Source organism: Bacillus rossius, chromosome 3 (assembly GCF_032445375.1).
Source record: "Bacillus rossius redtenbacheri isolate Brsri chromosome 3, Brsri_v3, whole genome shotgun sequence".
NCBI classification, from domain to species: Eukaryota; Metazoa; Arthropoda; class Insecta; order Phasmatodea; family Bacillidae; genus Bacillus; species Bacillus rossius.
Window position 1 is genome coordinate 114483757 of NC_086332.1, and position 72089 is coordinate 114555845.

The window sequence follows — 72089 nt, forward strand, 5'->3', positions numbered from 1 at the left end:
AAATCCGCCAAAAATTCCAGCTTTATTGGAAAACAAATTCGGTCAAAAAATCTGAAAAATAAAAAATTTCCATTTTTATGTGAAAAATTCCCGTTTTGAGGGAAAATTTCCCAATTTAGTTCTCAAAATTGCCAACGGCTTCTAAATTCCTCAAATTCCTCTACAACCTCCGATAAGCCACAAATAGGATTATGATGTCATCATTTCAATTTTAGTTATGGCCGCCATCTTAAATATATATAATTAGTATCAGATTTTAATGGAATAATATTTTTAAAATACATCAAAAACTAATCAAATTTTAGTAAAAAATTCTTTTGAAAAAAAAATACGTACTTACATTACGGAGTCCACGGTTCGAACCCGGCGAGAGCAAAAAAATAAATAAAAATTACATCAGATCCTTCCTTCACGGAGGCCGCCAGCAGACTGACCTCCCACCACCAAAGCCAAGGTAGGGGCCTATATATCGTCAGCTAGTATGACGTCATGTCCGCCATCTTAAAAATATATAATTATTATCCCATTTTAATAAAGTAAACCAAATTTAAGAAAAAAATATTAATTCAAATTTAATAAAATATTATTTTAAAACACCGTTGAACGTTTCGTTATGGCCGCCATCTTGAATTCTAGAGATGTAAATTTAATTATGCTTGTCATTTTGGGTGTGTATGACATCATTGTTACAAGTATCGTTACGGACACCATCTTGGATTCTATATTGTAGCATTTTTCTTTATGCTCCTTCATCTTGAAAATCCGTAATTTTTATGCTAGAACATCAGCAAAAATTTAAATTAAAAAATTAATATATCAATCAAAATTTAATTAAATATTATTTAAAACTTGCAATTACGTCCTCAGTTCTTACCCAGTGAGGACAAAAATAAACAATTACGATAGATCCTTCCACAACGGAAGCCACAGGCACCGACCTCCCACCACTAATGCCAGTGTATATATACATCGCCAGCTAGTCTGAGGCAACCTTTCGCCATCTTGTTTTCGTCTGATAGAGTACGCTACCACCATGTTAATTTAATTTTTGTTCGCTAGAGAGCAATATTAATTTAATATTACTGTGGTGCCCACCATCTTCAAATTTAGGCGCCATCTTGGAAATGTCTAATTATTCAGCTAGAAATTCGGGAAAAATTCCGAAATTAATTAAAAAATCTGCAATTAATTTACTGATTGATTCGATCCTTGGGTTATGCAATAATCTTTAAGATAATTTAATTAAAATATCACAAAAGTAACAGGTTCTATAAATAAAACACAAGTTATGTTAAAAACAAATAACATTTTTACATAAATTCTACACTACTACAAGAAAACACAAGAAAATTACTAAAGTCTTGAGCATTTTTCGATTTATGTATCTGCTACCCACGAAATAAGGCGAGTCCTTTACATTGGCCTATATTTAAATGTTTTTTCAGTTTATTAGGTAGACTCGTTGGTACACCGCAATTTTCACATAGAAAAGAATTTATAATCGATTTCATTAAAAGAACAGTGGTATATTTCATGACTTTTGCACTTGGAATATTTGCTAATGTTTTGCCACAGAAACTACATCTTGAATCTGATGAATGTTCAACTTATCCTTTGCAAAACTACACGTGCCGTTTCAATTTTCCATGGCGTAAAAACTGGATACAACACCTGTTGCACTGATATTTAATGCGTTAAGAGTGTTAATTACAATTATGTATTACATAATCACCTAATTTCAAATTTATGATGTCACAATACGCACAGTTAGGCGATGGAACACCATCAGATAATGCTTTCTTTATCGATGTCACTGTAACTGTTGTTAATCATTGTAACACCGCTGAAATGTTAACTTCTGAAGTCTTGAAGGTCTGATCTGCGGAAGATGTTGCATTCGTCGAAATCTTCTGCTGTGCTGAGAGAGTAGGTGTAGCTGTTGACGACGTCATCGGGCTCTGCACTGTTGATGGTAGGCCTTCCATCCAGATTGACATTAATAGTGGTAATGTTGTCACCGAGTTCCCAAGAATAGCTATATACTGGTATTTTATGTAAGACAAGTTTAACTATCCAATCCGCACAGCACCGCAGCCAGAGACGGACTGAAGCTCTCATCGTCTGGGCCTCAGTTATATACTCCCATTGGTTGGTACAACATATGAGAAAAAACAATAACCATGTTAATTATGCTAACACTTAACTTTTCCGGAGCATTTTTTATAATGTCAATGTAAGCTAATGAGACTTGAAATTAGTTTATTGCACTTGATGCACTGCAACAGTATTCTTTGAGCATTATTTGGACAGCCTCTTCTTTCATGTCTGCGCGCATTTGAAATGTTAGTGAATGACGCACCACAGTATTTTCACTGTAGCGATGAACATTCGTCATTTGTCGTAGTCTGCAATTGTGATATCGACACTTCAACCGATGGAACAGCACAAGTCGATGTCGGTATCTCAGATTGAATCTAAATTTCTGCAGATGATAGTACCAATGACGTTGGGATCTCCACGGCTGTCATTGATATCTCCGCTGACGTTGACGTCGCTGTAGTCGTCGCCGATGCCATCAGGTTTCCCGTAGTCGATGGTAGATGCTCCATCGAGTTCTCAAAAACAGTTAGTAATACAACTTATGCACCAGATGTAGCAAACTAGGTAATACTTACACACCGCAGCCAGTATCAAACTAAAAGTCCTTTCGTTTGGGACTTGCTTGTATACACGCAACCGGTCGAATAATATGCTAGTCAAAATAGGGTTCATTTACAATAATTCACTAGTCAAAACATCATTCAAAAAAAGAAGCACACTAAAATAAGTAACACATTTGCATGCAAATTCGACAAATGAAATGCTCACACAATACACTAACTGAACACGCACACACGGGACACACTGAACACACAGTCCACACATTAGACACACAGTACACACAGTACACACACTGAACACACAGTAGTACAGACAGTACACACAGTAGTACACACAGTAATACACACACTGGACGCACAGTTCACACACTGGACACACAGTACACAAACAGTACACACAGTACCGGTACACACACTGCACACACCGAACACACGCAATATATACGCACTGACCACGCAATGTACGCACTGGACATTCAATGTACACGCAATGACCACGCAATGTACACACCTAACACGTAATGTATGTACGTACTGGACACATAATATACATGTAATGACCACGCAATATACACACCAAACATGCAGGGTATACACAGGACACGCCTTTAACGGAAAGGAACCACATTTATCGAAAAGGATGTAAATTTTCACAAACATTCAAGTAGTACCGATTTTTGCCAACAGATGTTGTCTCGTGTTGTATATAGGTAATTTTTTTTTCTTTTATGTGAGATGTGGAATGCTCACTGACGATTGCAAGAGACGTATTACTTCTCTAGACACGAAAGAGAAAGAAGTTTGTCTTGCATGTTAATGCTTCTCAGCTGTCTCAATCATATAATTTTGACTGAATAATGGAATATATTTTTTTGTTTGAATTCCACCTGATAAAAATATTTTAAGTTGGGCAATTTGGAAGCAGAATTTAATTATTTAAATGTAACTCAAAATAAAATTGCAGGCATCATTAAGTAAAAAAAAATATCAGGCATCAATAAGTAAAATAAAATTTTTATGCAAAGATCGATTTCTCAGAAACCACGGGAATTATAAGGAGCACATGGAGAAAACCATCAAATTATTGTCAGAAATAACCAGGAGCACACGGAGAAACCTAAAGCACGTTTTCCTTAAATCACAAATAAAAAAAATAATGGAAAACAAAATATAAACAAAAAATAAAGAATGAAAAATTACAAAAAATTCTCGCTTTTTCTAGAACGCTATCCTTGCTCAACAACGGAGAAGTTCACAAGCTGGCAAAATCTGGTTTTAAGAATTTTTGGCCAAATTGTTTTCCAAAAAACTGGACATTTTGGCGGATTTTGGTGAATTTTGTGCAAATTTAGGTCAAGGTCATCCAAAATGGCCGCCGTGACGTTAAAATCCAAGATGGTGGTCGGTTTCTTGGCTCCTCAGCCAGAAGCCAGCGCCAGAATATACATTTATATACTACTATGTATGTCCTTTGTGTACAATTTTTTGAAACTTATTTATACAAACTTGCGGGCTTATTTTTCAAGCTAATCTTGTGTCATTATAACATATTTTTAAAAGGAAATTCGGGCAGACTACACACAAGTTTTATTTGATATGTAGGTTATGGTTTTTTTTTAATTTTGTGAAACATTCTTGACGCACATAGAAAATTTGTGATGTGTTACGACAATAAAGATCAAACTTTTTTTTTTGAAAATGTCATAGCGAAGCATTAAAATTACTGTTGTTTTCAATATGATTGTATAATTATAAAAGTGTCTTTGTCTTTTTCAAAGATCTGTCTTTCAACATTTATGTTGAATATAAAATCATTAAAGTAGTTGATATTGAGTCATTTTCTTACTTATAACGTCTTAAACTAAAGTATCATCAATGACAGTTACAAATGACAGAAAAATAATTTATTCTTACATAATACTGTTCACAAATATTTCATACTTCGGGCAGACTCCCAACATCTCAGTATGGATCATTGTAGGCGTACTCTGGGTGTTTGGACATCCTGAAAAAAAAATTAAATTGAGAGTTCATTCAAAATAAGTTATGTGGAGCATTCAAAGGCAGTCAATTTTATGTCATTCCTAAAATATCAAAATTAAAGATTAAAAAATAACATCCACAGATTAACTGCCGAACTTAAATAAACAATACTGGACGCCATCTTCAAATGCCTTTCTGGTAGCAACAGGATTTCAAGTATTAATACACAAAATACTTATTGCGTCTTTTAAAATTGTAAATCTGTAAATGGATGTAGTCTTGATAACAATCAATCTCGTATTAGCTTTTGTTAAGTGCATGTTCAAACTAATGAGTCAAAAATATATGAAACTTTCCAAACTTATACAAATAGGCAAGAAAAAGCTTTACTTATACTGACATGGCAAATGCATTAAAGGTTACATTAGGTTACATTATGTTCACTCATGCATTACTTGAACCTGTTCCAAAAAAACTCTAGCAAGTCAGTACCTAGTGTATATTGGCCGGTCCGGGGACTTGGTTCTGGGTGTGCATTGAATTTGTCAGTCCGCCATCTTGGATTGAGACGTCATGACGGGCATCTCGGGCAACCTTGATCTTGACCTTCAAAATTTGCCGAAATTGGCCAAAACTGGCCACAATTTCCAGTTTTTGAAAAAAAACTTCCGCCAAAAAATCTCAAAAAAAAAAAATTTCGAGGAAAAAATTGCCGCATTGAGAGAACATTTCTTGTTTTAGACCTCAAAAATTCCAGATGCTTGAAAAGTCCGTAATGAGGATTACATTACGCATCTACAACCCTCCCTAAGCCTCTGACGACATCATGAATTCTAGATCGTTGCACTTTTCGTTACGACCGCTATCTTGGAAATCCGCGATTTTTATGCTAGAAATTCGGCCAAAAATTCAAAAGTTATAAAAAAATAATTAATCCAATTTTAATAAAATTTTATTTCAAAAACGCACTTACATCATGGAGCTCGGTGTCCTTGGTTCGAACCCGGTGAGGGCAAAATAAAAAATTTGTAACAGCTACTGTGATTTGTCATTCGCATTTTCCCATGCTTTTTCCCATGCTGCACTAAGACATGAGCGGAGTAGATGCATGAAGAATCCTTCTCTTAGGAAGTTCCGCTGCGATGAGTGTCATGTTTGGTTTACTTATATTGACAATTTAAGACGGCATGCGAAAAAATGTAAAGGTGAAGTCCGTGTGCGTACTGATGTACTACCTGTTGACATTTAAACTTCTCGCTTTAGATTGTAGAATCGTATGCGTACAAGCACAAAAACAGATGTTCAGCAAGCTAATGTGGTGAGGCCTGGACATGAATTTAAGCCTCAAACTGTGCTCGATGCATTACAGGATGGATTCATGGATTCCACTGGGCGCAATCTGCATTCGTGAAATGCTGAAAGACTACTATTATTTAATTACGTTCAGTGAGTAGAAAGACATTTTTACTTTTCTTGACGATATCAGGAATAAAATTATCGATCAGATGAAGTAGCAAAGAACGGACATTTAAAATATAACTTGTGGCTTGACTATATCTATGGTAAGCTGTATCCGTTCGAGGACCAAGAGAAGAAGTGCGCTTTCAAGACAGTGAATACTCCCATTTACATTTACAACGATGTGAAGCAGTCTGTTAAACACAGTATCGAGAAACTCTGTCGGGAAAAAAGTCTATGTAGGCAAAGGATCTGCCTAGTCTCTGTCTTCAGTAAACCGATTGGAGCTAAGAATTAGGTCAAGCCAATGAGGAACTAAGTGTTTATTGAATTTATTACTTTTGTAAGTGTCCCTGTTGTAGTGTACGATCTATGTAATACATTGTTTTTGTAAAAAAAAAAATTCTTTTCATTCTGTAATTGTTATGTTACATTGATGTAATATTTAATTAAATTACTATTTTTGCATTGAACATGTATCGAACCGAAGACAAGAGTCAATCGAATTAATTAATAAATTAATGAGTATTATTTTCAATATATATTTTTTGAATTTTTTCCATAGTTCAAGGTCAATTATTACAAATTTCCAAGATGGTGGTCATATAGGCTTATAGATGGCCGGTATATGAGGAACTTAATTATTATTTTTAGTATTTTGAACATGATTGATTGAAATTGTTATTTTTTATATAAAATTAATTTTTTGTATCACCCAGGGTTTGATCCAAGGACAGTAATTGATCGGATGATTCAGAAAATTAAAAGCATATTTATTTAATCAATTTTAGAATTTTTCCCGAATTTCTAGCTAAATAATTGTTTATTTCAAAGACTGACCACATTTAAAAATGGGTGGTGTCTCAGTAATAATAATTTACTACTGCACTCTAGTGGACAAAAATTAAACTAACATGATGGTAGTGCACTCTAGCAGACGAAAACAAGATGACGGCCTCCAGCAGATTAAAACAAGATGGCGGAAATGACATCATTCAAGCTGCCGATATATATAAGTACATCTTGGCATAAGTGGTGGGAGGTCAGTCTGCCGGCGTCTTCCGCGGAGGAATAATCGGTCTCCATTTTTTTTTCCTCACCAGGTTCGAACCGAGGACACCGAGTTCCATGACATAAGTGCGTTTTTCAAATAATATTTTATTTAAATTTGATTATTTAATTTTTTTTTTAATTTTAAAATGTTATCTTAATTTCTAGCATAAAAATTACCGATTATCAAGATGGCGGTCGTAACGAAAAAAGCAACGATCTATAATCTAAGATGTCGTCAGAGGCTTAGGGAGGCTTGTAGATGCGGAATTGAAGTCTCATTGTGGACTTTTCTAGCCTCTGGCATTTTTAAGGTTTAAAACGGGAAATTTTTCCTCTATACGGAATTTTTTTTCCCCCGAAAAAGAGATTTTTTTTTTTTGAGATTTTTTGGTGGAAGTTTTTTCCAAAAAACTGGAAATTTTGTGGATTTATGCGGATTTGGGTCATTTTTGGCAAATTTTGAAGGTCAAGTTGAAGGTTGAGGTCAAGGTCAAGGTTCTATTAAATAGCACTTGAAACAAGATAACCAACAGTACCCTTTGAGGATGTTTCCTGAGAAGAGCCTGTACTTCCTGCCGCCATCCAGAGAGTCCAACTGGTCGACGTCTTCTTCGTCCAGCGAGAAGTCCAGCACCTGAGGAGCAACAGCGTACAGTCACTGGCAGAAGGGGAGAGCAAACCGAGGAGTAATGAAGGAACAAGTGGCATTCCGCAGGAGTTATTCCCTGACAATTGTTCTATCAATGACAACACTAACGAAATAAATTCTAAACTGTGGGAAACTACCGCGAAGCAACATTTTGTCACTGGTAAACTGTTGAAACATCTCATAACTGATTCATATGTTGACTTTATTCATGTTTTTATCATGATGTTTAATTAATAATTATAACTAAAATTTAAAATTAAAATTGTGTTTTTTTTTGTACTTATATTTTCAGCATGTATTAACTTGGTCTCGTTGGTGTAAAAAACCACAAAACTATTTGCTAATATTAAAAATGAAGCGAATTTTCACCCATAATATAACACTAAGTGAATATAAGTTAAAAATATTTGTGGCAGAGAAAACAATTCTAAATGGTATTTTAATTAAAAATATTTAAATAGTCCTTATTAAAAATAATGAACCAACATTTCATTTAAGTCGAGAGTGAATTTTTTTTAAGATAGCACATTCAAGCATTAAACAGAATTAAATGAATAAAATATTAAAATCATAAAAGTGTAAGTCTCTCAGCAACCATATCCAAAGTAATAATACCGAAGTATTTAATGGTCCGACAGAACAGTAATGGGATGGCTTTAGAAAAGAAAACCGGAAGCACTCCGAAGACTGATAATGCAAATTCCCGAAGCATTCCCAGAATATACCACGCAACCACCGAAAGTATTCTAGTAATTGACAATTTAACTACCAAAGCTCTTCCATAATCGACCACACAAACCATCGAAAGCACTCAGTGAATTTACCACGCTACCCCGAAAGCCATCTTTGATTTCGCCACACAACCCTCCCCCCCCCCCCCCGTCACTCCAAAACCCACCAGGAATTCACCATGAAACATCCCGAAAGATTTACCAAAATGGCACATGCAGTCACCGAAAGCAATATGTCAATTATTCACATAATTCCCCCCCCCCCCCCCTGGGGAAGCATACGGTGAATTAAACACGCAACCAAACAAAGCACTCCGTGAATTTACCAGGCAACCCCTGGAAGTATTCTCAGAATTCATCATGCAACCACCGAAAGCACTATGTAATGATTTACCATGCTACACCTATGCAAGTAACCACCAAAAGTACTCCGAGAATTGACCCAGCAAACACCGAAAAAGCTCCGTGAATGAGAATTTGCCACGCAACTACCAAAAGCATTCCGGGAATCGACCTTGCAACCATGGAAAGCATTTCGTGAATTTACCACGGAACCACTGTAAGGGCTTCGTGAATTTACCATGCAACTTCCGGAAGCTTTACCAGAATTTACCACATAACATCCGATAGCACTCGGTTAATTCGCCATGTAATGACTCGAAACAGCCCGTGAATTTCCATTAACCAACAGAAGCTTTTCCAGAATTTACCATGCAACCCTCAAAAGCACCTCTTAAATGGACCAAGCAAACCTCAGAATCACTCTGCGAAGTGATCACTTAACTACCGGAAGCATTCAGTGAATTGTCCATGCAACCACCAAAACATCCGGGACACTAACCCAGTAGCTGTCATGTCCTTGGTAAGCTACACTAAGTAAACCGTGGCGAGAGTATGGATATGGATTTGGTTTTGGCTGCTGTGCATTGTGCCAAGCTATTGTTTAAGGAAAATATTTTTTTTCCCGACAAAAAGGGGTCAGTAAATTTTTAGCCCAACTATGTGAAAAATAAGTGATTCCAGGTTTGTAAAAAAAATTGCATGGATGTTTGTAGATGTAATTTTTTGTGACGAAATTTGAAATAAATGCAGTTTTGAATCTGTTCTACTTTCTGTTTGAATTCTGTGGTTATGGTAATGTAATTCGAGAGAAAGGTAGTTTCTAATTCCAGTTTCGGCACACATCCTACACGTTGCCTCATACTCATCTAACATACAAGTTGCTCTGTGTGGCTGCACACAGCTTTCTTTCAATATTGTAGTGACAGGCATGATGCAAGTGTGTGTCCATCCTTTGGTCGACAATGGTCATCATCCATCCCCATACGAAATAAACTGATAATAGTAAGGAATTTCCGATTTGCCGTATACCTCCGTCAATAATGTAAATAGGAAGCACAGTTAAATTAAATATTAGGACTTGAATGAGATCATGGAAAAAGCCACACTTTCATCATAAGGTCATGTGCAGAGAATGGAACTATAGAGCCCAGCAAAGAAAATGATGAATTTGAAGTACACAGAAAGAAGGCCCCAAAGGAGACCAAGGATGAGGTGGAAAGAGCTTGGAGTTAGGAGGGCAGGAGAGAGGTGAATAATGGAACTGAGCTAAGGAGGAGGAATGGTGGTGGGATAGATGTCTTTGCTGACCCGGCCGCAGGCTGGAAGCAGTTGAGGATGATAAACATGAATCAGCTCCACATGAACGGCCGTGTCGGCTCGTCGGAGCTGGCAGGTGGACGACAGCGCACCTGGAAGTTCTCCTCGATGCGGGCGGGCTGGCTGCTCTTGGGGATGACGGCGATGCCTCGCTGGACCGTGTGCCGCAGCAGCACCTGCGCCGGTGTCCTGCCGTGCTTCTCGGCGATCTCCAGCACCGTCGGGTCGGCGAGCGCGTCCACGCGCGGGATCCTGCGCCACACGACCAGTAGAGCTCGCTACTCGCCTTGCAGAGAAGGCAGCCTGCCGCATTCAATTTGTTTATGTGAATGTGTCTTATAAATCGAAATACCAGTTTTAAAATCTGCTGTGAAAGAAAAGAGGAAGGATTTTAAATTATAATAAAAAATAAATTAGGCTTGGTGTATTCGGGTTGCGCATAGTTACGAGGTGAGTCTGAATTCAACAGACCAACTTTCCTACAGGTTGATCACAGCCAAATAATTTTTAAAAATCTCCACGATTTATGGTCTAAAATACTTACATGTCTGGTATACGTCTTTTAGGTTGGAGCTGAACAAGAAATTTATTGCAAATAAAAGAGAAAGTATTGAAGATAGAACACTAAGCGTTTGAATAATGTTTAATTTGATTGAAGTTCTATAACAATTTTTATCGCAGTAGCAAAATATTTCCATTTGGCGATAACACCATTATTTTCTACATAAATCTGTGGTTTGTTACTACCGCTAATATTTATTTGAAAAAATTAAAATAAATAAACCATTTTGCCTAGTGATGTTATAAATATATTTATCTTTACTTAAGAAATAATAAGATTATAAACTAACAGAAAATGATTGTTTTTTTTTTTACTTTTTAAGATTTTTAATACATTTTTTTAAATTTTTTATGGCCGATAACCACAGACATCACCATTGCCACTCACACTCCACATCCACACCTCACCTCCACATCATCAAACCCACTCCAAATCATCACCTAAACTCAACATCATATCTACCACTCAATAATAACACCTCCCCTCCAAATCACCAATTTACACTCCATGTTATCACCTCCACTCCACATCAACAATTCCACTCTACATCATTACCTCCACTCGACATCATTCATTACACCAACTTCACATCACCATTACTCCACATCATTAACACAATTTCACATAATCACCACTCCACATCAACTTTATTTAAAGTAATCACGACTCCACATAATCGCATCCACTCAACACTATCTCCACGACTCTGTTTCATCATCTAAACTCCACATCACCTCCACTTCACATCATCACTCCCACTTCATGTCATAACCTGAATTCCACATCATAATTGCCACTATACAAATATCAAAGGTCAAACCTCCAGAGACATTTTATAAGTTATTTCAAGGCTAGGTAAGGGTCAAGGTTATCCAAGAATGCCACCGTGACGTCACAGTCCAATATGGCGGTTGGCACCACGGCACTGCACCCTGAACCTTGGGCTCGGAGAAACATTTATAAACTACTTCTAAAATTAGATAAAAATTAAATAGAATTAATGATGACAAACAATATTATACACACTTGTTAGCACCTTCCAATGGACTTCAAGTAAAATTAGATACTGGTATAAAGGACCCAGATGCCAGCAATAGTGCTGGCTTCGTGGAAAACACCTGTTTCGATACAAGTAGATGAATTTGAGAAAAATGATGTCTGCAATATTAAGGATTGGTGTGGAACTCAACTTGCACAGCTGTGGTTGGTCTCAGGTGTTGTAGGTTTCATGAGTTCACTGACTTTTCGTTCAACATTAGTGTCTCCATCAACAGGATACTACATTGAAATCATGTTAAGAACGGAATTCCTCCATTTTCTTTCGGGTGGATATGATGGCAGCGTGGTATGATAGTGGGCTCTTAGTCTGGAGTATCTGGGTTTGAGTCTTGGGTCGGGTCTTCCTGGTGTTATTTATATTTCTTTATACTTTTATCTTATTTACAGTTTTTTTTTTCGCTCGTGCCAGCGGCGTTGTTCATTTGCAAGCTGATAGCGTTTCTAATTTATTTTAATACTTATTTATTAAGAAATTAAATTATTGGTTTTTATTTTTTATTTAGATCATTATATAAATATATAAGTTTTGTGTATTATTCTTTGGCATATTAATTATCTGGCGTGTTCACGCCGTACTTTCCATCGTGTGTACTTATGGTTACCTGCTATTAGTTTGGGTTTTACATGGTGCCATTTGCTTTTATTTTTGGGTCATTCCACCCTGAACCTATGTATATAACCATATGAAGGTTTTTGGGATTACCAATGTGGTTGTTCGTGCGAGAAAATTGACTTCATTCTGTCACACATTACAGCATCTTTCTGACTGATATACTTGTATCGTTCCCTGTGTCGGTTGGTTTTCTCCTGTAGTTATTCCATGAAAATGGTAATTAAGTTTAATTTTTAGTGCATATCGATTCTTATATCAAACTAAATAATCTTTATTCTTATTAGCACTGGGAGAATAGAACATTTCTTTCATTATAGATTTGGAAATAGTGAATAATATTAAATATTTAATCTGTGTATAATGACCTACTAGTGACGACTTTGCCTCCTCATACATTGTATGGATCTAGATACATATCATACTAAAGGCTTGTCGTCCGACGTTGTGTATTTTAATTATTAATAATTTTATAATTAGGAACCATTACACCAATTATTCCAAATTTATTATATCACGTCGCTTATGTTTATATACAGAGCAATTCGAAAGCTATATCGTATCAAACATTGAACAACTTAAAATTAATTTTTTTATCATAAAATATTTATACGAACATGCGTAATTAAATTATAATTAGATACACAAAGAACACAAATATCTAGAATTCATAAAAAATTATAAATCTACTTAAATGTAATGAAAAATATCTCATCAATATGGTTTTTTATTTGTCCTCGCCATCCAACCTTATTTAAGTCAATGAAACATAAAACCGTTCAAACAAAAGTTGTTAAATAATTTTGATACTGTTGTAAGTTATAATTCAATATTAATAGATTCCGCACCCTAAACACTCAACAATTAAAACATTATTAATGATACTTGTTTTTACCATTTAATAATTATTATAGTTAAATTACATGGTTATCCTTTTCTTCGCTTCATACCAGGAACTAATACAAACGTGAGATAATATGTAGCACCGGTGCGATAAAAATTAGTTACGGTATATACCGTCACAACATCATCAAATGTTGTGCCGTTGTTAAAAACTAGTGGAATGGCACGGAGGTAACTTCTCTCTGCGGTACTGTCCTAGCCACCTGCAGCTCGCCGAGCCACGAGCTGGAGGCACTCACATGTCGGTCTCGCCGCCCATCTCGGTGAACACGTCGACCATGCCGGGCGAGCCGAGCGGGGCGTAGGCGACGACCGCGATGTCGAGTGCGCGGCAGAAGGCGACCAGCTCGCGCTGCTGGAAGTACAGGTACAGCTCGATCTGCAGGCACACGGGCCTGATGCGCGCCGCGCGCAATATGCGCTTGATCTGGCGCGCGTTGTGGTTGCACAGGCCGATAGAGCGCGCGCGGCCCGCGTCGACCTGGTCCTCCATGCCCTGCAACACAGAGGCCGCCTAGCTCTATACAGTCACAGCCTAGCTCCGCAATTCCTAACAAACAGTCGCAGTCAAGCTCTACTTTCCCTGCCACACAGTCAAAACCAGTCTCTTTATGACATGTCTTACAGTCGCACACTGACTCTACAGGCCAAGCCACACAGTCGTAGCCTAGCTCTACATGCCATGCAAAACTGTCAAACACTAGCTCTAAATGCTTAACCACAAATTCATATACTTGCTCTTCATTCCCTGAAAAAGCAAAAAACCCACAGCATAGCCCTACATGACCATCAACACAGTAACATCTAAGCTTTACATGCCTTGTCACATAGTTACATTCTAAAACTACATGCCCTGCCACTTAGCCTCAGCATAGCTTCACGTGTCCTGAAACACATTCGCAGCTTAGCTATACATAACCCTGTGATATAGACACAGCCTCTACACATGCCCTGCCAAACAGTCGCAACCTGACTATACATGCGAGGCCTAACAGTCGCAGCCTTTAACTACTTGCTCTGTCAAATATTTTCACCCAAGGTCTACCTTGCTTTTTAACCCTAAACGCTGAAGCAAAAAGAGGCCACCTGACACATCATTACCTGCATACAGTCGCAGTCTAGATTAAATGCACTGACACAGAGTCACAGCCAAAATCACCTGTGCTGCTAACTAGTATTTTTGGCACAATTTTAAATTAGAATTTTTTTAAAAATAATGTCACCAATCATTCTTTTGCTGCAAGAACTTTAACTTGTTCCTCCTTCTGTACACTCCAGTTTAATCTTTGTCAGGCCTGCCTCCCCAATTTTTCCTAGCCTTAGATCCGATTTTTGCCGAGTCTTTTGCGAGTCAGACTGTGTATCCTTTTATTCCCGCCTTGGCGCAAAAACGTTGCCTGCAACTCGCCTCCTAGCTGTGAAAAGAACTGCTATGTCCTGCAATCTTTCAGGGCAGGCTATTTCTATGACCTCCCCTGATGCGAGCACTTCAGGACATGATCTCGAATAATTTTTTCCAACTGGTCACCGCAGTTTTAACCACCCCCTCACCAAGTTTTCCTGGGAACACTGGCCAGAGCACTTACTGGCCACTAACCCCGGCTAGAGTCGGCCGGTCCCAAGGCAATGACTTCAGTCCAAAAAAAAGTACATGCTCATGCACCCTAGCGGAAGTTTTGCGAATCACTTGCCCTGGGTGTTTGAACGCCCGCTAAACCTGCCTTCTGGCATCTCCCGCAGTAACCAGTACCCTGTAGTTCCTTCCCAGGCCACCAAAGCGCTAGCCTAGTCCGCTCCATAAGCCCCATGCTGCTAGCAGTCGCCTCGTGTGAGTCGACCTCTACTTGGTTCAGAAACACCTCAGTAGGTCGCGCTGACATCGGCCAGTACAACGAACTACGAGATATCGAAGAAAGTATTTCTCGACAAGCCCCTCGGTAGTCTTCGGGACCTGTCGGTCTGGAAGCCGAAGCCTCTCCCCTTTCTTTTCTTTAACTTCGCCTCTTAATTACGAATCGCTGCCGCCCCAAATTTACAGCGCACCGCCATTCTGGACTGACAATTTCGTATCTTTGTCATCAGGATGACTCTCTGTTTTTCTTTTAAGATCTAATCAGCTAGACAAGGAATATGATTCCCACAACTGTAGTGATTAGCCTTTTGTCAGTCCATGTAGCTCTACCTCGTAGGAGTAATCATGTTTTATTCATGATAATTTATTATTATTTTTTTTTAATCATAGAAACTTTCGCGACAACCGCGAGTCTGCGAGCGCCGCGACTCTGGGTTGATCCTGGAAGCCATCTCCCTGTTTGGTGAGTTTTGACAACTTTTACTCCCCGACCATCATCGTGATTAGAAGGCATTTTCTGTCTATTTGCCAACTGTCTGAATCAGTCCTGATAATATGTGTTTCAGATCTGTTCACAGACAGTGTCCCAGAACCGGACAGTTCCCAGGACCGGACACATTCCAAGGACCAGATCAGTTTCCAAGGGCCGGATGAATAAGGCCCTCTGACGTCCAGTCAGTTGTTCCACTTCGTCCAGCAAGTGTCAAACAGCCAGCCCTTCAGTTTTTTTTGAACATTTTCGGACAAGCATTGAATCACGAAGTTGAACAGATCGGACAACCAGAAATGTTTTTTATGACCAAAATTGCTATAAATATTCTGGAATTCCTACTCATGAGTATGTTTAATGTTGTTAAGGGTAATTTCCTAATGAGGGCCGGCCCATTCTTTTAATAAAGTAATTTTAAATCAATGTCAATCCATACTAATATTATAAAGCTGAAGAGTTTGTTTGTTTGTTTGTTTGAACGCGCTAATCTCAGGAACCACTTGTCCGATTTGAAAAATTCTTTCAGTTTTGGATAGTACATTTATCGAGGAAGGCTATAGGCTATATTATATTATCAATAACATTAGGGATCCTTAATAAAAATCCAATTTAGAATCAAATGCATTGGAGGGGGTTAGATACAACATGCAGTACACGTACGAAGTGTGTGTTGACAATGCCGCAGGCGCTAGAAGTTTATTTCCTATTGCCTATTAACATTGTTGCCACGCACTAGATGCCTTATCATTCTTAATTTTCCCATACAAGTAAAAAACACCCGTGTGATATTAACAACGAAGCAATCAGTATACTCATAAGAGTTCAATTAGTATTTAAATACTTTTTATCGCTACAAATCGCAAACCTAAACTACTGTTTTTTTCCTCTCTGTGTGTTTAATTTTTTTATTGCCCTTTTTTTCAAGTATCTATATATATTCTACAGACTTGAAACTTCACAGTAATGTTCCTTATGTTACGCAGGATGACATTTTCCGAAAATTAGATCCCATGGGTGGTTAAAACCAGGCAACAGTGGGTACTTTGTCTGCATGAGAACAGGATTTTGCATTGTTCATGCCTTCTGCGTCTCCATGGCAACGGGCATCGCGTGGCAGTGGCGTACCCACAAGGAGGGGCATATATAATGAGCGGCGCAAGAGTGGTCTGCCTGTAGACTGCCGTAGTGAAGTACGGGTACATCAGTTGTACGTTGCGTGCATGAGTCGGGAAACCATCGGTGCTATTCATTTTCTCTTCGGTACATTATACAGCATTGTAATAAATTTTCACAGAATTTTTTTTTATTTACCATTACTGTAAATGGGAGATGTGGTTTAATTTTTTCCCATTAGTATAGCCGTGCGAAGCCGGGTCGGGCAGCTAGTGTTTATATATTTGTTAATCAACTTATAAAATATGTGAAAATAATCAAAAGTAAAATAAAAACAGCGGTACTAATATCTCGACGAAATCATTATTTTGCCTTCTAAAACCAAAAGATCCACTAGTTACCCCCAGTCATCAAGTGAAGCTGAGGAGTGTAACACTACATACACTTTTAAAGTCGCAACCTAGCTTTACATGCCCTGCCACACAGTCTCAGCATAGCTGTACATACCGTGCCATACAGTCTCATTTTAACTATACGCGCCCAGACACAAGTTCGCAGCTGAACTTTACATGTCCTGCCACTCAGTTGTAGCCTATCTCTACATGTACAGGCTCTTAGTTGCGTTCTAGCTCTATATGTCCTGCAACATAGTCACAGACTATCTCTACATGTCCTGCCACACAGTCGCAGCCTAGCTTTGGGTGTCTTGTTACACATACGCAGAATATCTCTACATTCCCCGGACACAAGTGGCAGAATGTGCGAGGCCACCATTTTGTATTATATCACAGCCACCATAGACCAGTCAACAAGAGGGAAAGTAATCACTTTTTACCAGCACACCTGAAAACTTAATGTAAGGGTAATTCGATGACGCTGAATCGAATGGTGCTATTTTTTTATTGCAATCGGACATTAAGTTTTTGGAGAAAAGGATTAAAAATTGGCTTGACTCTGTTTTTATCAGAATCTAGGCGTTTAATCGAAACAATTTTCAAACAAATGTTGTCGAGAATCAAAATATACATAAAAAAAGTTCTTAAGTCTATCTGTGTGTTTGCAAATATGAACGAGAAATATCGGAGAGAAAGTAGTGAAGCGTAATTGTAAAAGTGGGGCTAGTGCGCTTGCGAGCGTACGTGTGAACTAAACACAAACGAAGGGTCTACGGCTATTCTCGGGACTCTCCGTCATGACTAGAGAGTGCGAGTGAGAGACGAAACCGTTTGTTCGCTCTTTCTATTTTTTCACGCGTTAGCGAGTATTTTCCGTCTTTGGCCGTCGAGTGTCGAGCGTTTTATATATCTATACATATCGGCGTATAAGCGCGCCATTTTTAAATCGAATCGTGATGCTTATGGCATGCCGTTTTCTTATTTATTGTCAAAAATAGTGAACCTTAAATAAATAAAAAAAATTAATTTTAATCGAAACTAATAGTTTCCAAAACCATTTTTCTTCAGTCAAGAGTAAAAATTATGAATTAATTTTGTGTCTCGATATAAAATTAATTGATGTAATTAATTGATATAATTTTTTTGTTCCACAATAATTTTTTATGTATTTAATTTAATACGTATTCTTATAAGATGAAATTTAAGATTTAAATATAATTCCTTTTAAATTATGTATTTTATAAAATTGAAATTACAGATATTTGCCTCAGAAATATTTATTTGTATATCAAATTGAATACATATTTGCAAAAGAAGATTTTTATGTTCATAAGAACATTAAAATAATTTAAAATATACATAAAAAAACGTGGAATTGATTTTTTTGTCTAGACATGATTGAAGTTAATTTTTATTATGGTATAAGAAAACATTAATGCATATTTCAGATTCAAAATCATTAAAATCGCAGGGCAAAAAATTTTGGGCTTCAAAATAATTGGAATTTAAATTCGATGGATAATAATTATACTACGACTGAGTGCTATTTCAAATTTAAATTTAAATACCACAATTATAATAATTCTATTAATTGAAATAAATTTTATATCGCACGGAATTTGTATTGTGCGCACACAAAATATTCGTTGCCAAATTTTCATTATGTGCATAATTGATATATATATATATATATATATATATATATATAAATTCAAAATAAGTACATTATTTTAATTCCACGAAATTCTGTTCAGAAATTAAAATTATATACAAAATTTTAATTATAATAAAATATTATATTTAAGTTTAATTGTCACATTACAATTTGGGGCATTTAATTGCGTACATAATTTTAACGTGAGGTTTAAATTATTGAAAATATAAAATTAAAACAAAGGTGACCTATCAGAAACGGGTTGCTCCTGATTCGTGTATAGTATTCTGTTCGTTGCGTGTGTAAATTGTTATTACTGTTATTGTTACATTTATTATTTTTTTCTTTTTGCATAATTGTGTATTGAATGTTTGGACGCTTCGGAGCAGATAATTCGTTTCAACGTTATATATCTCGGTTTGCAAAGGTCTTGTGCTGTGTGAGTTTTGTATGCTGAATATACACACTGCTAACTTTTTTTTTTTAAAAAACATATATTGAAGTAAGTTCAATATTTACATATAGGCTATTATTTTCGTATACAATTATAATTGCAATTGAAAGAACTTGGTCTTATTAGACTCGCTTATAATTTCTATAAATTTTAGGTTATTAATTAATTAAATATTGTTGACTATCAACTTGAGTATGCGGTGAAGACTGCCCAGGCTATTAGATTTTCTCAAACCCAATTATTGCTAATATTTTATTGTGATATTTTTATATTGCAGTATTTAAGATTGTATATCAAATTCAGTCATTATGTGCTAGCCTCTTTTAGTATAAAGCAAACACAAAGGTCTGTTTTGTGAAAGTTTTTAAAATAGTTTTAAGCGAGTTTATTTTGGGCTACTATTTGGCAAGGGGCAGAAACGAGAAATACGCCCGGTATTATCTCGTGCGTAATATCGTGCATGCAGTTTTTTTTAAATGTATTTTTATTTGAATTTATTTTTAGTTTAATTTCTTGGCCACGCATAAGTCAGTATGATTATAATTTGCCGTTTTGCAATTATTGTGTTTCTTTTTTTCAAATGCGTAAACAAATGGATGTTAAGACATTTTTTTTTGGTAGGCCTACTTTAATTAATTCATACTGGTTCTTAAGGACACTATCCGGTACTGGTTTAACAGTGCTGTTTCATTTAATAGTATGCATTTACCTGTTACCTTTAGCATGGGTTGCCTTTTACATGAAGTTAGTGCTTTTGACGCAAAGTTCCCGTTATGGTGTATTTTTGAAGCGACAATTGGTCGGGGGCGGGATTTGTCGCCTATAGTAGGCTGAGTAGCCAAGGCAAAGTGCGACAATGCCTCCAGTGGCAACAATTGCTCCAACGGCATTTGGCTCCAAGTGCACTTGGTCCAACTGGCTAAATTTGGCTCCAATAACTCCAACTGCTCTTTTGGCTCCATCTTCTCTAATTGCTCCAACGATATCTGGCTCAACTGCATTTGCCTGAAACTGATCTAATTACATATGGCTTCATCTGCTACAACTGGCTACAATACCTCCAGCATAAATTGTCTCCAACTGTTCCAATTGATCCAATTTCATTTGGTTCTAACTTATTTCAATTTAATTTTGCTCTTACTTGCCTGATAGTTAGAATTGCCTAAATCTCCATTTTGAAATATTCATAATCAAGTAGTTCTGCTTTTTACCAACATATGTTACATCATGTAATGGCACAGAGAGTATTAGTCCTCGGTTCGTGTCCCGGCGAGAGTAAACCAGTAATTTATTAATATATTTAAAAAAATTTCAATAAAAAGCAATAAAAATGTCTTACGTCACACCCGTTATTTTGAATTATGACCCCACCGTTGCACATTTCGTAACGGCCACCATCTTGGATTCTATAAATGTTACATGTTTCGTTAAACCCGCCAACTTGAATTCTAAGTTCGTCACTTATTGTGTTACGTCCGCCATCTTGAATGTGAATGATGTTATCGTTATACTCGTCGTTGCGGCCACCATATTGGATTCTAGATCGTGGCACTTTTCGTTACGGCTGCTATCTTGGAAAACCGTAATTTTTATGTTATCTTTAAAAGATTTGTGCAATGGGAGTGCATGACTTGATGTAAGTTTTTGGACATACGCCATTGCAATGGCGTATGTCCAAAAACTTACATCAAGTCGTAATTTTTATGTTAGAAATTTGGGAAAAATTTCATAAATTATAATACAATTTTATTTATCGCATTTTAATAAAATACTATTTAAAAACGCACTTAGGCCTTGAAGTCCTCAGATCGAACCCGGTAAGAGCAAAAATAAAAAAGTCGATAGATACTTCTTCCATGGAAGCTACCGGCAGACTGACCTCCCACCACCAATACTAAGGTATATATTATCAGCTGGTATGATGTCATGTCTGCCATCTTGTTTACATCTGCTGGAGGACATCATTTTGTGTGTGTACTTGTCTGCTGAAATGTGATACCACCATGCTAGTTTATTTCTTACCCGTTAGAGTGCAGTAATCATTTATTATTACTGTGGCACCCGCCATCTTGAAATTCGGGCAACATCTTGGTTAGTTTCCTAGCCAACCAGCATCCTATAAGTCTTTATGCCCGCCATATTGTAAATGTGTATTTATTGACCTAGAAATACGGGAAAAAGTTCAAAATTCATTAAATAAATTTGCAATCAATATACTGATTGATTCGACCAGTTCCTGTCCTTGGTTTGATTCCTTGGCGTTACAAAAATAACTTCAATTAAATATACCAATAAAATTGACAGGTTAGAGAAATAAAACACCGCAAGTTATTTTACAAACATAAAATTTATTACATAAATTCTACCCTACTACACCCACACAGGGAACTGGAGACCCGCAAAACCAGCTCCTCGGATGTCCCACCGACTCTGGCTCCCCGGAGTTTACAGCTTTTACGGCCCGGTTGTAGAAGTCGCCAGGGCAGAAGCCACCTCCCAATCCGAACTCTAACATTGCGCCTTGCAAATCTCACATTGATAAGCAGGCCTTTGGGCCCCATGGCCTGAGGTGCGGGCAGTGCTGACCCCCCAATGAAGTTTTCGCCCCTTATGCTGTTACCGCAGTGAGAGGTTTCACACCTCACGAGATACCTCTTTGGGCGTCGGGACGAGGACTCCCGGACAGAGCTCACATTTGTCGAGCCCGCCGGTACCACGTGCAGGTAGTGAGTTGTCCTGGGCGCTGAGAGGCTATATATTCGCATCCATGCACCCATTCCTTGTTCCTATTGGATGCTCCTGAGGAGGTTTCACACTCTCGGTAGGAGGAAGGAACACTCCCAGTCGCGACAGTCTGAGTCGCCGGCCGGACAGCAGCGAGGCGAGAGTTTTCGCGGACGGAAATTCGCGCGAAATTATGACGCTTTTCACGCGGCCCCCGGGTGTACTGTTTGATTTTTACCTGGTGTGTGTACAAGCTGAGAATGGTTTTTGAAGTGTTTGGAACTGTTGTACGTTCAGAACTTAAAGGAAGTTTTAGGGATGCACGAGATGTGTGGTGATCGGGTGCACTGTAAAAATGATCGGCAATTTGGTGTTTGGCAATTCGGCTGTCATTCTGGGTCTGTGCGTCGTCCACCGTAAGCTGTGAACTACAGCTACAAGCCAGGCAAGGCTGTGTCTGGTACGCCTTTCAGTAAAGTTGTGAGACGCAATTGTACGAGCTACTGCATGTATCGTTCACGCGCCTCCCAGAGCATAAACAAGTGTCACCCGCCCAGTCCCGATACAACATGTAGCACGACGTCCCCAGCTTTGTGCATCGGAATAACAGTATTTTTGTACGTCCAAGTATATACACGTAACCACTGTGTGGTGACTTTGCGCCGCGGCAAACTGATGTGGTTTTCATCCGCATTATACTGCGAAACTTAAAGTCAATTTGTGATAGTATATATTTTTTTAATTTGCTAATTTTGCGTATATTTAAACCGGCTGCTATTTACGATAAATTTGAGTACATAATCTTTGTATACGAACTATTTCAAAGATACGATACCAATAACTAATTTATTTCATAAATATTTTATACAATTGGCAATTTATTGTGATAAATATTTTTAGCCCTGTATCTTTAATTTATAGCCAGCTCATTGTATTTTCATGAATTAATAAACTTCATTGTAGACTTTATGATAGGATTAATATATTTTTTTAGTTATATTTCTCTTAAAAATATTTATATATTTTTTTAATCTTGGCAAAATATTCCATTTGTAATCAAAATGCAGTCTATCTCAGCTTATGAAGTATACATTCATTTACGAATTGGGTTCACCGAGTACATAAAGGAACCAACAAGTAAATATATATATATATATATATATATATATATATATATATATTTGCTAACACCCATTACTTGGTCCTCCTTAAAATTAGTATTTTTTTATTATCTGTTCACAGGCTTGCAAATATTTAGTAGCTATCATGATAATCGCAGTGTTTTAGGAGTAGCTGTTTTAAGCGATTTGAAGTTGCAATGTTTTTGTTGCCGCGTGTAAATGTGGCTGCTCCTAGCAAGTCCTGGGGACTGTCACTGCCTTTTGTCATCGTAGGAGACAGTAACAAAGTGCGCAACTCTGCTAGGAGGAGCCTAGCAGTGATAATAATAGTAGTTGGGAGCTTGTTGATGTTAACCATGGCGACTTATTTTATATATCATTTAACTAAGACCAATCTTAAAGTGGCGAGAATTGTGTAGAGAAGATGAAGATATTGACGAGTTGCGAAGGAAATTAACGGCGCATATTAGGGGAAGGACAAACGTGGTGGAAAATGAAGTAGGCCATGCTAGTCAGGTAGTGGGGAAAAAAGGATTTAATGGCACATATTGAGAGGAATAATTTCACGGAGAATATTAATTCAGTCCGTAACATAATGGGTGGCAATTCGGAAAGTTTTATACGTTTTTGTTTGGAAGTAGATAAAATCAAAGAGTTAAAAGGTTTTAAAAATGATGTTAATTTGTTGAAAAGTTGAGTGGGTAAATGCACCGGAGTAGGAGGAAATTAATTGGGATAAAGAGAAGGTGGCTTTATGGGAAATTTTTAGCCCCAGCAGGGACAAAGAGAAATTAATAAGAGGACATGCTTATCGTTTCCAAAGAAACAATGAACCCGTATTGAAGTTCATACAACATGTTTTTGACACCCAGAGAGCTTTCGGTTTAAATTGGATCGAGAATTAGGAAATAGACCTTACTCTTGCAAATTTTTCCAGGCGAATAAGGAGAGAGTGTTCGTATATAGGCAGAACTTCAGGTTCTAGTTAAATGATAGGTTTGGCTGTAGACGTAGATAATGTTTGGTGCGTGCAGAGCGAATTTGAAAACGGAGAGAAGGAGAGTAGAACAATATGAAAGAATGAGAGGAAGATAACTGAGGAAGGCTGGAAGAGAGAGCTTAAAAAAACAGACAGGAATTGTAAAGTCAAGCCCATTTACAAGACAGACAAAATATAGGACAATTAAGGAGCTTCTATTCTAAAGAAGAGTGTGCTGCATGAGGTAAATAATCTTCCTTGTCTTGAACGCTATTATGTCCAGAGCTCTCCTGATCTTGGCAAAAAAATAATGAATTGAAGGACTTTGATTGTTTAAGGTAGACTGAAGACAATAGAAATATAATCACTGTGATAAGTGAGAATGCATGCAAGCCGAACTCAAGTAGATCCTTCGAACTTTGGAAAACTGATGGTCATTTAGAAAGGTATCTTGGAAACGGTGAAGAAAATTCGACTCAATATATGGCTGATCCAGTTTTTGCAAAAGGCTGAACAAGGTACTGTTTCCCTGACATAAAGTATGGTGTGCTCATGCGAGAGAGTGAAGCATTGGAGCCCCTTTGTTATATTTTTATCGTATTACTGTGGTTTGGTGATGCATCATTTGCATCCCAAAGAAATTTTTAAAAAATCTTGGAAATGGCTTTTTTTTATCTTGCCTGGTTGTTAATATTACTCTTGGTAACCGCTAATTTTTTTCTCGGATATTCTTACAGTCCCAGGAAGTGGGTTGCAAGTGGATTTTGGTAAACAACAGCACTTATTTAAAATTTTAAAGCAGTTATACTGTTGTATATTTTATAAAAACTTATATTTTATTAGAAATAACTTTTTCAGACTCCAGCATTATTTGACAGCAGACAGTAAAAACTTATAGGGCAATATGTTTAAAGACTACGAGGGTTTTGGAAGGTGCGCCGAGCCGACGGAGCCTACCTTCCAGACGCCGACGAGGTCCGTGGTGAGGTCCAGCAGCAACTCGCCCTCGTCGTCCCGCGGCAAGACGTCCTCCCCCTGCTCTAGCAGCCCCCACGTCTGGTGCACCAGGTACAGGTCCACGTAGCTCAGCTGCAGCGCTTCGAGCGAGCGTCTCAGGTACTTCTCCACGCGCTCCCGCTTGAAGCCTATGTTCGGCAGCTGCCAGCGAGACAAGTGTTGCACTGCAGTCTCTCTCGGGCTGAAGTGTGTCAGCGTTCCACCAAAATAACCCAATAAGATAAAATAATATATTCTGAATATGTGGCCGCCATCATCTAACAAAGTGTTCTAACCCAACCAATAAGATAAGAAAATATAATATATGTGGCTGCCATCATCTTTCAAACACTACAAACAAACTCAATAAGAAAAGTCAATATACTTTGTCTCCGTAGCCGCCATCATCTGTCAGTGTACAAACCAGCACAATGAGAAACAATATAATTTGTATACGTGATTGCCATCATCTGTCAAAGTGTATAAACCAACCCAATGAGAGACGAATATATGAAGTGTCCATGTGGCTTCCAATATCTGTCAGTGAATACGAACCAACCCAATGAGATAATACAATATAATCTATGTAGCTGTCATCATAATTATGTTAGAGTGTACAAACCAACCCATGTCAGACGGCAATGTAATTGTCTATGTAACAGCCATTATCTGTCACAGTATACAAACCCACCCAATGAGTGCCGACAATATAATCTGTCTATGTGGCTACCACCATCGTTCAAAGGGTTCGAACTAACGCAATGAGTGACGAGTCTGTTTATTTAGTGGCTATTATCAGTCAAAGTGTCCAAACCAACCCAATGAGGGACGAAATTATTCTTTCTACGTGGCTGCCATCATTTGTCAATATGTACAAACCAACCCAATGAGATAATACAATATAGTCTGTCCCTTAAATGTTATCATCCATCATAGTAAGTAAGCAATGGCCCCTTCTCATAAGACACTGGTAGAAGACCCTGTTTCTCATTGACTGTTGTGTAAAGTAATTATGAGTAACATGATTTTTATTTTCGCTTTCTATAATGTCATGCCATAATAACGCAAGATTATATTAAATATAATAGCTGATGGGGAGACCAAATTGTTCATTTGGTCAGAAATTCGCGACCGTGAATGGCTGACTAAAATTCACCAAAATGAGTTAAAATTTAAGGCAAAGCGCGGTTACTTGAAGTTATGACAGTCATGATTGTTGCTGTGAACGCAAACACAGGCACACCCACACAATTGACTCAGCGTTATGCGAATAAGTATCGGTACATGAGCAAACAAAACATATGCTGAATGCATTAAAGAATAGTTAAAATGTTTAATTTTTAAATGAAATAAAGAAAATAACCACATAATAACATTTATATTTTAATTTAAGTATAACTCAGATTTTTTATTTTTGTTATAATCTAATTTCAATAAACTAGTTCTCAGAACATTTTTCTTCTAAAATACGTCTGCAGGTAAAATGTCAATGAAAAATATAATTTGATTCTCTGTCGCACACATAAAACTTTCAACAATTTAGATGTGCTGGAAATTCTAGCTGTTCTAATAATAATTCAATCTAAGATAAAATATCTAGTCACACATTCCAGAATTAAATATCTTCATTGATATAAAATTAGAGCTAAAAATTCTTCATATATATTTTTTTCGTGAACGATTGTATACAAAATTCCATGTAGATAAGTTGTTTCTATTACACGGTAATTAGAATTATCAAAGTATATCCTGAGTCTGTCTCGCTGAAAATATAATTTTTCAGTTACGTATGTGATTTTTTTATTTATTTCAGAACCTTAATCGTTTTTTTACTAATGTGATGTATACCTAAGGAAAATTAATGATCTTTGTGTGGTCCAAAATGCTATAAAACATAGTTTTATTACACCGAGCGAAGAATTTAATATTTATTCCCACTGACCCACGGATGCAGTCGAGGATGATCTCCAGTATGATTAAACATCACGTGGACAATACGAACACTGGTTATCTGGGACTGCCGACCCAAGAGGCATCGTGGCTGTCATGTGAGTGAACTCCGACACGCATACCCCAGTAGCGAGCGAGGTTAAAGCCACGTGCTGGCGACCACGGACATCTTGGTGATCCTGCGGTGGCTCCCCGCTGCCTTCCGCAGCGCGCAGGTCACGCCACAGAACAAGGAGGGGTATAGAAGTGCGACTCTTATAGTGGGAACCGAAACCATGCGTTTTATATTTATAATGTTATTTTTACTACTTGATGGCTAATTCCTTACTAAAAGAGATTTAAACTGTGCGAGAAACGATCAATGCTGTTTTGTAATAAAAAAAGCATGCGCTATATAATAAGTAGGACATGCAACATTTCATGTATTCCACACCACAAATTATATGGCTACCAAAATAAAGTGAATGAATTTTCGCTGGTTTGTTGGCAATACTTCTCACAATCAATGTAGCTAAGTTCTTAATATATTATGGAAGTTACTGTCTAATGGGTGGGCCCAAAACTTCTTCAAGAACTAGGACTCAGTATTGGCAATTAGAGTTTTCCCCCATGGGTGACGCGACAACACAACAACCCTAATGGATCCGGGAAGACACACAGGAAATATTTTTTTTGTACTATTACAAAAGACATCCTTTAGAAACCAGTTGCGTAGAAAAAACAACGCTGTTTTTTTTTCATGTATGAAATACTTTTTTGGAAACAAAACTGACTTTTGAAGTCTGTTAAATAATTACAAATGTTTAATACAAACATATTTTTTTTAACCCATGTAGAAATTATTCCGTTGTTAAAAAATGGAACTTTATTTATTTATCATGCTTATTATTTTTTGCAGTTGATACCGGAAGGTTATTCAAGGAACGTTTAACAAATATAGTAGGTATTGGGACAACACAAAGCAAGAATCCAAACCCAATAGTAGTTAATGCGAAGCGATAGAGTTGGTTGCAGGTTACAAAAAGACAGTGGAATGACCCCGCCCGGATGACCCACCTTGGTGGTGATGAACAAGTCCTCTCTCTTGACGCGGCCAGAGTCCAGCCACCGCTTGAGCGCGCGGCCGATGGCGGCCTCGTTCTCGTAGACGTAGGCCGTGTCGATGTGCCGGTAGCCCGCCTCCAGCGCCGCATCCAGCGCTTCTTCCATCGCCTCGCCGTAGCACTGCGCAGCGCCTCGCCTCTACACAACTGTGGCCAGTTCCCTGCTGCCGTTTACAACTACATCAATATCAGGTTCGACATTCAGTTTTACAGCGTTTTTAAAATTATATGATACTTAAGTGGCAAAAGAAATTAATCGAAAGTTAAAAAAAAAATAGTGCAAAAAATTTGGTTACCGCAGCTAGAATTTTTTTTTAATTATTACAAAAAGAAGAAGCAGAGATTTAGTCACCTGAGATGTGATTGCAAAATATTTTTTTTACGTATTTTGGTTATTCTTGAACTGGGGAGGAAATATATAAACCGTTATTTTGAACAAACGCCATTAAGGTAACTATTAATGCCCGGTATGGACCCTGTTTGCATCAGCAATTCGGAAACCGTAAAAACGCTAACAATGGCATGTCCAAAATAATAATTTAGAAGAGTGTTGCATTCAGGCCGCACTACAGGACTGTCGAAGTCACCCAGGCAGCTCTTGTCTGTTTCCCAGTCGTCCAGGCCGGGTAGCTGCCGGCAGATCCCCCGCCTGGCCAGGCCGGGTAGCTGCCCTTAGATCCCCGCCTGGCCAGGCCGGGTAGCTGCCGGCAGATCCCCCGCCCGGCCAGGGTGACAGCAGCTCAGTTACACAGCACAGTTTTAGATTCCTGTTGGCCGTTAGGCGCAGGCAGAGAGCCATGACTTCAAATAACTCAGTCAAGCGTTAACCTGTATTTTATATAAATATTTTTCTTAATTGTAATATATATTTTTAATATTTAAATCTTAATATTTCTGGATGTATTTTTAATGATCTTTAAGTGCTAGGCCTCAGTGAATGAGATATTTGCGGCCAGACTGAGTCGCGGGCGCGCCGTGAGAGGGCGTGACTAAGCCGTGCAGTCGGGATTGACCGGGAAGCGGACGACATCGGCGCACGCAGCGACGCCTCTCGGCTGTTGTGTCGGGCTCCGGAGTTTACGCTACTTTGCGCTGAGACGCATACTCTTTACGCATCATAAACTAACTGTGATGCATCCAGTAACTGAGAATTTATATGCCTACGCAACGTGCAATACATTGTTACGTTGATCAGCCTTACGACGGAGATCGTAGGAGGAAGAATGCTGTAGACGTGCTCAGAGAAGAGGCGGAACGAAAGTTCACAAGCAAGTGGCCACGAACATTCATTATTTACGTCCCACAGAACTCTGGTGTCGGTGGTATATATGAGACAGACAAACTGGTGGAAATGTAGGGTTGAATTTGGCGTCCCGAATTACCTTCTTACGCGGTGACGAATTTTGGTACCGGCTCACACGTAAGAAGTTTAGCTGCCTATCGTGAAGTCGTGAAATTCAATTTATGAGAATAACGTTTACACATTAGAACTGCTAAGTTAAAATGCAATGTTTGCAAGGAACTCCCTTTTATATCGTTTGGTAGTACACTTGAGATACGTTAATATATTTCCCGGGAAAAGGACTGTAATGAATTTTAGTCTGATATGTTTATGTAATTTCTTTTATATTTTTTTTACATGCAGTTTGTAGGTACTAAGACGGCTTGCCATAAAATGCAAGGGAGCGCCCAGTTTTATTTGGTTAGTTGTATTCATAACCGAGTCATTACTATATACATGATAATTGTATCTTATATTATTTTTATGGTATTTTTTAAGATGATATCTCATCGTGTTGAAGAATAAATTATGAAATCACATGAATTTATAGGAATGTACGTGATACAGTAATGTTATTTTACGGCTATAAATTTAATTTATTTTATTTGTTATTACAGTTATAGGGATTCCGATTCACGAATTTTTTAGATGTTTGAAAATGATTCAGTTAAATGGGGATACAGTTTGCCGGAAAACAAATGAAGTTCAAAATAAATTTGCAAAAGTTATTTAATTAATTTGAACTGCTACTTCAAAAAACTACCTCATTAATTTTGAATTGTTTGTACTTTGTTGTAATGCCTGCACCCTTAATGAAGGGTTTGAATACATCAGATAATTTTTCACGAGTTCATGAAGTTAAATAATAATTTTTATTATGTTATGCAAATCAGATTAAACTCTTTATTTCAGAGAACGCGTGGAATGAATATTTGTAGAAATTCCAGATAACCGATGAAATTTGCAAACACTGCGTGACCTGGAAGTTTAAAATAGCCCTTCATACTGCTATCGATAAATAAATAAATTAGCTATAGCAAAATTTAGGTTGTCGTAGGTGGCAATTACCACAATATTTGCTAACATTTTATCAAAGTAGATTCACACATATTAAAAACATTTGCTATGAATGAAATGTTATTTTAAGATATGTCCTAGGTGCAGGGCCGCAACTATAGTCTCTGGCACCCGGAGCATGAATGGATTCATGCGCCCCCCCCCTCTTATTTTTGCACATACCACACCAATAAAGCGGGGGGTCCGGGGGCCCTCCCACGGAAAAAATGGTGCTATTTAAGCATTTTCCATACCTACATGTAACAGTTTTTGTGCTACTGTAACTTCCATGCATGAACCCACTATGTCCACAAAGTAGTCCGTATAATCACTACTCTTGTTCATTAAATTGTCGTCATAAATGTTTTTTAAAGATTCAAATTCAACTTGCGAGACCTTTTTGCAGCAAAGATTTTGATGATATCATCATAGCAAATAGAGGATGCTCTTCCTCACAGCCAGTGGTACCACCCTCTCTGACAACATTGTACTGTATTCGTATAGAGGACGCATTAAAACTTTCTAACTTCTCCCTTTACCATTTTTTATGTTAATGATGACCTTAACATTTTTCTCAGCGTATTTTAAAATAAATATGTTGAGACTTTATATTGTAAATCAGATTAGACATTCCTGGCATGCAAGTTAAAAAACTTTTTACCAGTTACCAGTTGTAGTAGGAATTACAATGCAAGCGATTTCGGCGCCCCACAGCTTTGCGCCCGGGGCGTATGCCCCCCTAGTTGCGGTCCTGCCTAGGTGTACTAACCTGAAACGTGCCCAGGCCCACTATCGGCATCTTGGAGCAGTTGTTGAGCTCCAAGTAAGGCTTCAGCTCCTCCATCCTTCAGGCGTGCAGCAGGTGGTGAGCTGGTGAGCTGGTGAGCTGGTGAGCTGGTGAGCTGGTGAGCTGGTGAGCTGGTGAGCTGGTGAGCCTGTGAGCTGGTGAGCTGGTGAGCTGGTGAGCTGGTGAGCTGGTGAGCTGGTGAGCTGGTGAGCTGGTGAGCTGGTGAGCTGGTGAGCTGGTGAGCTGGTGAGCCTGTGAGCTGGTGAGCTGGTGAGCTGGTGAGCCTGTGAGCTGGTGAGCTGGTGAGCTGGTGAGCTGTTGAGCCTGTGAGCTGGTGAGCTGGTGAGCTGGTGAGCTGGTGAGCTGGTGAGCTGGTGAGCTGGTGAGCTGGTGAGCTGGTGAGCTGGTGAGCTGGTGAGCCTGTGAGCTGGTGAGCTGGTGAGCTGGTGAGCCTGTGAGCTGGTGAGCTGGTGAGCTGGTGAGCTGTTGAGCCTGTGAGCTGGTGAGCTCTCCCGCCAGCACCTGACCGGTCCGCCTGCGGTGAAGGTTAGTGCTGTCGACAAACAAGTAAGCACAAATGAATGAGGGTAGTATCCTTAGTTATTTTGCTAATAATGTTTCGTGTTTTTACAAATTATTTTAACTAAATCGTTATATAAACATTTGTATTTATTTATTCCACTTGTTTTTGGCGCAGTTAAGGCATATGCGACTTCTTTTACACTGAACCATGAGCCATAAACAATGTATACTATGTTATACCTAGGAATCCAACATGAAAATACATAGTAACAAATTACAACAATTAATGATAAATCTACTATCAATTTAAGATCCAACGTTTGTACTAACATAAACCATATAAAAAAATTATTTAGTATTAAAAAAATATTAAATAATAACCTAAAACATTAAATAGTGTTTTAAAAATAAAAATTTAAAAAAAAATATTTTTATTATGATATCTACTGTATTTCTTTCACACACTAGCACACACGTTCATTATGTATTCCCTTGGTTAGGTGTCTGTAAATTGAAAGAGTCAATTTTTTTTTAATTATATTTTTTAAATGTCTTGGTAGACCTCGGTGTCCATCATGGTCAAGGCTGTCGCAGAGTTGACATGCAGTGGCTGTAAAGGTTTTCAACATTGTTTATAAAAGGCTTTTTCTACTTAACAAGTCCTACTTATTTATTCGTTTTTTATGAGATTCAAGGCAAAAAAATTATGTCAGTTTCAAAATGTACTTGAATCATGAAATCATGTAGTATATAGTTTTGAATTAAGCATTCATATGTATAGTTCGTCCTAAATTTAATCATTTTTAGGATATCATTCATAATAATTAAATATTAGGTATCACAAAAACCTGTAAATCTCAAGTTTCTCTTATTTTGGTAAAAAATATTTTTGATTGATTTATAAATAATATACCTAAAATAAAGTGTTTATTAGTAAGACCACACACGAAGAGTTAATTCAAAACTGTATATATGCCACACGATTTCAAGCTTTTAGCACTCGCTTGGAGTGACATAAATATGTGCCGTTAGGTTCACAAAAATCTTTTGAATACGGAAGTTTCGGGTAAAAAACACTTTAAAGACAATAAAATATGGTTGTATTATAATTCACTTAAAATCATGTAAAAAAACACAACACGACGTATTAGAAGACAAATAATTTCGGATACAACCACCTAAGCCAAATGGGCAGCGTCTAGGACTAGCTTTATGGCAGGGAGCCTCAGTGTTGTGTTAGAGCATTTGTGTCCCATCCCAGACAAGCTAACCTCGATGTTCGGTTGCGTGAAAAAAATGTATATTTTCGATTTGCGTAAACATAGCGGACGCTTCCGCTATCCATGTCATTTTTTCGGGGCGGCACCAATGACTATCGCAGTGACTATCACAGTGACAGTGCCACTGACTACCGCAGTGACTACCGCAGTGACAGTGCCACTGACTACCGCAGTGACAGTGCCACTGACTACCGCAGTGATTACCACAGTCACGGTGCCACTGGCTACCACAGGTACTACCACATTCACGGTGCCAATGGCTACCACAGGTACTACCACAGTTACGGCGCCACTGACTACCGCAGTGACTACCACAGTTACGGCGCCACTGACTACCGCAGTGACTACCACAGTGACAGTGCCACTGACTACCACAGGTACTACCACATTGACGGGGCCACTGACTACCGCAGGTACTACCACAGTCACGGTGCCACTGGCTACCACAGGTACTACCACAGTCACGGTGCCAATGGCTACCACAGGTACTACCACAGTTACGGCGCCACTGACTACCGCAGTGACTACCACAGTGACAGCGCCACTGATTACCACAGGTACTACCACAGTCACGGTGCCACTGACTACCGCAGGTACTACCACAGTCACGGTGCCACTGGCTACCACAGGTACTACCACAGTCACGGTGCCAATGGCTACCACAGGTACTACCACAGTTACGGCGCCACTGACTACCGCAGTGACTACCACAGTGACAGCGCCACTGATTACCACAGGTACTACCACAGTCACGGTGCCACTGGCTACCACAGGTACTACCACAGTCACGGTGCCACTGGCTACTACAGGTACTACCACATTGACGGGGCCACTGACTACCGCCGGTACTACCACAGTCACGGTGCCACTGGCTACCACAGGTACTACCACAGTGACAGTGCCACTGACTACCACAGGTACTACCACATTGACGGGGCCACTGGCTACCGCAGGTACTACCACAGTGACGGTGCCACTGGCTACTACAGGTACTACCACAGTGACGGCGCCACTGACTACCGCAGGTACTACCACAGTGACAGTGCCACTGACTACCACAGGTACTACCACAGTTACGGCGCCACTGACTACCGAAGTGACTACCACAGTTACGGCGCCACTGACTACCGCAGGTACTACCAGAGTGACGGGGCCACTGACTACCACAGGTACTACCACATTGACGGGGCCACTGACTACCGCAGGTACTACCAGAGTGACGGGGCCACTGACTACCGCAGGTACTACCACATTGACGGGGCCACTGACTACCGCAGGTACTACCACATTGACGGGGCCACTGACTACCACAGGTACTACCACATTGACGGGGCCACTGACTACCACAGGTACTACCACATTGACGGGGCCACTGACTACCACAGGTACTACCAGAGTGACGGGGCCACTGACTACCGCAAGTACTACCACAGTGACAGTGCCACTGACTACCACAGGTACTACCACAGTGACAGTGCCACTGACTACCACAGGTACTACCACATTGACGGGGCCACTGACTACCACAGGTACTACCACATTGACGGGGCCACTGACTACCACAGGTACTACCACAGTTACGGCGCCACTGACTACCGCAGGTACTACCAGAGTGACGGGGCCACTGACTACCACAGGTACTACCACATTGACGGGGCCACTGACTACCGCAGGTACTACCAGAGTGACGGGGCCACTGACTACCGCAGGTACTACCACATTGACGGGGCCACTGACTACCACAGGTACTACCAGAGTGACGGGGCCACTGACTACCGCAGGTACTACCACAGTGACAGTGCCACTGACTACCACAGGTACTACCACAGTGACAGTGCCACTGACTACCACAGGTACTACCACATTGACGGGGCCACTGACTACCACAGGTACTACCACATTGACGGGGCCACTGACTACCGCAGTGACTACCAGAGTGACGGCGTTACTAGAGAGCTCGGCGGACTCCTGAGTTGGCGTCCACCGGGGCAACACCGCTGTTCTACCTGTCACTACCGCCCCGATGTGAACACGGCCCTGAGACAAATGTTGTGTGGAACACAGTGACATATTTTTTTTTTTTTTTCGATGCTGTTAAATTTACTGTTATAAATACTTAATGCATTTAAATTTTAGTTTGCTGTTTTTTTTTTAAATTGGTTTGAATCCACCTTTTAAAATTTTCGGTTTATTTGTAAGTGTATTAATCTTTTTTTTTTTACAAGTGCCAATAGTTGGTTTCTTTAAAAGTTTTTGGTGTTGCTTACATATTATTTAAACTTTACTGCCGAACGTCAGGCGGCGAGAGTAGAAGCTAGTAGAGGATATTTTCGGTGCATTAGTTTGGCGCGCTTGGTTTTGGGTTTGTGATGTCGGAAGCAGCCGCGAGAGCGCTGGTGTCGCGGCGTGTGCAAGTGAGCAGCGCTGGGCTCGAGGAGAAGTGGGCGTGCTGCAGGCGAGGAGTGCAGCGGGGCGGCATGCAGTGTGCTCTCGTGCAGCGGGTTCGCCAGCGCCGCAGCTATGTGCCCCGACCCGCGTAGGTGATACAGCGCCCGGCTTACACTTCTTAGAACTTAACTCTATCGTTAGCCGTGCTAATGAATTGTGATCCGTAAGAACGAACCGAATCCCTGGGAGGCTCTTTTCGGGTATATGAAGGGGCCAGTCAGTGCCATAGAACACAGTCTACAACTTGACTTCAATCCACGACTACTTGGGATCGTCACTGGATCGACCTGCCGTCGCCGCCCGCTCGCCGCCGCCTGAGACGTCACACTGCTGGAGACAGCATCCATGCCAGGATGGACTCTGGAAGATGTAGCGATAAAGTACTGCGCTCCCTCACGTGAACACTTTCGTCGTGTAGTATGCAAGTGACATGTGCGAGTGATTACTTATGTTGGGGAGAAGACGAATAGTTAATGTCGTATTACCGCTGGTATTAATTGAGAGACGAGGTGGTGAAGGTGCAGGGCAAGTGGCGGACATTACCAGAAGTGTCACAGATGGATTGGACTTGACGAACTACGAAGGCGCTCTGAGCAGATAGTGGAAGAGGCCATTCTGTTTGTTGCTAACGAGTGGTCAGAGAGACTGCAGGTGAAGTTCCAGAACTCATCGCAGACCAGTGGAAAATCCGTCCGAACTGCAACCCGGAGTGGACGTGAACGAAGAGTAGTGGCGTGAAGGCGTAGCGGAAGTTCCCGGATCACCGTTTGGTGATGCCCCAAACCACTACGCAGAACCTATGGCGTGAAGACTGAGCGTACGTTGCCGGAACTGTGGTCAGAGGCTGGAGCTGTCGCAGTGGCCGTTTGTCATCTGACGGACACCGAGCAGCGAATGCATGCCGCCTTGAACCGGGTCACCAGAGGGCGACCAGCTGAACTACTAACACCGACAAGGCGAGTGGAGATACATATTTCACGTCCACAAATCATACGAAATTCACTTCCGTGTAGGAACTTGTAAATATTGTACATGTAAATAATTTATGTCTCAATCAGAAGAACTTACTGTTTAGTTTTTGTTGTCTATTTGTGGTTTTGCACTTAAAATAAATTTAAGACTGACATTCCATCATAGAGCAAATATTCAGTAGTGATTGTTTGTGACTCAAGTAAATAAAATGGGCAAACTGTTGGTTAATTGTTTGGTAAATGGAAACTCTTAAATCTTATAAGCATTTTTAATGCAAACAACTTTTTTAACTTATATCAGGGTGCTTGTTGTTTAAATGTGGTTTGTCCTCCTTTTTTTTTTTTTTTTGAGTGCCAAACATTTAGAAGGCTCCCTTTTCTAAAGGTGTGTTGTTAGCAATTGTTTCTCGTATAATTGCTTTAATGTTTCATATTGTTTGTTCACAGCTTAACAAGGGAGTCGTTCCCCCAGCAGAAGTGAGCCATCTCAGCGCAGCTATCAGGATGTGGTCAGATCATCAGAACTGTAACTGTTTGTGCTGCCTGTTGAGCCCCATATAATTTATGTTGAATAAATGTCATTTTTACTGTCAAAGCACACCCTCGTTAGTATTTTTTGAAGATTTTTGGAGGTCTCCCGACCAGAGTTCACTTACTTGACTACGTAGCTACAAATCTACGAGGGTTCAAGACTACAAGCCTACTTGGCTAAGAGGCTGCAGGGCTATAAGGCTATGAGACTACGATTATACAAGGCTCCAACGGGATAGGAGGCTACATGGCTACAAGACTACTTGGCTACGAAGATATAATTCTACGAGGCTACAAGGCTACGAGACTACGAGGCTACAAGGCTACAGGGCTTCAAGTCTACGAGATGACGAGGCTACAAAGCTACAGGGCTACAAGTCTACGAGGCTACATGGCTCCAACTGGCTGCATTCAGTTGCGAGAGTTAATGCATCTCTTGCAAAAAAAAACTTGTTGCAAGTAGTTCCAATTATTGTCAAAAGTTGTTGACTTTTGCTGTGTTGTACAGACTGTCACTGTTTTAAGTGGGATGCAGGATGCTCACTCCATCACGAATGCAAGAGAAGGAGATCTTCGCTAGACCTCAGGGGAAAGGTAAATCGTCTTGTAAGATAATGTTTCACAGTTGTTTTAAAACAAAATAATACTCTGAATAATGAATGTTTAGTTTATTTTTTTCACCACCTGATTAAATTCGTTAACAGGAATTAAACGTTTAAAGGAAACTGAGTTCAATTGCATGACTCGTCTCGAAAAATATTGCTTGCAGCAATTGTTTTCTCAGTAATAACCTGGAGCACACGGAGAGTACAAACAGCCATCTTGAAAGGAATAACCAGGAGCACATGGAGAAATACAACAAAGTAATTTCAGTGTGACCAGAAGCACACGGAAAAAATCCGCTGAAGTCACGTTAGAATAATCGGGAGCACAAAGAGAAAATTAGCTAAATAAAGCCGGAAACAACTAGGAGTACTAGAGAAAACCAACAGAATCATGCAAAATACAGCTCAGTGAATGTTTATGCTGTGGACGACCATAAAATAAAAATATAGAAAATAACTTCAGTCCGCTTGTGAACTTCTCCTTGGTTCAGCGAGGATAGAGTTCCAGCACAAGCCGTGTGGTCACAGGCGTAAATTTTCAAACCCAGAAGTCCGAGCTATCACGGTTCAAAGTACTACTAGTATATACATACAAATACCTCTAACAGCAAGGTTGGCTTGGTAGCCGTGCGGTCAATTTTCTTGGTAGCCAATATCATAAAAATATAACATATGGCATATGGCAACAGTAGAGTACCTCAGAGCCGACACTAGTCAACTAGTGAACCATTGTGCAGGACTGCGGATGAAAAAGACGAATTTAAACGAAGATGGTTGGTGAACTCCCGTTAGTAGGCATCAAGAGGCGAACACGCCCGAGCAAGGCCGATTCCTTACGATTGAGAATCCGCCATAAAGCCGTAGTCCCATAAGTAATACATTGTGCTCGTATCGGCCATTATATACTACTAATCAATTACGCGGAAAAGCATATTTTTTAAGAGATGAAAATCGCATAGTGGCAAGTAAATTTTTTAATTGATCACAAATGAAACCAGCAACGAACAGTGAGCAGCCCCACGGGAGAATTTCCAAAGCAAACACACCGCGGAGCTTGACAAAACAATCGCTTAGAGGATCACAATACGCCGCCAACGAGGATTATGAAATTGTATTTCTCCTGCAATCAGTACCGTGCGACAGTTCCACCGCGAGGCTATTCCCGCGGAAATAAGACTTAATTAACGCGCCCCTCCGTTCTGGAATTGAACATAGTTAAAATACACAGAGACTCGGTCATTCAAGCAGGTGTATGAAAGGGTGCAGGAGTCAACCTCAGGGTATATTTGTAGCAAATAGTGCCAGTGTTGCCAGATTTCCTTGGCTGGATTTACATACAAGTAGAATTAATTTAGCGCATATTAGAATACTTTCCTAATCACATGCAAAAATTTTATTATTATATTTTAATTATTTTTTATACAAATAAGGTCACGTAACTATGTAAAGGAAGATTTTAAGTAGATTGCTTCTGAAACATTATAGGAGATAAATGATTCAGTTTTGTGAATAATTAAAAAAAGCCAGTACATAATGACTGAATAATCAAATTATGCCATACGAAAGCCGAAGTGAATCTCTATCCGTACCTGCAGGGGAGTAGGGGCACCAAAATAAAATTCGCCAGTCCATTAAAACGTCTGCTAAGTTTCCCTAAAGAGAGCGAGTCTACGTCAGAAAGCATGCAAGCCCTGCTAAGAGGACAAATCTGCGGAAGGAGAGAGGAGACCCTCTGCTAAGAGGACTAATGTGCGCCAGAAGGGAGGCGAAGCTCTACTAGGAGAAATAGTCTGCAGCAAGAGGGAGGCAACCCCCTGCTAGAAGTGCGAGTCTTTAGTCTCTACTAGAAGGGTGAGACTAGTAGGAGGGAAAGATTGCGGCAAGAGAGAAACAGACTCCCTGATATGAGGGCAAGTTTGCGGCAGGTGGAAGGCGACCCTCTGTTAAGCGAGCGATTCTGCGGCAGGAAGGATACAACCTCTTGCAAGGTGGCCGAGTCTAAGGAATAAGGGAATCAACACCCAGCTAGGAGGTGTTTCTGTAGTCGGTGGAAGGCCCACCTCTGCTAAAAGAGCGAGTCTGCAACAGGAGAGAGATGCGTCTCTGGTTAGAACGGTGAAACTTGTCAAAAGGGAGGTGAAACTTTGCTAGACCGGTGAGTCTGCAGCAAGAGGTAGACAATTCCGTGCTAGGAAGGTGACTGTACGGCAGAAGGGTGCCGACCCCCTGCTAGGATGGTGAGATATCGGCAGAAGAGAGGCAACCCCCTGCTAGTCGGGTGTGTCTGTGGCAGAAAGGAGGTATAAACCCAGCTAAGAAGCGCTTCTATGGAAGATGGTAGGTAACCTACGCTATAAGGATGAGTCTGTGGCAAGTGAGAGGTAACCTCCTGGTAGGAGAGAAAGTCTGTGGCATGAGGGAGTCGTAACCTGCTAGGAGGGCGAGTCTATGGCGGAAGGGGGGCGATCACCTGCTAGGAGAGTGATTCTGCGCATAGGGGAGGCGACCAGCAACTTGGAGGGCGAGTTTGCGAGAGGAGGAAGGTGACACATTACTTGGAGGACGTATCTGCGGCCGGGGGGAGGCTGCCATATTCTGGGAGAGCGAGTCTGTGGCAGAAGGGAGGTGACTCCCTGCTATAAGGGCGAGTCTACAACAGAAGGGAGGCGACTCTCTGTTAGGAGGACGATACTGCGACAGGAGGGAAGCGACAACCTGCTAGGAAGGTTTAAGTGGTGCCGGCTACATACTTGTACGTACTTGTATAGTTTTCTGTATATGTGTGTTAAAACCAGTTATTTGGTTTGATTTGGTGTCGCTACAATTGTAGAAGTTTTGAAAAATATTCATATATATTTGGTTAAACAATATTTCAAACACAATACATACAAATATAAATCAAAATTGTTGTTGTTTTATTTCAGGTATTATAACATTTGCCGCAATAATTATGAAAGTGGAGCTAAGACGGCTGTGTTCCTAGTTCACTTCTAGCTTTGGTAGAGTGAATAGTGACTCTTTTTTGTAAGTATCCTGGGAATTAGATTGCATTTGTATGATTACAATGTCGATTTTGGTGTAAGGTGGGCCATCAGCAGTGAGGTTTTCATGTCAGAGACATTTACGATTACCTGGGAGATCTTGATGAAATACATACCATCAACAACAGACATCTAAATGGTAGCGACTTCGATGTCCGCGGATATCCCAATGTAATGTGTACGCTAAAGGAGGTTTTACTGCATACAGTACCATCAGCTGAGGAAATATCTTTCACCCGGATAATCAACCTGTTTGAAAATGGTGAATATATCAACGATAATTACTGGAGCTACAACAGTAACTTCCAAACATCGAAGTCACGACCGTGCAAAGTTCTCGAACAACAGTAATGCTTGTTAACGCGAGAAGAGATAGTGTACTAATAATTCTCTTCGCAATATGTTTGGCTGTAAAATATGTCTCAAGCAATTTTGTAAGATGAATAAGTCAAAAAGACATTTGAAAATCTGCAAAGTTTCTGTTGCACGGCAGGTAGTAAATGTTTTGCTACAATAGCTATGCATCGACGCGCTTAAGAGTATTGCGGAAACTAGTAAAACAGCATTAACGTCAGCATCTGGCTTGGTCTGAAAGTTTAGTTGCCATCGAATAAATATCCTTACAACTACTGTGATATGTCGTTCACATTTTCCAATGATGCAGGAAGATAAGAGATTACTTTTTTGAAGAATCCTTCTCGTATGAACATTCGCTGTGATGGTGAAGTTCAGTTACCTACACTGGAACTACCTGCAAACATTTCGAAACCTCTGTTTAAGTGGGAGACTCGTATACGTATGTACATTCTCCTAAACAGATGTGCAGCAATATATTGCGATATCGCCTGAATATGAATCTAAATCGAAGACTGCCCTTGGTGTTTTACAGGTAAATGATAATGGGTTCCACTTAAAATGTTGAAAGATTAGTATTACATGAGTCAAAATACATTTAAACTTTTCTTGGCGATATAAAGCATAACTTAATGTCGTAGCAACGCACGGATCTTTAAAATTTAACTAATAGGGTTTCTGTCTGTGTGGTAAAACATATCGGTTCGAAGACCAAGTGTAGACATGTGCTTTCGAGACAGTGACTTATCCCATTTACAATGCCAACGAAGTGAAGCAGTCTGTTAAACACAGTATATAAAAACTCTGTCTGTAAGAAGAAGACTATGTAGGGAAAGGATCTGGCTAATCTCGGTATTCAGTAAACAAATTGTAGCTGAAAATTAGTCAGTTCAAGCCAATTCATAACTAAATGCTTATTACATTGCAAACTTTTGCAAGTGTTCCTGTAGTAGAGTAAAGTAACATAAAAATTATGTAAAAGTTTAATTTTTATTTCTTTTAACTGAAATTTAAACTTTTATGGTGAAACATTAGATTTTATTTAAATAAATTGTAAATGTTTTAGATGCTCTACAACCGTGTTTGGCCCCGGCCAAGGACCTAAACAGGGACGTTATTAGATCGAATCAATCAATATTTTAATAGTTTAAATGTTGTATGATACTTGGAATTTTTTTCAGAATTTTCCATATAGCGGACAAAATAGCCGACATGATGGCGGATGCTATGACAGTCTGGTGATTGTCTCTATTGTTCTCTAGCGAGTTAAAAAAAGCAATATGGTGTCAACAAACTTTAGCAGACAGTCAAGATGGATTCAAGATGGCATCATAGGCCTACTGGTTGGCGTAAGATACTCCTTGGCATTAGTGGTGGGGTCCAGTCTGCCAGTAGCTACCATTGGAGAAGGATTATTTTTTTTGCCTTACAGGGTTCGAACTGGGGACTCCAAGAACCATAATATAAGTGCGTTTTTTAAATTATTATTTTGTTAAAATATAAAATAAATAAGCCTAGGTAAAAAGGACGCATACGTGTCGCGGCCGTGATGGGCCTATTTCAAGTAACAACACATTTAAGCAAGAGAGAAGAAAAAAGAGTGGAAAATGACGCCATTTAGTGCGTGGTGAAGTTAATTCCCTCGGGGAATATTTATACATGGCGAGGCTATTTTCGGCGTTAGCACTAAGATAATTACGTCTGCATACAGGGCAATAGTCAGAGACGCCCTGACATTGAATGCAGAGGGCTTGCATTCAATTTCCGTGAGTTGCGACGTATTTTCTGAACGATCATAATCGTCCAGAGGTAAGGTATGGCCTGCATCATCCTTGTATAGTGACGCTAACGTAATTTTTACCGTCAACTTCATTGAAAAATTATTAGGACAAACTTTAATCTATTATTAAATTACGTGACTATTGACTTTCGGCAAAGATCGGCAATTTAATTACGAACCGCAATTTATTCACACACAGGATCAGGGGTCATGCAGATAGGAATCTCATGCTCGAGCAAACTGGCACAAACCCCAAAACGTTTACGTTGTGAACACTTCCAGGAACTTAATACATTTATTTATTTTTGTTTAAGAGTCATATTGTATACGAGAATCCCATAGACTGGACTAATTTAGCTATTTAATATTTGTTTTTGTGATACCATGACTCGAGGTTTTTCATGCTGATATGTTTGATTTAATAAAAATAATTATTAATAATATTATTTTTACTTTCACATGTTGAATACCTCTGGCACCCTAAAACCAAATCCTGTATTAGAGTACAAACGTAATTAAAAAAAAATATTAATTTGTTCAAGTACAGGTGTGTGTACATGTTGTAGCAAAAAACGGACCTTTGAAATATAACTTGTGGTGGGACTGTATATATGGAAAAGCATATTCATTCGATGAAAAAGTGAAGAAGTGTGCATTCAATTCATTGGCTGCAGTAATTTTCAATTCTGACGATGTGAAGCAAACTTTAAACACTGTATCCAGAAACTCTGTCAAGAAGAGGAGAACTATGTCGGCAAAGGTTCTGGTTGGTCTCTGTCTAGTATAAACCAAATGGAGCTAAGAATAAGTCATTTCATGCCTACGCAGGGCTAAATATTAATAAGATTGCTGGCTTCGCAATTGTTCCTGTAGTAAAATAGAAATTATGTTATAAATATTATGTTTGTGATAGAACTTGCAGTGTTTAATTCCTCGAACCTGACACAATTCTGGTTTTTAAATTAAATTTATTTTTTGCTTCGTTCAGAGATCGAACCAAGTATCGATTCAATATGTAAAGTAATGTGTGATTTTGTCGGTGAATTTTGGAATTTTTTCGGAATTTCTAGCATTGAAATTATGGATTTTCAAAATGGCAGCCGTAACGAAACATGCAACATTAATAGGATCAATTTGGCGGTCGTAACGTAAAGTGTAACGATGACATCGTACTCAACCAAGATGCTGGCGAAACCAAAAGTGCAACATTTATATAATCCAAGATGGTGACCATAATGATGAGTGCAACAGTGGATTTTAAGTAATATTTAATGAAATTTTTATTAATCATTTCAAATTAATTAATTTTTTTAATGATTTTTTTAAAAAATTCCGATTTTCTAGCATTAAAATTACGGATTTTCAAGATGGCGGACATTACGTCACTAGGTGACGATATATATACTTTGACATAAGTGGTGGGGGAGTCAGTCTGCCAGCGGCTTCCTTGGAAAAAGGATCGGTCGACATTTTTTTTTTTTTGCCCTCACTTGGTTCGAACTGAGGCCTCCGAGCTCCATGTCGAAAAAGTACCTATGTTTTTAAAATATTTTTATAAAAATTTTATTAATTTAATTTTTTATAAATTTAAATTTTTTTCATTGAAATCGTATAATAAATAAAGATTTTAAAGATGGCGGCCGTAACGGAAATTGCAACGGTGACGTCATAATCCAAGATGGCGGTCATGGTATCCTCATTCCTAGAAATGGCTTATAGGAGGCTTTATACATGGATGCTTAAGCCGTTTTTAGGATTTGGAGTTCTTTCTAAGGCAAAACGACTTTTAAGGTTTTTGTAAATCCTAATTTTTGAATTGTGTAATTTTTGAGATTTTTTGGCGGAATTTATTTTCCAAAAAAATGGAAATTTTGGCGAAGTTTGAGGAATTTTTGGTTACTTTTGGAAAATTTTGGCAAAATTTGAAGGTCTAGGGTCAAGGTCAAGTTCAAGGTCACGGTCATCCAAGATGGCTGCCGTGACGTCACAATCTAAGATGGCGGTCGGCACATCTGGCACCACACCCAGGACCCGTGTGCCAGTAGCCCCATTTACATACTACTGTTATGGATTTCCAAAATAGCAGACGTGACGTCATACTGAAAATTTCTGATAACAAATGGCGGAAAGTTCTATAATCCAAGGTGGTGGAATGTTCTAGAGTAAATAATAGCAGCTGTGCAGTCATAATCCAAGCTAGCAGCCAGGTTAAAGTCGAAGCAAAATTTCCCTCGCTGCTTACTGGCGGCTGGTAGATGGGGAATTTAAACCGCTTTAGAAACATTTCAAGACTTCGACTTTTTTGGGGGAATTAAAACGGGAATTTTTTTTCAAACCGGGAATTTTTTAGGTATTGCTATAAACTGTTAAACAGTTGAACTGTTCGCCAAATTAAAGTGTGGGTTCTTCATGGTCAATAACATTGAAAAGTTTCTATCTCTCTTGAACGACCAATCAAAATAAAGGGGCGTGTAGTAAGGAATTTAAAGTCGTCAACTGGCCAATAACACTAGATATTGCCGTTGACGTAATTTATATGTTCAAATAAAGAACACCACAAGCGGCTTGTAATTTAACAACCAGGCGAACAGTTTCACAGTCGGACACTTTATCCCGTATCCCGTGGGGATATGTATCGACTGTTCTTCGCATCAACTTGTCGCCACAGCTTTTAGTGCCTAGATTTCCCGGTTTGTCATGCTAGCTCGCCACGGCAGCCTGGCATTTAGTGCCTTGGTTGAACGTACTTCAAATTTTGTTGCTGTAGCAAAATCTTTTTTTTTTTTAAATAATTGGGGTAAATTATTTATTTTCTACTAATTTTTGTTTCATGTTATCATCAATTGTTTCAATGAAATAATTTTGCTAAAGTGATAAAATTCGCGGTGGTTGTAGAACTCCATTCGATTAAACATAATCAAGACGCTCAGTGTTCTATCTTAAATACTATTTATTATTTACAACAAATATGTGGCAACTCTAAATTTAAATAAGTAATCCCGCCTTGAGAAGTACTTTAGACGATTCTTCATACACACACACACACACACACACATATATATATATATATATATATATATATATATATATAACTATAACAACTAATTTTGCCACAATGAACTTGCAGCCAAAATTTGTCGGTCGAATTCTGACCAACTCTGTACGTCGTTCGCTACAAAATCTCTAGAGATTTCACCTGCTGCTATCAATGGTGATTTATCAAACCACGCTTGCCTCTCACCTTGCAAAATTAAGTGAAGGTTTAAATACGTTTCTCGCTTTTTTATAGGAAAAAAACACTGTTTCATCTCATTTCCAATGAGAGTTAGTTTAGTAAAAACACAATTATTGCAAAACAAAGTAAAACAAAATAAATTGGTAACATGTCAGATTTGACTAGTATAGTTTAATAGCTCTTTAAATTCAAAACCGTAAAGCTTTCAAAAAATAACATTTTTCCAGATATATTATTTTAAATCACAAGTCATATTTCTGAAGCACTACGATATTTCTGCATCATTACCTAAACGTGTCTGAAACTGTCTGCTGTATGGGCAGCGGCAATTCGCTGATTCTCGCCAACACGACGCGACGTTTAGGGATAGTATTCAATTACAACGGAACTAATAAACTAGCTAGAGCTGTTAGCGTCGTATACTCACCCCTCTATTCAGCTTCTCACGAGCTGCTGGCTCGTGGCTCGCGACTACAGCGGTGGGTCGCTGCCAGATAACTTGCTGGCACTCTGCTCTGTTTTCTTTCCGTTGGCCTCCGTTCCCTGCACAGCCACAAACACGAGCTCAACCAAACCACCGGCCCGATTAGATATGTTGAGGCTCTGTCACACTGTCCAACTTTCTCTTCCAACACCTTCCAGTATATTTTGTAAAAACAATGTTGGATGGTTACGACGTCACCGAAAACGTCACAAGCGCAGCCATGTTTGCTTGACAAGTTATAATGACTTGAATTTACATCAAATATTTTGCATATGTATGATAGGTGTTTATTTAGGTTTAATGTTGGGCGGAATCAACCATTCAGAATCTTGCCTAGCGAAATCAGAAATTGTGTCTGTTTTTATCACAACGAATCTTTCAAATTACGAAAAACCCGTATTCTATTAAAGGTTGGTATTATAAAGGTGAAATAATTAAAATAATGTTAATATAAGTGTTTTATATAAAATAATGATATATTGTTAAAAGCAAATGATATGTCTATAACCTTTAAAAATCACTGAACATTAATGGTATTATGTAACGAGTATAACTGTAAGATACATTTATAGGTATATATATATATATATATATATATATATATATATATATATATATTACTATATGAAGTACCAGGAATTGTCCGGGCTTAACACATCATAATATAAGAAACATTAGTATCGATTTTAAAGTCTGCAGGACATGCACATGAAAAAAGAGAAATTTTTATTTTAAAGTCCCTTTGATTACACAGTCTCGGTGCATCAAGACCACGCATCAGCAAAACCAGGACGCAAATCTTCAGCTTCATTTTGTGGGAAGGCACGTAACCCCTAGGCAAGACGTGACGGACGCAACAAAACGATAGCGCGTTACAAATTCAATGCTACACCATCTATTGATGAAGTTCTAAACTAAACTGTTATTAGCGCCTTGAGATAGACGCCGCCAGCTTCACTAAGCGGGTGGGTTTCGCCAAGGAGAAGGATATGAAGTTGCCAGACCTTATATCACCATGTGACAGGCATAGAGAAATGAAACAGACTCACTGTTTGTGTGTGTATGACCTACCTCCTATGATTTTCAATTATAAAACTTAAAATTGCCCATTTTGCACTCCCTTAGGGATGTAATTTTACAATTTTATGTGGTCTATGTCACTCTCCGGCCCATGAACTATACATATGCAAAAAATCATACCGATGCGCTGCTCCGTTGCTGCGGGAAAGAAGGCAAAACAAACACATTTTCACATTAATTTATAATATTACGGTCTTGTGAATGTTATCTCTGTGACTCGCGAGACGCTGCGTGGTTTCAGAAGAAGACTCTTTCGTTTGGTGTATCCTCGCTGCTCTCGCCTCAGATGTCATTCGTGAGAGTGGCCATTTTATTTTAGGCATGTAGTCGTTGTTATATAGTTACAGTAACTAACTAAATATAACTTTACACTAAATATAACTTGACACAACATATTACAGAAAACTTACACATAACTTTACAAAAAATCTTTAATAAGAAAAAAAGATAGAACGTTGCCTAAAAGAGTTTTCAAATTAAAACTTTGATCTTTATCATAGATGTACTCGCCCAAGCACTTCATACCACGGTCATATAGGAAGGAGTATTACCAACTTCCTATCCTTTGCCTCGGCGTGTCTCGTCCTCTTAGTGAAGCTCGCGGCGGCCTGCGAACTAACGGCGCTAGTAGTATGTGTCATCTTCAGTATCATTGTGTTAAATGGGAGTGTCGTATAAAATATTATATTATTCCTAATTTCGTCTCAGTTTTGAAAATTTTTTCCAAGTTACAATTTTTTCATTCTTTTGGGTGCTTGGTAAATGTCTGATATGTACCAATGCCTTAACATTTTTCCACGTTTGTTAATTAAGTTTAAGTGGTTAGAGAGAATGCCTCGCTCTTTTATTGCGCCTGGCTGTAATGAAGGTTACGGCTTTAAACCGGCAAGGGTTTTTGTTTTTGTTTTTATACCTAACTAACAACCCGATTAAATAAAAAAAATATTTTTAAGTACTATTTAAAAAAACTAATTTTTTCATGTAGTAGTTGCTACGCGCATGGTCTGTCAATCTGCTGGTTCGGGTTCGAGACTTACTAGAGCCATTTTTTTTACATATTTAATTTTCTTTTATTTCTTGCAATATTAAACTATTAATTACCGTAATTATATATATTTACAGAATTTAATTACATAGTTGGTAAGGTATTGAACTAAATAAACATTAAAGACAATTATTACAAGTAATTATCTACTCTGCTTTTTATTTATTATCAGAAGAAACGTTAATTTGATTGCATTATAAAATACAATAATATGTTTTAATGACAAATCGCTGCAGACACGTAGCCAGACACTGTTCAAAACTTTAGAGACTGTTATAAACTGTAGGGAAAATGTAAAATGATGGCCGACTATAAGGGATTTGAAACACCTGCCAGGGCCATGTGATCTGAAGGCACGAAAGAGATAAAGAAAAAGGATCAAATGGAGGATACCATAAAAACAAAAAGTTAATATTGAAGGACAAAAGTTTAAATAAAAGAACGCGCTATATAGTAAATACAATTCCAAAATGTGCTATTTAAAACATTTCCTATTTAAATACTTATATTAGTCAAATAAATTATAAAAGATTTACTTAAATGTATATATTTATTTTAAATACATGCATTTGACTGTTTTAATATATGTAATAAAAATTATCTTTTATATAATTTAAATCTCTACTCAGGAAAGATATTTCAGGACGTTGAAACGGGCACCTACCTACTTATACTCACACAGTTTAAACCAAATCGGTGAGTCACATTCCAACGCTCCCCTCGTTAGATTAAAGAGAATAACTGTATTTAAAATTATACTTGGAAAAATGACACATTATTGAAGATTAAGATGTATAGCGAACGATTTTTTTTTATTTAAATAAGTTTTAACATTTAAAACAATTTTTTTATGGGAGATCCCAGTTTGTGTTCCGCATTCTCACACTCCAACTTTCAACTGACAATTGCTGCTAAGTTACAAGTTATTGCTATACATTTAACCCCTAAAAAACTCCCAAATAAATTTATAATCTTAAATTTTAATTAAAGTTTAACAATAAACAGACTTTTCAAAAATGTTCCTTCTTTTATACGAAACTACCATTTAACATAATGCCGATAAGGGTGATATCGCGCACTGTTTTGTTAATATAATAAAGTTAAATATTTTTTGCTATACATTTTATTTCTTTGATTTTATATACATTTTATTGCTTTATTTCAAAACGTTAAGGCTGCGCATGCCTATAAACTAAACCAGATGGCTAGTTTATTTCAGACTTCAATTACAGTTATTGTTATTTCTTATTTAAAACAAATCTGTATCAGAATAACAAATAGCCTATAGCACTCAGGTATAATGTAGCTTCCTATTAGTGAAACAATTGTCAGAATAGGATAGATTGTTTCAGAGATCACCCCCCTCAACCCAACTTACAAATGTACAAACTCTACTTTTTATAATATCAATATTAAAAATAGTTTAAAAATTCCTGAAAATAATATCCAAAGTAGATAAAAATTGAAAATTTCCAAATAACTCAGACCAAAAATAAACATTAATATTACGACATGGCTTAAAACATTCATGATATGTATAATATGTTGAAGAAATTTGGAAGCCATTTTTCTTCAGATACTTCCCCTTCAAATCTATCGTCAAATATTTTCTAATATAAAAAGAGACAAAAAATTTGTCAGTTTAACAATCAGTACGTAGAAAACAGTCTCAGATACACTCAAATAGCACAAACGTGTAGCAGCGAGACAGCGCAGTAATAAGTTACTGAGCTCACATTTCTCATAGCCTGGGTTTGAATCCCGACTATCCTGATCTGGGTTTCCAACAGTTTCCTGGAGTTACTCCAGGAAAATACGATGACCTATTACTTCTTCATCTCCCATGAATTTTGCAACGAATGGCCGTCTTTAGTGATCTCAGTGTCGACAAGTAGTTGAAAAAAAATGTGAGCAATTTTTCAGTTCTTGCTAGTTATGTGTAACATCTAACATCGGAAATGAACCAATTCACGTGTTCTCACATTGCAAATACACTTATAATACGAAACTCGGACACAAAATTTAAGGAAGAATTCTTTAAAATAATGCCGAGAGTGATAAATGTACGCAAATTGTGAGTCCAACTGCATTTCTCGACGCAAACCGCACGTAGTTTCCGCACCCGCCAATATAATTCGCTGATGGAGCAGCTACGTCACCAATTAAATCATCCTATTTGCAGAGTGGCATTTTAAATTATGTAATGAAACGGCTCCGATAAGAGCGAAAAAAAAAATTGAAAAAATACTAAAACCCTGCCTTGCACCTGTTTTCCGACAAATAATTTTATTAAAATACTGCCCATTTTGTAAAAATCACTAAACAGTTATTACTATAAAGTTTCTCTTTGTCTTTGTGAACTTTGGTTGGCACCATAAGTCATAAATGACAGCACTGTGGTTACACATTTCCGTTTCAATCGACTTCCGTTCCATTCGCGAAATAACTCCTACCAAATGCCGCATGCCAGAGCTAAGATGTTTACACATCGATAAATATTATGTTATGCCTGCATTAGGATAGGGTCCGTAGTCCGCAGTTGGTGTCCTGAGGCGCAGCCGCTAGGCAGCCGCATGTTCCACAACGTCAAAACAAACGTGAAGCACAGACTTGTTAACTTTTCGGAAGCCAGAACACCCATATAACACTCTCAGAGTCACAAACTACAAGGTTTTTTTTTCTTCAGATTATGGTCTGAGGGGATCTGGGTTCGAACACCGAGTAAGGCGTGGCTGTGGGATTGTAATTGTCAATATTGTTCACACAAAAGGCCAAAGTCAATGAACATGTCAAATTATTAATAAAAAGTCATTAATGGGGGAATGGTTGACTTGTTGGTATTAAACAAATTACAAAAAGGGTAAACTTATTTAAAAAACAAAAAATAAATAAAAAAAGATCGTTGTTTTGATTTCTGATGCATCAAGCTTATGTGATGAAGGTCAAAGGTTCGATCCAAAACAACATCATTTATTTTATAGGCGTCTTGAAATAATCTACAGTTTTCGAAGCACACGGTCATCTCGGAAATCCTTTTGTATTAAAGGTCTTTCTTTTTGGCGCCAAATTGTGCTGCATTAATTCTATGGTACGTTCGTCAAATGATTAATGTAATGGACAATTTCAATTTAATGCAGTTTTTTGGACATAAGCCATTGCAGTTTTGCACTGCTTGTCATGGAAAAATTCCAAAAATCGAACACATATGGTTTCCAATGACAACCGTTGCGACGTATCGGGAAATTACAACAGTTTTCATTGGAAACCATATGTGTTCGATTTTTGGAATTTTTCCATGACAATCAGTGCAAAACTGCAATGGCGTATGTCCAAAAAACTGCATTAAATCAATGCTATGCTCTCAAGTGTGAGAATCACTTTATAGAAAAATACTTCTTTATAACTCAAAATATCACCGACACGACCTCTTATTCAATACAAACTATCACATGCGTACATATTAAAATAACGTTTTACACACTTCAAACCACCCGTGAACTAGTTGTACGAAACTATACTCGTTGCTGATTAATTTTCAACGTTGTGGCTTTTCTGTAAAAAAAATAATAGCATTCCGAATGTTATTTTTTTTAACATCGCAGATGTTCCTTTACGAACCCTGAACAAAGCGTTTCAAAATCCGTAATGATCTCTGAGAAATTACCATTTATATGTTACATTAGTGCAATGATGTGTCGTCGTCAATTGCTTTTTTTTACTAGCGTAGCATATACTGTTATCTATGAGAGATTTACCTGAACGCATGTGCTTTCTATAGAGAAGTACAGTTATTTAACGCTTAAATAGCGTAACGGGTACTTTTTTTTTCAAAGAGAGATATACTTGATCCTGTTGTCGCCACTCTAATGTTTTCTTGATACTTTGAGCCCGTGGTTCTCCAGAGATCCTCAGAAATACAGCGTAGCCGAAGCTGTTTTCTAAAATAAGGGATGTTTAATGTCAGTACATTATGTCCGGGACCAAGACTGTTTTCCACCGTAGTTGGTTTTTCACCCTAATTAAGCACAAATAGGGTGAAAAATAGTGATGTCCTCGGCCGTTAAATACTGACAAAAACATCCCTGTCTTTTAGAAAACAGCCTCGGCTACGCTGTATTTCTGAGGATCTCTGGAGAACCACAGGCTCGAGTTGCATTTAGTATCAAGTAAACAGTAAAGCAGCGACAACTATCTTGTAAATTTTCGTGGAAAACAGTCTAGGCTACCCTCACTATAAAAAGCACAAGCAATCAGGTCAATATCTCGTTGAAAAGAGTCTCGGCTAGTTAACAAAAAATAAATCATAAAATGGTGACGGCAGCGACACTGCACAGGCTACCTAATGTAATCTATTAACGGTAATTTCTCAAAAACCATTCAGAATCTTGAAACAATCTTTTCAGGATAAATAGAGGACCGTCTGTGGTGCTCAAAAAAGGAACAATATAAATGTTGTTTTTGCAATTCCGCACCTCAATCACTGACTTAACTAGCCTGTGCTAGTTGTTCCTTATTTATATAAAAATAGATTAAAGTTTATTTTATGGTGTTATAACCAAAAATAAACATTGCTACCATGTTTAAAAACATGTCTGTATTTTACTTTTAGTGTACAATTGGTAATAAGATTTTGAACTCTTAAGTATTTAAGATAACTTTCTAAACATAATTTTTTTATGGTTGATCTACAGGTCTTTGTTATTCTTATTTTTGCGAGTGTCTTAGGTTTGACTCCAACTTTTGTCAGACTCATATTTAAGATTACCAAATTGCTAATCAAGTGGTTCAAAGCCTTGAAATCTTGAGATCTCTTATCCATGAAGTCTGTGTCATATAAGTGTGTAATAAAATCCTACATTTAACTTTTACATCGTACTTAGCTTCAAGACAGTACAAAAATAAACAATCATAACCTAAATTATTTCCAGATTCATTTCTCGTCATGTAAGATACGTTTCTTATAGTCTTAAAGCATTATTTAGGTATTTATAAACATACCTTTACCAATGTTGCTTTTATTACTTCAAACAATCGTCCATACGCTATAACTTTGCCAAAAATTGTTCACAATCTGGTTCTGTAGTTTACTACGGTCAAATTCATTAGAACAAATAATGCTGGAAACTCGTACTTGATTGAAGGATGCTTTTGTTGAGCTACAATGGTGCCATCTACAAATTTAACTATATTTCTATAATTGGCATGCATTCTTAAAAATTATCATAACATATGTAGTTTAACGACCAGTTTGTAGTACTAGCTATAGATAAATATTATTAGTTTGTATCACGTGACTTTCCGTTACTTCGCACATGATTACTTTGTGTAAACAAGTCAAGCTGTATGAAAAACTTAGGATTGGGACGGGATTAGTGAGTTATGCGGTAAGTTTGAAGGCCATAATAAATAAAAGTTAAAGTTCAGTATATTGCAAGTAACTCTCTTCTTACTAACATTGATCAGAACATAACCTTGTGCATTTATGTGATTATTTGTCTACGTATTGCCCACAGCAATTTCATTAGTGAGTCTTCAGTCTGTGAATATGGATGACTTTGACCCATGACATTATCTTGAAAATTGTGAATTTAACCTCTATCTTGAAATTTGAGCTTGAAACATTACATCGACAGAAATATGGCACAGTGATAAATTTAATTCCAATCAAATTTTACCTCATATTATAAAATAATTTTAGTTAAATTAATATCTTATTTTAAGGACATTTAAACACATATAATTTTAAAACAGCTGTCCACAGTTAAAGCTTAGGTGAAAGTAAAAATTAAAATTTTCAGCAATGATATTGAAAGAAAAGTTGTTTATTAATTTTATGAAATTATATAAATATTTCAAGCTATAGTTGGTAGTGTTCTTGATGATAACACTTAGAAACAATATACAGAGCAGACATTCACAAACAGTTACATAAACAGATATACCTTAACCATTACTACGTAAAAAATATGTGTAAATAATTGTGACATTATATCAGCCATTTTGGCCACCAAATTAGAATATATTGTCGTTCAGTAGAGTAAAAGCAAATATTTAAGTAGGACAATAAAGGAAACTCAGGCCTTTAAACATGGTGAAAGCTGGAGACAAATGACTGCAGCGATCCTTGTGGCTTGTTCTGAAGAACGCCCACGAAATTCAAATCACCTTGTATTACAATGGAAATCTGGGCACAAATTTTCTCTCGTCGTTTGAAATGTCATAGAGAAATGAATTAATACTCTATACATATGTATGTAAACAATGTATTTATAATTGAAACAAGTTTTCGCAATCTATAAAAATTTATTGACTTAAAGACCATGAAAAATTACCTTCCTTTACTCATGACGACAAAGGAACAAAGATTATACAACTTTTAACAATGAAACATACTTAAACCTTAATTTTTGTTAATCTTTATTTTGTAAATAATTCAGTGAGACAAGATAAAATAGTGACATTTCTATAAAAGGTGATCATCTGGACAAAAATAAGAACACTCGAAAATTGTATTTTTAATGCTTGTGTCCAAAAAAAATCATTGTTATGTGTTTTTAATGTCGCTAACTTAAACCAGCCAAACATTCACAGCAGTTTGCAGCATTTTATATGTAGCTAACCTAACTGTGTCAACTGTGCAAAACAGTGAACTGTTTTTAAACTAATTTAAATATCGCAATGTTGTTTAGCAGTCATCAAACAGAATGAAAGGAACACAAAATTATAATTTTCAGTATTTTTTATAATTTTTATATGAACATCTAATCTAGAAAGTCATCATTAAATATTTACAGAAATGTTTCTAAAAATATTATTGTATATTAAAAGAATGAACATTAAAAGCATAAAATGTTGCAGACATGTAATTACTTTATTTTATAATCATTGAGATTTTTTTCCATTAACGTTTTATACACATATTTTTCATAATTAGACGAAGATTGATTTATCTTATTTAAAACGGCAGTTGTGAACAAATTTCGCCAAGAAGTATCAAAATACCGTTTTAAAATGTGGGGAAGACTAATGATTGGTGGGGGGTTTGTTTTTAGGAATCCTATGTAAACTGTGACACTTGAATTAATCTTTAAATCAAGTTTGTAAAATTTCATTAAGCTAATTTCATCGCAACAAAAAAATTGTTTAAAATACATATAAACAAACATAAACAGTCTTTACATTTATTCATATACTTACACATTCACATATACCGATTAGTAACAACAATCATGGGTGAATCCCGAAATTGTGTGTGTGTGAGTTTTTTTTTTTTTTTTTTTTTTTGGAAGGGTGAGAGAGATAATTTGGTTACGCTATTTTCTCCCCTTTAAGTGGAAACGAGAATAAATAATAAATTGAGAGAAAGAGCAGGGACAAATGGCCATTTTTAAATTCAATTCTTCCCTTGGATGCGCCACTGACAATAAAAAAGCTAAACATTTAAGTTAAAGTAGTAAAATTATGACAGTTCATAGGCTAGTAGAAAAAATGTATTGTCCTGAGGACATACACGTTAGCGTCTTGTAAACCCGCACAAAAGCTGTTAGTGGTACAGTCCTATCTTGTTTCACCCAGAGCACGAGATGACCACCTCTCTGAACCGTATGACGTCACTCGGCGAGATAACCCTACTATAAAGTCTGAGTATGAACGGTTACCGTCTTCGGTCACGCGCGGGTACGAACGCCGACACCCGGCAGCGGAGTACTCAAATAAATACGTCTGTGTAAAGAGCCTAACCAATCAAACTGCATTAAACTTTTAAGTTTTGTTCTTCCAGATAGCATACAATATTTACGTTTTTACACGCTTTATATTAGCTTCACCTGTATGTTTGTATGTTTGTAACCAACTCCTTTGGGTGCGATTTTGACCCACTTTAAACGGCCAGATTTCATTCAAACTTTGTAGATTTATCGAGGACTGATGACAATACACTATTTTGATAAGATTATTCCATTATTAAATTTGCAAAAATAGATTTTTGTCAATTTATATAATTTCACGATATTTAGTAGGCTTTGTTTATATCGCGCCATAGACAAACTGAAGGAAAAGAGTTCGCAGATTGTAAAGAAAACCATTTCTCTAATGTGCGAACTCTTTTCTTTCAGTTTGTCTTTGGCGCGATATAAACAAAGCCTACTAAATATTGTGACATTTAATTAAATGAAAAGTGAGAGTGGGTTATGATTATTGTGAACAATATACTTTATTGAAAGGAATATTATTTATATTTGTTAAAATCTGAAGAAAAAAAAACCTCATTTAAGGGCTTTAAATGTTGTTTCTTTCGTCGAATAGAGAAACACAATTACGTCTTTGTTTCATTTTACCAATTAACCAAGAGTGACACATTATTATAAAACAACATTTTCTGCAAATATTTCACGAAACATGGAAAAATTGAGGTTTGATTTTGCTGTGAAACCAACAGCAGATGGGAAATCAAACACCATACGCATAACCTCAATAGCTACACCTGATGGGCATATTTTTGAAATTCCACTCAAACACCAACCTGCAAATCTACACCAAGCAGTTACAAATACTCCAAACTATGCCAAGGTCAGTAAATCATTAAATAAAAGACATCAAACACGGAAAATATGGATTAGTTTGACATGATATATCAAAAACATATTTGGATAAAGAGCAAAACTTAAAGTTTAAGGATTTTTACCTGGAAAAAATTGAGGATAAAACAAAAAGTGCTGAATCTATACCTATTAGATCAAATAAAAAATTGGAAAAACTGTTAGAAAAATTTCTTGAAAAAAACAAAAAAACAATCTGAAACTCAAAATTTAGGGAAAATTGCAAAAGATTTCATGATTGAGTAATTCACGGGCAGAAACTCAAATGCTTACCAGTGGATTAAAGATTTCAACAAAGAATGTGAACGTTTCCTAATCAAAGAAGAAATTTTAAAACATTTCTTAGAATACTCCAATGTAGTTTTGTACAACTGCATACAAATGAAACTTACAGTGGAATCGGACTGGAACAAATGGGAGAAAATGTTTTTGTGAAACATTTGCAAACAAAGGATGGTCACCCATCAGATATGCTGACTTAGAATAAACATCAATGACTTCCCAAATATATAGATTTTCATAGCAGGATATTGAAATTATTGAGTACTGTAGTTCTTCAACACGCTATGTTGGATATATATTTTAGAAGCAGCCAATATCTACTCAAATTCACTTTAATAGTAAAGTCATGTAATAAATAAAAAAAATTGAGCCACATCTAGAGACACTTCTGAGATAAAACAATATTTATCGATTTTATTTTAACTGCAGCCAATATCTATTCAAAATCTACTTTAATAGTAAATTTATGTAATAATTATTAAGTTTTTTAACATTGTTATAAAATTTATTTCATACGTCTATAAAGAAGTATCATTTAAATTATAAATAAACCAAACTAAAAAGTAGAAAATAAATAAAATTTTAAAAAAATCAAAAAAACACGATTTATATAGAAAATCAAACAAAAAAATAGAAAATAAATTTTAATAAATTTGAATTAAGAATAGTGTGAAGAATTTTAAGAAATATAATTTAATAATAGTGTATATAAGAAAAAAATTTATTTTATATTTAAAAAGAGCGTGGGATGCATGGTGTCAATAGTTCTAAATATTTTATTGACATATATGAGTAGGATTATCATTTCAATAATATCTTAAAAAAGCACCCCACGCTCTTTTTTTTTTTTTAGATAAATTCATTTTTTTTTCTTATATACACTATTATTAATTTGCAGCGGTCAGCTTCTACTGTTTTTTTCCTAACCTAAGTTAAAACTAAGTGTGTAAGGGAGGAGTCTAGGTAGGGAAGACTCCAAGTGCGTCTCAGGGCAAGAAACATGCGGGTTTTTAACCATGCAGAAAAGGTCACGTGCATCATGTGCTAGGAGGGGATTGGCCAGCCATGGCAGACGTTTTCGCCATGACTAACTCCCCTCACTCTTAATTCTAGACTAAAACTAGATAAGTTGGGCCCAGGTAAAACCTCCATAGACAGAGGGAAAACCCTGGGCACATACATGCGGGATGCAAATGTCTTGCATTATTACAAGCAGGTGGATTACAGGAATAGAAGGATGGTCCTGGAAGAAGAGTGGGGCGTGGTAGAAGTTCTACTATGCAAGGGGTGGGGCACTTGGACTTTTAGTCCGCATTGGTTTGGTCAGGTCTGGTCTTTTGGGGGTGGCTTATGCCGTTTCCCGTCGTGCTGCCAGTTAGCCTTCATTGTGGCTGTGTAATATAATCGTTTAAGTGGGGCGGTCGCGAACTGTGGCGTCGGACTAGACTCCAGAGTGGTGACAGAGCTTCAGGTCGACCTGTCGCCAGTAAAAGGCTGTCGGTCAGTTAGAGAAATTGCCACCATCTGTCATTGAAAAGTCCTAGCTGCAGTACTACGCTGTGTGAGCTGCGGTCGCGAGCAGGGCATCGAGCCAGACTCCAGAATGGTGACATAGCTTCAGGTCGACCTGTTGCCAGCAAAAGGCAGTCGGTCAGTTAGAGAAATTGCCACCTTCTGTCATTGAAAGACTCTAGCCTAGCATCTACGCTGTTAATCTTCGAAGGATAATTTATTTATTCCATTAGGGCCCCGCTGGGCCAAAGCACGACTATTTGATTCGCCTGATAGTTTGTGTTGTACAGTGTGTAGTAGGGTGATGTGTGCTTATATATAATTGGGGCCTAATATTAACTTAACTTAATATTAACTTAATGTACGTGAGCTGCCAGCTTGTGTGCGTGCGCTCCGCGCGCGTGTTCTCGCGCTCGGAGCAGGGGGAGGGGGCGCGCTGATTGGTCCGCGGGCTGCCGGCCAATCAGAGAGCAGTCCCGCCGCGTCCGCGTCTACGGCGGGCGGTGTGACAGGATAGATTTTGGGCGTTTATATTTCTCATTAATGTCTGGGTCATAATTTCCTAATGTAGAAATGTGTGGATTTAAACTATTTGCGCATTTATCGTAAAAAGTTTGTGTAGTTCTGATGCAGAAGTCTTGTAAGCTTTCCGACTTCGTTACACGATGCGAGGCTGCTACAGCACAATACACTGGGGCGTCTGCAACTGCCCGAATACTTTTGTTTTGTACTCGTTGTAGCTTTATTAAGTGCGATTTCGCAGCAGTTGCCCATACTGGGGCTGCGTACGTAATTATGGGGCGAATGAGTGCTTTGTAGAACAGCAGACCATTTTTTACTGTGCCTCCACATCGCCTACTCATGACTGGATATAGTGAGCTCATTCTAGCATGGGCTTGAGCCCGCTTGGCGTTAATATGATGGCGCCAGAGCAGTTTCCTGTCCATGTGTACGCCTAGGTATTTTACTACGTCCTTTTGAGGGATTTGTTCGTTGAACAAATGTATTGGTGGCCTGCGTTCTACAGGCGGAAGGTTTTTGCGGGTAAACACAATAACCTCAGACATAGCTGTGTTTACTTATATTCGCCAGGATGTGCACCATTGCTGGTACACAGCTAATGCCTCCTGGAGTCTGGTCGTGGCCAGCTGGAGGTTATGTGATATACTGTAGAGTATAGTATCATCTGCATAGCAACCTATCTTTACTAGGCGGTATTCAGGGCGTGGTAAGTAGTATGTATATATGTTGAATAGGACAGGGCCAAGAATGCTGCCTTGTGGTACGCCAGCTCTTATTTGTTTAATATCAGACAGAGCTCCTTCAGTTGACACTCTGAAGGTTCTGTCTGCGAGGTAGGACGCGACTAGCTTAATATAGCAGTCGGGGAAATTAGTTTGAAATAATTTGTAGATCAGCCCCGCATGAAATACCCTGTCGAAGGCTTTTTCTACGTCTAAAAACGTCGAAACTACATAATCTTGAGCGTTAAATGCGCTAGTGATCTCTTCTGTGAGACGAACTAATTGATGTACTGTCAAATGGGTACTTCGGAAACCGAATTGCTCGTCCGGCAGTAAGTTGTGATCGTGTATGTGTTTGTTAAGCCTGGATAATAGGATTTTTTCCGCTACATTCGACACAGTGCTTAGTAGGCTTATTGGCCTGTAATTCTGAGGCAGGGTTTTGTCTTTCCCTGGCTTGTGGAAAACTTTTACTTGTGCTTGTTTCCACTGGGTAGGGAAAATATGTAGTCTGAGCATTGCGTTTATGCATTCAGCAAAATATTCTAGTGCTTCGTTGGGGAGCTGTTTTAGGACAACTGCCTGGATGCGGTCGTTGCCTGGTGATTTACGTGGCTTCATTTGCTTGATAGCTCGCTTAATTTCCTGGGCCTGTGTTAATAGGGGTTCGGAGACAGTGGGCTGGTGCAGTTTAGCGCGTAGTTCGCGGTAAATCTGCGCTGTGAACGGCCTATCGCAAGGCTCCATGTTGGGCTGGAAGGCGTTTTCTAAGATATTAGCGAAAGCTTGTGCCTTGTCTTGTGGCTGAAAAACTATGCCGTTGTTTGTTTGAAGGGGAGGGATTTTATCAGTTTTATTTAAGAGTCGCTTCGTCATGGCCCAGGCACTCCCGTCCTGGATCTTGAGTTGCGAAATCTTTGTTTCCCATTGGCTGCTGCGCCAGAGGGAAATTTCGTCGGAAATGACTGTTTGGATTTCATTTATCCGGCGTTTTGTGGCTTGTGTGCGCCGCCGAGTGTATTCACGGCGTAATCTGTTTTTTTGCGATATAAGATCGCTGATGTAAGCTGGCAGCTCGTCATGTGCTAACTTAACTTCCTTTTCTGGGATGCACGCGTCTAAACCGGCCTGGATTTTCACTGTGAACTCAGTTATCGCAGTTTCAAGATTAATGCTATTTTCTATAGTGAGTTCGGCCATATCCTGAAGGTTTGTGGTCAAGTAATTTTTAAAGCCGCGCCAATCCACGTTTTTATAATCTCTATACTTCCGTGGCGGGTTTGAGTCTGTGTTAGCGTCATCGAAAATTAGGTGAACAGGGAAATGATCTGAGGAAAGGGCGCGGACAACCTCGAGTTCGAATCCCATGTTGACACGCTTGTTTATGGCGATATCTAGAATATCTGGCAAGCAATTAATGCTATTTGGGTCGTGAGTGGGCTCTGAGGGAGCATGCACGTGATAGTTTTTATTCTGTTGGTCGGCAAACAGTAGCCTACCATTTGCTGTGGTGCGTCTGCAGTTCCACTGTGTATGTTTGGCATTTATATCGCCTACTGCCAAGAAGCTCGGGGCTGCTATGTACAGGGCGTTGAGATCGTCCTGGCAGTGGGACCTACCGGGCGGGGCGTACATAGAAATGATTTTAAGTTGTTGTTGGTTTATTGAGATATTAATTCCAACAGCTTCAAGGTTATGAAAGTCGGGGAGTTGGCATACTGAGTGCTTAATACTGTTATGAACTGCTAGGGCTACCCCGCCACCTCTGTTGTTTCTATCGCGCCTATATATTACGTAATTTAGTATCGTTTGGCGATCTATCGGTTGTAAGTGTGTCTCGTTTATAGCCGCGATTTTAATTTTGTATTTTTCCAGGTGGTTTATAAACTCCGGTAATTTATTTTTATTTCCGCGTGCATTCCAGAAAAGAAGGGAGTGGACCTTAATACTATTGGTCGAGGTTGTTAAGCAACTTGGGACCGGATTAGTTGCTACCATTTAATATGGTATTCAATCCCTGAACAAATCCCAGCGTAGCTTGGACTTTTTTGGGTAGGTCAAAGCTAGGGTCGCACCATATCGCGAGGAGTTCGCATAGAGGGCCGATGGATGCTGCCAATTTCGGGTCAGTCATGAGTGTGTGGTTGCTTTCCAGGATTTTCTGGAAAACAGCCGGCTCTGCGGGGCTTTTTGCTGTGGGTGCGGGCGGGGCAGTTGGCGGCATCGGCGTTGCATCAACTACCATCGTCTCCACGACTGGAGCCGCAGTTTCCTGGCGCGGCGCTACAATAGGCGCTGGTGTTGTGGCAGCCTTGCTTGCCAGCAGCTTGTCCTGGGCTGGCTGCTGGGGTTTGCCCTGGCCATTTTTGTGGCCAGTCCAATTCTTTTTCGGCTGCCTCTGGTTGCGGGGGCGCGGGTTGTTAGCCAGCGCCGGGAAATTCAAGTCATCCCGGTAGCTGGGTTCGCAGTGTTGTTGGAGGGGCGCATACCTGTTATGGAACGCCTGAGGCATGTACTGGCCCAGGTTGTTCTGGTGTGCCTGCTGGTCCCAGTGGTTGGGCCTAGGCGGGCCCTGGTGGCCTGAAGGGCCGGCCTGCTGGGGCGCGGGCTGGTCAGCTGCGCGCTGATTGGCGCGCATGTCGCGGCGAGATTGTTGCTCGCGTTCCTTGCGAGCCTGGGGCGGTAAGTGACGGTGGGTCTCGCGCTTGTATTCGCGGCAGCCGCGGTAATTCGCGCAGTGGGGCTCGCCGCAGTGTGCGCACATCTTCTCGTGGGTGTCTTTACCGGCGTGGGGGCAGTTAATTGCGCTGTGGTCGCCACTGCACCACCTACACACTACGTTAGCGTTGCAGCCTCTGCCAGAATGTCCGAAGCGCTGGCATTCGCTGCACTGTCTCGGGCCTGAAGGATGCTTGAAGTCGTCTACCCTTATACGTAGGCCGGCGAACTCTGTCAGTCCATATACGCGTGCCTTGTCGAAAGCCTGTGGCACCTCGATGACGAGGGCGTCGCACTTTGTGTTGCGCTGTCGGCTGGAGAGAAACCAGTGGTTCTGCACTGTCAGGTTTTGCGCGGCGAATTCCGCAACGATGAAGTCGTTGGGAATATCGTGATGAACTCCCGGGAGTACAAATTTATTCGGCAATTCGTCCTTCTGAAGGAGGACGGAGTGTTGGGCCCCTATTGCCTGAAGGGCCTTGGTCGCGCGGACGTAGTCTGTTATCGATGCCGGGTGAACCTGGATTTCGTTGCGGCTGCGGTTCTGGCAGTTAAACGTCTCTGCCAGAGCTGCCTTTAGGACGCTGTATACCTGCGGGTATTGATGGCCCTTGTCCAGGAAGACGAAAAAAGGCTTAATGCGTGGGGCGCGTGTTGTGGGCGCTGCTGTACCTGGCGCGGTCGCCTGGGCTGGTTTTCAAGTTGGAGGGGGGGGGGCACGACATTCCTCGCAGTCGCTGTCGCTGTCTGCATCCCGTGCAGGCGTTTCGCTCGCCTATTTTTTTTCCCTAACCTAAGAGTTAAAACTAAGTGTGTAAGGGAGGGGTCTAGGTAGGGAAGACTCCAAGTGCGTCTCAGGGCAAGCCCTATACACTCTAAACATGCGGGTTTTTAACCATGCAGAAAAGGTCACGTGCATCATGTGCATGGAGGGGATGGGCCAGCCATGGCAGACATTTTCGCCATGACTAACTCCCCTCACTCTTAATTCTAGACGAAAACTAGATAAGTTGGGCCCAGGTAAAACCTCCGTAGACAGAGGGGAAACCCTGGGCACATACATGCGGGATGCAAAGGTCTTGCATTATTACAAGCAGGTGGATTACAGGAATAGAAGGATGGTCCTGGAAGAAGAGTGGGGCGTGGTAGAAGTTCTACTATGCAAGGGGTGGGGCACTTGGACTTTTAGTCCGCATTGGTTTGGTCAGGTCTGGTATTTTGGGGCCAGCTTATGCCGTTTCCCGTCGTGCTGCCAGTTAGCACTCATTGTGGCTGTGTAATATAATCGTGTAAGTGGGGCGGTCGCGAACTGTGGCGTTGGACTAGACTCCAGAGTGGTGACATAGCTTCAGGTCGACCTGTCGCCAGTAAAAGGCTGTCGGTCAGTTAGAGAAATTGCCACCATCTGTCATTGAAAAGTCCTAGCTGCAGTACTACGCTGTGTGAGCTGCGGTCGCGAACAGGGCATCGAGCCAGACTCCAGAATGGTGACATAGCTTCAGGTCGACCTGTGGCCAGCAAAAGGCAGTCGGTCAGTTAGAGAAATTACCACCTTCTGTCATTGAAAGACTCTCGAGCTCAAACGGGGCACTTGACGTGGTCGGCTCGGATGGAGCCTCAAAATCTGCGTCGTTCTCGAAGCCCGGAAGGGGCGCGCTCATCGCAGCCTCAATGTCCAAGCTTCTACTGTCCGCGCACGTTGGCTTTCCCTCTCCCTCCCTTCCCCTCCTCCATTGGATTCATTTTTCCTTCCCTCCTTGTTGCTCCCCTCCTTTACCCTCCCCTCCTTTTCCCTCCCCTCCTTCCCCTTCTTTGCCCACCCTCTCCGCTTTTATGCTTCCTTTGACGGGACTCGCCTGCGCGCAGCCGAAGGGAGCGGTTGTGACGAGGAGCAGCCCAGCCGGATTAGGAGTGCCTGACCTGCGCGAAGCTGCCTTGAAGAGAGGAAAGAGGACGCCAAGCCTGTGCTAGCACTTCTGTGCTACACAGCCCGACTACACGACTTCGGAGAGAGAAGCTGGAGTGACATACGGACAAAGACTACAGCGCCCAACAAGCACTGTCGACACCCAGGGTGCAGCACCCTTTGGCCTAGCCGCGACCCTGGCTAACTTGCCCCAGGGAAGCGGTCAGTGGGTGTTTCAGTGCATATAGGCTGTGACGCGACACACAAACGACTAGCGATGGACAGTGAGGCTGCGATGAGCGCGCCCCTTCCGGGCTTCGAGAACGATGCAAATTTTGAGGCTCCGTCAGAGCCGACCACGTCAAGCGCCCCGTTTGAGCTCGTCAGAGGTAGGCGAGTGAAACGCCTGCATCGGGATGCAGACAGCGACAGCGACCGCGAGGAATGCGCTGCCCCCCCTCCCGCCCGGACACCGGCCCAGGCGACCGCGCCAGGTACAGGAGCGCCCACCACACGCGCCCCACGCATTAAGCCTTTGTTCGTCTTCCTGGACAAGGGCCGTCAATACCCGCAGGTATACAGCGTCCTAAAGGCAGCTCTGGCAGAGAAGTTTACCTGCCAGAACCGCGGCCGCGATCAAATCCAGGTCAACCCGGCATCAATAACGGACTACGTCCGCGCGAACAAGGCCCTTCAGGCAATAGGGGCCCAACACTCCGTCCTCCTTCAGAAGGACGAAGTGCCGAACAAATTTGTACTCCGGGGAGTTTACCACGATATTCCCAACGACTTCATCGTTGCGGAATTCGCCGCGCAAAACCTGCCAGTGCAGAACCACTGGTTTCTCACCAGCCGACAGCGCAACTCAAAGTGCGACGCCCTCGTCATCGAGGTGCCACAGGCCTTCGACAAGGCACGCGTATACGGACTGACGGAGTTCGCCGGCCTACGTATAAGGGTAGACGACTTCAAGCGCCCTTCAGGCCCGAGCCAGTGCAGAAAATGCCAGCGCTTCGGGCATTCTGGCAGAGGCTGCCACGCCAACATAGTGCGCAGGTGGTGCAGCGGCGACCACAGCGCAATTAACTGACCCCACGCCGGTAAAAACACCGCCGAGAAGAAGTGCGCACACTGCGGCGAGCCCCACTGCACGAATTACCGCGGCTGCCGCGAATACAAGCGCGAGACCCGCCGTCACTTACCGCCCCAGGCTCGCAAGGAACGCAAACAACAATCTCGCCGCGAAATGCGCGCCAATCAGCGCGCAGCTGACCAGCCCGCGCCCCAGCAGGCCGGCCCTTCAGGCCACCAGGGCCCGCCTAGGCCCGACCACTGGTACCAGCGGGCACACCAGAACAACCTGGGCCAGTACATGCCTCAGGCGTTCCAAAACCGCTCCGCGCCCCTCCAACAACACTGCGAACCCAGCTACCGGGACGATTTGAATTTCCCGGCGCTGGCTAACAACCCGCGCCCCCACAACCAGAGGCAGCCGAAAAAGAATTGGACTGGCCACAAAAATGGCCAGGGCAAACCCCAGCAGCCAGCCCAGGACAAGCTGCTGGCAAACAAGGCTGCCACAACACCAGCGCCTATTGTAGCGCCGCGCCAGGAAACTGCGGCTCCAGTCGTGGAGACGATGGTAGTTGATGCGACGCCGATGCCGCCAACTGCCCCACCCGCACCCACAGCAAAAAGCCCCGCAGAGCCGGCTGTTTTCCAGAAAATCTTGGAAAGCAACCACACACTCATGACTGACCCGAAATTGGCAGCATCCATCGGCCCTCTATGCGAACTCCTCGCGATATGGTGCGACCCTAGCTTTGACCTACCCAAAAAAGTCCAAGCTACGCTGGGATTTGTTCAGGGATTGAATACCATACTCAATGGTAGCAAGTAATCCGGTCCCGAGTTGCTTAACAACCTCGACCAATAGTATTAACGTCCACTCCCTTCTTTTCTGGAATGCACGCGGAATTAAAAATAAATTACCGGAGTTTATAAACCACCTGGAAAAATACAAAATTAAAATCGCAGCTATAAACGAGACACACTTACAACCGATAGATCGCCTAACGATACTAAATTACGTAATATATAGGCGCGATAGAAACAACAGAGGTGGCGGGGTAGCCCTAGCAGTTCATAACAGTATTAAGCACTCAGTATGCCAACTCCCCGACTTTCATAACCTTGAAGCTGTTGGAATTAATATCTCAATAAACCAACAACAACTTAAAATCATTTCTATGTACGCCCCACCCGGTAGGTCCCTCTGCCAGGACGATCTCAACGCCCTGTACGGAGCAGCCCCGAGCTTCTTGGCAGTAGGCGATATAAATGCCAAACATACACAGTGGAACTGCAGACGCACCACAGCAAATGGTAGGCTACTGTTTGCCGACCAACAGAACAAAAACTACCACGTGCATGCTCCCACAGAGCCCACTCACGACCCAAATAGCATTAATTGCTTGCCAGATATTCTATATATCGCAATAAACAAGCGTGTCAACACGGGATTCGAACTCGAGGTTGTCCGCGCCCTTTCCTCAGATCATTTCCCTGTTCACCTAATTTTCGATGACGCTAACACAGACTCAAACCCGCCACGGAAGTATAGAGATTATAAAAACGCGGATTGGCGCGGGTTTAAAAATTACTTGACCACAAACCTTCAGGATGTAGCCGAACTCACTATAGAAAATAGCATTAATCTTGAAACTGCGATAACTGAGTTCACAGTGAAAATCCAGGCCGGTTTAGACGCGTGCATCCCAGAAAAGGAAGTTAAGTTAGCACATGACGAGCTGCCAGCTTACATCAGCGATCTTATATCGCAAAAAAACAGATTACGCCGTGAATACACTCGGCGGCGCACACAAGCCACAAAACGCCGGATAAATGAAATCCAAACAGTCATTTCCGACGAAATTTCCCTCTGGCGCAGCAACCAATGGGAAACAAAGATCTCGCAACTCAAGATCCAGGACGGGAGTGCCTGGGCCATGACGAAGCGACTCTTAAATAAAACGGATAAAATCCCTCCCCTTCAAACAAACAACGGCATAGTTTTTCAGCCACAAGACAAGGCACAAGCTTTCGCTAATGTCTTAGAAAACGCCTTCCAGCCCAACATGGAGCCCTGCGATAGGCCGTTCACAGCGCAGATTTACCGCGAACTCCGCGCTAAACTGCACCAGCCCACAGTCTCCGAGCTTCTATTAACACAGGCCCAGGAAATTCAGCGAGCTATCAAGCAAATGAAGCCGCGTAAAGCACCAGGCAACGACCGCATCCAGGCAGTTGTCCTAAAACAGCTGCCCGACGAAGCATTAGAATATTTAGCTGAATGCATAAACGCAATGCTCAGACTACATATTTTCCCTACCCAGTGGAAACAAGCACAAGTAATTGTTTTCCACAAGCCAGGGAAAGGCAAAACCCTGCCTCAGAATTACAGGCCAATAAGCCTACTAAGCACTGTGTCGAAAGTCGCGGAAAAAATCCTACTATCCAGGCTTAACAAACACATACACGATCACAACTTACTGCCGGACGAGCAATTCGGTTTCCGAAGTACCCATTCGACAGTACATCAATTAGTTCGTCTCACAGAAGAGATCACTAGTGCATTTAACGCTCAAAACTAGGTTGTTGCGACGTTTTTAGACGTAGAAAAAGCCTTCGACAGGGTATTTCATGCGGGGCTGATCTACAAATTATTTCAAACTAATTTCCCCGACTGCTATATTAAGCTAGTCGCGTCCTACCTCGCAGACAGAACCTTCAGAGTGTCAACTGAAGGAGCTCTGTCTGATATTAAACAAATAAGAGCTGGCGTACCACAAGGCAGTATTCTTGGCCCTGTCCTATTCAACATATATACATTTGACTTACCACGCCCTGAACACCGCCTAGTAAAGATAGGTTGCTATGCAGATGATACTATACTTTACAGTAGATCATATAACCTCCAGCTGGCCACGGCCAGACTCCAGGATGCATTAGCTTTGTACCAGCAATTGTGCACATCCTGGCGAATAAAAGTAAACACAGCTAAGTCAGAGGCTATTGTGTTTACCCGCAAAAACCTTCCGCCTGTATAACGCAGGCCACCCATACATTTGTTCAACGAACAAATCCCTCACAAGGACGTAGTAAAATACCTATGCGTACACATGGACAGGAAACTGCTCTGGCGCCATCATATTGACGCCAAGCGGGCTCAAGCCCATGCTAGAATGAGCTCACTATATCCAGTCATGAGTAGGCGATGTGGAGGCACAGTAAAAAATGGTCTGCTGCTCTACAAAGCACTCATTCGCCCCATAATTACGTACGCAGCCCCAGTATGGGCAACTGCTGCGAAATCGCACTTAATAAAGCTACAACGAGTACAAAACAAAAGTATTCGGGCAGTTACAGACGCCCCAGTGTATTGTGCTGTAGCAGCCTTGCATCGTGAAACGAAGTCGGAAACCTTACAAGACTTCTACATCAGAACTACACAAACTTTTTACGATAAATGCGCAAATAGTTTAAATCCACATATTTCTACTTTAGGATATTATGATCCAGACATTAATGAGAAATATAAACGCCCAAAATCTATCCTGTCACACCGCCCGCCGTAGACGCGGACGCGGCGGGACTGCTCTCTGATTGGCCGGCAGCCCGCGGACCAATCAGCGCGCCCCCTCCCCCTGCTCCGAGCGCGAGAACACGCGCGCGGAGCGCACGCACACAAGCTGGCAGCTCACGTACATTAAGTTAATATTAAGTTAAGTTAATATTAGGCCCCAATTATATATAAGCACACATCATCCCACTACACACTGCACAACACAAACTATCAGGCGAATCAAATAGTCGTGCTTTGGCCCAGCGGGGCCTTAATGGAATAAGTAAATTATCCTTCGAAGATTAACAGCGTAGATGCTAGGCTAGAGTCTTTCAATGACAGAAGGTGGCAATTTCTCTAACTGACCGACTGCCTTTTGCTGGCAACAGGTCGACCTGAAGCTATGTCACCATTCTGGAGTCTGGCTCGATGCCCTGCTCGCGACCGCAGCTCACACAGCGTAGTACTGCAGCTAGGACATTTCAATGACAGATGGTGGCAATTTCTCTAACTGACCGACAGCCTTTTACTGGCGACAGGTCGACCTGAAGCTATGTCACCACTCTGGAGTCTAGTCCGACGCCACAGTTCGCGACCGCACCACTTACACGATCATATTACACAGCCACAATGAGTGCTAACTGGCAGCACGACGGGAAACGGCATAAGCCGCCCCCAAAATGACCAGACCTGACCAAACCAATGCGGACTAAAAGTCCAAGTGCCCCACCCCTTGCATAGTAGAACTTCTACCACGCCCCACTCTTCTTCCAGGACCATCCTTCTATTCCTGTAATCCACCTGCTTGTAATAATGCATGACCTTTGCATCCCGCATGTATGTGCCCAGGGTTTTCCCTCTGTATATGGAGGTTTTACCTGGGCCCAACTTATCTAGTTTTAGTCTAGAATTAAGAGTGAGGGGAGTTAGTCATGGCGAAAACGTCTGCCATGGCTGTTTAATCCCCTCCTAGCACATGATGCACGTGACCTTTTCTGCATGGTTAAAAACCCGCATGTTTAGAGCGTATAGGGCTTGCCCTGAGACGCACTTAGAGTCTTCCCTCCCTAGACCCCTCCCTTACACACTTAGTTTTAACTTAGGTTAGGAAAAAAAAAACTTCCTTTGACGTTTCTGCGGCGGGTCGGCCAGTCGGCTCTATGTCAGTTCCCCGACCTCGTCATAACCCCGACCGTTTCCCCTGCACTGATTTGACCTCCCTCCACGATACCTCCTGGCAGCCCTTGGTCCGCCCCGCAGAAACATCACTGTTCTCATTGGCAGTGGTCAATACTCTCCCATTGGCTGAGCGGGGAGGGTACCTGAGGGGAGGGCCCCGAGGGGTGGGTGGGACCCGCACGGTGGTTGGGACTCGAATGCGGAGTTCTTGGGCGAACTGGGTATTAGGCGCTCATAACTGTGTGGGAGGTGAGGGAAACTTCCTGCGGCATTACAAATGCATTCATATGGTCTTTGATCATTGGTCTTTTATTTGAAATATTTACTGCATTCCACTTGAAATATGATGCTGTATGAAAAATAATATCTGTGTAATTTGCATTTTTTTGTATCAAATACTAGTGTTCTCTCACCAGTCAATTATATCTGTGCTTAGGTGCTTGATTTTTCATGAACATATTTTTTTTTTTAAGTGCCGCAACTATTGGTGAAAACTTACGGGTAAATAAGTTACGAGATAATACAGTAACATACGTACTTAAAAGTGTTCAGGTTATTTTTTCCCCGCAATTTTTTTTACGTGAAAATGTTTTAGTTATATTTTGTAACAATTAGATACAAATCATTCTTTTACTTGATAACAAGCTCTATTTGTATCATATAAATATCTTCTAAATCCAAATAAACATCTCTAATATGACCAAATATTCTAATGAAGGCAACTATTTTGTTTACTGCATGAATTAGTTTCATAAAAATTAGAAATATACTCTGTGGTTGATCATTCTATTTAGGAAAAGAGCTCAACATGTTTTGGAAATGTATTAGCTAAAAATAATTAAAATTTGTATTAGTGTTTATGAAATATTTTGCCAAAGTTATCAGTTTTCAAATTTATTTTGTGTATGATTTCACGACAATAAAAATTATTTAAATTAAAGCGCTAAGATTTAAATGCATGATTCCTTTTTAAAGTTTTCTGTTTGCTCTACTATTAAGAAATTTTTAACTAATTCCCTCTAAAGATTTGAAACCACAAATTTAGAAGTATTACACAACACTCAGAACTGTATTGACAATGAAAATTATGTATGTGACATCGATTCTTTCCAACTGAACAAAACTGAACTATTAAAATATCAAGTCATAGTTACAAAAATAAAAGAAAAACGGTTTGCATTTTTTTAATGTTTAATGAAATATATGTTTATTTTAATTATTTATTAGCGTCTTTTTGTGGTAGGCCTACGTGTTTATTTTGTTGCCTTGCTAGGTAGATCTCAAAGAAATACTACCTATTGTAGCCGTTACCATGGTGCGACTTTCGGTAAATTTTTGTAATGCTTTTCGTTTTGGGGTCCATAGACC

The 72089-nt window shown here is 39.9% G+C and overlaps 2 protein-coding genes across 2 annotated transcripts; one reads left to right on the forward strand and one right to left on the reverse strand.

The window, feature by feature from the left end:
• Positions 1 to 4536: 4536 nt before the first annotated feature.
• Positions 4537 to 53818, reverse strand: LOC134531491 (1,5-anhydro-D-fructose reductase-like). Its single transcript, XM_063367200.1, has 9 exons — positions 53658 to 53818; positions 46478 to 46593; positions 31266 to 31836; positions 28112 to 28279; positions 25067 to 25267; positions 13567 to 13823; positions 10286 to 10445; positions 7691 to 7788; positions 4537 to 4665 (listed from the first exon to the last, which is right to left on the reverse strand). Exons 3-9 carry the CDS (start codon positions 31338 to 31340, stop codon positions 4623 to 4625), a joined length of 1002 nt encoding a protein of 333 aa, XP_063223270.1. The 5' UTR covers positions 31341 to 31836; positions 46478 to 46593; positions 53658 to 53818; the 3' UTR covers positions 4537 to 4622.
• On the forward strand, positions 33149 to 35625 carry LOC134531365 (uncharacterized). The gene is made up of 2 exons (XM_063367065.1): positions 33149 to 35021; positions 35465 to 35625. Exons 1-2 carry the CDS (start codon positions 33149 to 33151, stop codon positions 35623 to 35625), a joined length of 2034 nt encoding a protein of 677 aa, XP_063223135.1.
• Positions 53819 to 72089: the final 18271 nt, after the last annotated feature.

Coding starts and splice junctions, on each gene's coding strand:
- LOC134531491 (XM_063367200.1), bottom strand. CDS start 31,340: ATGGAGGAGCTGAAGCCTTACTTGGAGCTCAACAACTGCTCCAAGATG. Junction 28,280..31,265: donor TGGGCCTGGGCACGTTTCAG/GTTAGTACACCT, acceptor GGCGCTGCGCAG/TGCTACGGCGAGGCGATGGA. Junction 4,666..7,690: donor TCAGGAAACATCCTCAAAGG/GTACTGTTGGTT, acceptor TTTTTTTTTCAG/GATGTCCAAACACCCAGAGT.
- LOC134531365 (XM_063367065.1), top strand. CDS start 33,149: ATGTCATTTTTTCGGGGCGGCACCAATGACTATCGCAGTGACTATCAC. Junction 35,022..35,464: donor CTACCGCAGTGACTACCAGA/GTGACGGCGTTA, acceptor TGATGTCGGAAG/CAGCCGCGAGAGCGCTGGTG.